The 72,089-nt window shown below is 40.9% G+C and overlaps 1 protein-coding gene and 3 gene segments (V, D, J or C); 2 read left to right on the top strand and 2 right to left on the bottom strand.

Annotated features, from left to right (window-relative positions):
- The window catches only part of slc2a1c (solute carrier family 2 member 1c), a 5,816-nt gene extending 430 nt beyond the window's left edge, over positions 1-5,386 (top strand). Inside the window, exons 2-9 of one of the 2 annotated variants that reach the window (XM_030044571.1) lie at positions 1-60; positions 793-955; positions 1,565-1,749; positions 2,594-2,695; positions 3,176-3,277; positions 3,797-4,000; positions 4,201-4,308; positions 4,986-5,386. The exon at positions 1-60 is cut by the window's left edge and continues 181 nt beyond it. In XM_030044571.1, the coding sequence (XP_029900431.1) occupies positions 1-60; positions 793-955; positions 1,565-1,749; positions 2,594-2,695; positions 3,176-3,277; positions 3,797-4,000; positions 4,201-4,308; positions 4,986-5,165 (1,104 nt within the window). In that variant the 3' untranslated portion in view covers positions 5,166-5,386. The remainder of the gene's footprint in view (positions 61-792; positions 956-1,564; positions 1,750-2,593; positions 2,696-3,175; positions 3,278-3,796; positions 4,001-4,200; positions 4,309-4,985) is intronic. The other variant, XM_030044572.1, reaches the window with a different exon arrangement.
- Positions 5,387-18,358: 12,972 nt separating this feature from the next.
- On the top strand, positions 18,359-19,058 carry LOC115354239 (T cell receptor alpha variable 36/delta variable 7-like). The segment is given in 2 exon segments: positions 18,359-18,407; positions 18,649-19,058. Coding segments are annotated over 2 exon segments (456 nt in total).
- A 20,746-nt stretch (positions 19,059-39,804) lies between these two features.
- LOC115354238 (T-cell receptor beta-2 chain C region-like) lies at positions 39,805-71,671 on the bottom strand. The segment is given in 7 exon segments: positions 39,805-40,095; positions 40,340-40,446; positions 40,654-40,683; positions 40,795-41,121; positions 41,535-41,590; positions 71,037-71,346; positions 71,623-71,671. Coding segments are annotated over 7 exon segments (906 nt in total).
- On the bottom strand, positions 50,509-51,454 carry LOC115354240 (T cell receptor beta variable 13-like). The segment is given in 2 exon segments: positions 50,509-51,155; positions 51,348-51,454. Coding segments are annotated over 2 exon segments (366 nt in total).
- Positions 71,672-72,089: the final 418 nt, after the last annotated feature.

Below are 72,089 nucleotides of genomic sequence, written 5' to 3'. Positions count from 1 at the left end.
AGAGGAGCCTTCGCTACTCTCAACCAGGTGTCCTTCGCCTCGGGCATACTCGTGGGAATGGTGAGGATTTTGACTAACATAATAATGAACACCAGAGAATCTGCACACGACTAGTCTTGAGCCACTGAAGTTTAGCTTTTTTTTCTCTTGGATTTGATTATGACTGCATGGTTTGCTTTTCTGCAAAGTGGATGCTTGGGGTTATTGGGGATTGAATCTGAGAGATGATTTCTCTCACTACCAGGCCATCCAGCAGACCCTAACCGACTATAAGTAGAGAGACTGTTTAGGGTTTAATTGTTTAATATAATTTATTTGGACCAATGGTTCACAAAATGAAAGTCTTTGAAGGGGCTGTAGAGTTTACAGCAAAATGAGAGATAGTTAAAGGAATTTCCCACCCTTTTTCCGACCTACCCAAGATGTGAGATGCCATTTTCACCTCTATGGGTAGCATTTCGTGTTAGCTTAGCATAAAGACTTGAAGTCTATGGGAGTCATTAGCCTGGCTTCATCAAAGTGAAAAAAACAAACAAACCCATCTTATGTCTATCACTGTGATCCGTGCAGCGCTGAAGGTATAGCAAGATCCAGCACAGATTAACGTCTCCTTTTCTTTCAAAGATCCAAGAAGTGTATTTCAAGTTTTAGCAAGAGGCATCTGTCCCTGGGGTTAAATCTTATCAGCTACACGTCCATGGTCTATGGTTTCCTGTTTGGGCCACAGTGACACCAAATCGTTCGACAGCTCCTGTGCTACAAGTGCAACTAAACAGAACTTGTTTACTGCAGGTGGCCGGCCTGGAGACAGCGCTGGGTACGGAGCACTACTGGGCCATGATGCTGTCCCTGTCCCTCATCCCAGCCCTGATACAGTACCTGGTCCTGCCTCTCTGCCCCGAGAGCCCTCGCTACCTGCTCATCAACCGGGGCAAAGAGAAGGAGGCAGAGGCTGGTGGGTCCAACGGAATATAGCATTCATGAAAATATTCCAGTAAAAGTGTCAATCATTTTTATTCTAGTCAACGAGCCGGAGAACACACAGAGCTGAGATGCAAGCGCAACACAAAAGAGGAGTTTTATTTTGTGTATCATCAACCTGCCAGTAATAGACCCTGTTCACAGCAGCGATTTTGACATGAAAAAGCAAGGTGTTCCTAATGACATTCGTTATGTTTCTGTTCCATTAGCAGAGCTTTTCCAATGAACCAGAATGCACAACAGCAGGACCCTGGCTCTGTTAGATGGAACGAAACCTTCATTAATGTCCTCAGTGACACCTGTGTTTACCTGCTATTCATGTTTAAAAGGCTGCTGTGAAAAAATGTCCATAAAGAGAGCATTTGTAAAAATAACAGTGTGAGTCCTAGAATATTGATGCACGGCCATAAATTATAGAAAAGACTTTATGCATAGGTATAGCCAAGATGAAGGTTTTTATGGATTTATGACTAACTTCAAGATTTGAAAACATGGAAAAGCTTTTTTAGTGTTCTCTAGTATTCTGCTTGGTGGATGCACCATATTATGACTCCATATTGAGAGATGCTATTTTAACCCCCAGCCCTGCTGAGACTGAGAGGGAACCCGGACAAAGTGTTCACTGAGCTGGAGGAGATGAAGGAGGAGGCGGCTCACACTCACACCGGTGTCACCATCCACGAGTTCTTCAAGAGACGCAGCTACAGGCAGCCGATTATTCTGGTCCTCATCATCAACCTGGGCAGCCAGCTGTCCGGATTCAATGCGGTCAGTCATACGAGCATAAGCGTGTTTGTCTCTGTGAAACATGATGTGGTGAACCAAAGCACAAGAGCCGGCACAAATCCACTCAGGATGGAAATGTTGCCGCTCTAAACAGTTGCACTATTTGTACTACTACCACAGGAAAGACTGGAGAGAGAATGAGGGACGACATGTTGGAAAGTCCTGGGCCAGGTTGTGGTCAGGTTTTTCATTTATTTATTTTTTTAAGGCAAAAAAGAAAAACACCATAAAACCCAGTCACACAAAAGGAAAACAATTTGGTAGTGGTGGTTCGATTTATTGGGACATATTTATAGCGACGCTCTCGCTCTGATTCCATCATTAGGGAATACTTGGCTTGCCTCAATTATTTCCCTTTCCACTCGTTTCAACACCAGGAAGGCCAGTGGATTTTAGGAAAGAGGACCAGCAAGCCATCAACGGAAGGATTTAGCTGTAATGACTATTATTATTTTGTTCTGTGATCCTGATTTGGATTGCACTGATTTGTACACAAATTCACTTTCTGCTAATAAACTTAAAGCCGTGCAGTTTTGGTTTTCTGTCGCTGAAGCACTGATTTTCTCCAAAGTGTGGCTCGTGAACTCTTGCGCGGTGGTGCTCGCTTTCTGATGAATATTCACTTGCAGAGCTGTGGTATTTATTCGATGAATTATTCAGGCTCTTTATCCTGGAGCTCAGCACTTCTCCTCCCTGCAGGCCAGATTCTGGGGCAGTGTGTCAGGACGGTGTCTCAGATGCTAACAGCACAGTAGGAAAGCCCAGTAACCCAATAAACTAAGAAGAAGAAGAAGAAGAAAAAAAAACGGCTCCTCTTCTCTTCCAGATCATCAATTATTCCACCAGAATGTTCCAGGCCAGGTTTGACGAGGCCAAATACCTGACTCTGGGTGTGGGAGCTGTCAATGTGACCTTCACTCTGGTGGCAGTGAGTAGTGATTTTACTGGCAAAACTTAATATTACAGCTCCCTGTGTAAATGGTGGAAGTATAAAGCAAAAATATACAGTATAAGACACTTAACATGAACTATCATTGCGAATAAAGAAAAAAAACTGCCCTCTGCCAATTTGCAATATATATTTTTCATTATAAGGTATTGCCAAATTCAACAACCTGATCAGTAAATATTCAAACACATATGTGAATTTTGCCAACTGAATCAGCTATGCCATATTTTGCTGGTTTTGATACTGAGCTGTATATATACGGAAATCCATTTATATGGAAATAACCGGTTCGGGGAGCTGTAATCTAAAACGTTTGCACTATTTCCTTATGAATGGTTTAACAGCTTGAACCACAATACAGGATAATGTTCCATTTTTGTTTCAGAAAGAGACCCATTATTCACGTAGGGAAGAAATGTGAGCAGAGTGACTTCTTCTGTGTTGTTTTTTCCTCTGCAGTTTTTCCTGATGGAAAGGGCAGGAAGGAGGAGATTGCTCCTGACTGGGTTCATATCCATCGCCGTGTGCAACTTGCTCATGACCATCGTAGATTCTGTCCTGGTAAGATCATTTCAAGTCAGTGTTATGATCATTTTCGCCAGCATGTGAGGAGATAAGAAATGCAATCACCACCATTCGAAAAACCTGACATATACTCTTAGAAAACTGCTGCCAGAATTAAAACAAATGAAAACATGTCATCATGGTTTTGAAGAATAATATGTATGGTGCCTAACTGACTCATAAAACATGTGCAGATTAGATCCTGTGTTTTAACAATACTGAATGATGACTTTGTGATGATAATTACTTTCCAAGTGTGTAATATTTTTGGATGGCCTGTGACAACTGAATAGGAATAAGTGTGGAAAATGGATGGATGCGCATAAGTACAACAGCTGAGTGATTGATTTTAAAAGAAAAGAATATTGTGTGGGTTACAATTCTCGTCTGATTTTCCTCTGCCAATGTTGTGCTCCGTGATGCATCAGGAAAACCGCCTCGCCCAGCTCACAATCGCTGGCCAGTAAACAGTGTGTGAAGTACAACTGTCTTTTGTGTTGCCTGTCTGTCGTGCAGCACCTGGTCCCAGAGCTGCGGAGCCTCCAGGTCCTCGTGGTTTTCTGCCTGATCTCAGCCTATGAGCTGGGCCCCGGTCCCATCTCCTGGTTCATTGCTGCCGAGCTGTTCGACCAGTCTGGCAGACCCATTGCCATGGCCTTCACCAGCATGCTCAACTGGGGAGGGAAGTTTGTCCTGGCGCTGCTCTTTCCTCCATTACTGGTGGGTTTGTGCTGCTGGCCTGCACGCTAACTGAGGGGAAACTTTTGCTTTTGCCAATTCCTTCGAAACACGATCAAACTTCTGTTAAACTCGGGTTGTAAATCAGTTCAATCTGTTGAATATATATGCATCTACTGTAAAATGGACATAAATGTTAAATGCTGAACATATAAATCGATTCCTAAACCCTTTAAAATTAGGTGGAAACAGTAGAAATTAATTTAACGGCTAACCTGGGAAACATCTGCAGAGACGAAGGCCAACCTAAGGCTGAAGCAAAGGAACCAAATCAGCTTGGTAGATACAAGGTTAGCCCGTCGTTTGGTTTGGTGTGGTTATTTACACATATAAGAAACTTTATTAAAGATACAAAATAAAAGTAACTGATAAATGTGAGAGAGAATTGCCTAAAAACCCTCAAGGGGCTTGAAAAGTGGTAGCATATCACTGGAAGTAAGCATAATATAACATAATATAGCATAGCACTCAACAACAACACGTCCCATAAATACCAGTTGTCATGAATTAAGTGATTGTCATAAGACAGCCACTATCATTAACACCATTCACTTGTGTGATATAGCTTACAGAGCCATGTGACAAGAAAAATAAAAGAAAGTTATCACAAACAATTTGAAAAAAAAAGAAAAAAAAAAAAGAGAAAAATAGGCAGTATTCTTAAAAGACCTTTGGACAAAATATTGATTGGACCCAGCTTAAATAGGCAGTCCATATGGAAAATACTGATTGGTTAGGAGAAGTGATTTCAGACAAATTCAAGAAATGTGAAGGCCGGAAATTTCCATATTCTGGACCATTGGTAAGACATACTAAACTGAGACTGGGAATTTCAAGAATGGGGGCATCAAGAGCTTTGTGTTGAGTTATTATGAAATAGATAATTGTATCCAAATATGTCATGAAAAATCAGGGGAAGCCCATGTTGCTGAGTGCACTCATTGCTCCTCCGTGTCTCCTGATGCAGAAAGCGTGCGGCGCCTTCGTCTACCTCCTCTTCATGACCGTGGCTCTGCTCGCCTTCACCTTCACCTGGATACGCCTTCCCGAGACCAAAGGGCGCACCTTCGACGACATCGCAGAGGAGTTCAGGGGAGCCGAGGGCATTCCCTTGCACAATAAGACTGGATTCAACACTTTCACCTGAGCGCACATGAAGTCAAAGTGCAGGCTGTCTCAGAGAAGCCGTGGTGGCAAGATCGCTTCACTGGATTTAGTGTGCCTGCAAATTTCTGATGATAAGAACTGCTTGATGAATGTTTTGAGGCATTTTGGGACCCTTTTGTTTTTATTTTGTATAGATATTGAACTTTCTGTATTTGACAAACCACTGTGAATGTTAACGTGAATGAATAAGATCAAGTTTTAGCAGATTAAAGTGATAGTTTAACTGAAGTGCACACTTTGTTTGAACTGTGTCTTGACTTGACATCATGAAAACCATGATGAAAATACACATCTTGGGATGTTTTTATAAAAAAAAGGATCGTCATTTCACGAGAAGCTAGATGGTGGAACTGTAACCACTGAAAACTTTTTTTTTTTTTTTTTTATTCCAAGACATGATTTTCAAATTCAAATGATCCACTGTGTAAATAAGACAGCTCCAGAGAAGCTGCAAAAGTTTATTTTTTTTTTTTTGGCAGAGCTAGGCTAACGACTCCCATAGATTTCAACTCTTTATGCTAAGCTAACATGAAATGCTATCCATAGGAACTGAACCAATGGACGTACAGAGGTGAAAATAATATCAAAGATCTTTTCTCAGTCTGGGTAGGTCAGAAAAAGCATTAGAATATTCCTTTAAATGGCGATTACTGACATCTATATCACCTTAATCACTTTTGAAATGCATTACTGGTGTATGAGTGGGTATACCTCTTGAATACCAGGTGAAGTCCAAAGAATTTTTACCACCAGACAATCCTGCTGTAGATTTGGATTTGCAGCCACGTTGACTCCATGCCTCTCCAAATTATTAAGGGCCTGCAAAATCTGACAAATCTCTGAAATGAGTACATTTGTAAGATGTCTGTGAAAACCAACCAACAGCTGTGCGAATAAATATTTCATCCAATCCAGCAGTCGCAGTAGATCATTACTGTGACGGCTGCAGGAGTCAGAGTGGGAGAGGAGCCAACAGAGAGAGAGAGAGAGAGAGAAACACTGACCTATAGGTGAAGTGAGGGTTTTAAAACACCAGGGGGCAGACTGTAATGTAAGTGAACCTCGTATTGCCTCTACGTCGAGCTTAGCAAAGTTTTCTCATGATCTTTGTTCTTGTTTATGGCGTGCATTTTAATATAAATTCCTTCTGTAATTCCCTGTCACTTCAGAAACAACCACATCACACACAAACCCCGTTTACTTTCCTGTTTTAGTTTTTTAATTTGATAACAAGAAGTGAGGAATTCTTATAAAACGGAGCTTCGCATGTGCTGGAGGAACATAATTAACATTTATTGAGGTCAGGACGCTCAACAGTGAGCTCTCAGGAACAAAAGGCATTATGTTTACTGTTTTGTCTATAACAGAGCTGCTAATTACTGAGTTACGAGGAAAAGGGGGAATTTATCTTGCACAGTGGAATCTATTAAAACAAACGAAATAAGCGCAACAAAACGGACAACCAATAGGCTGGCTGGAAAAACACAAACAAAACAAAACGAGACATTTGTGGATTTTTCACTGCTCAAGTTAAACAGACTTGTAAAACTATCCGAATCTCTTCAGTTTGCTTCCCAGACCCCTTAAGTTTGGTGATAAAATCCATTTTAATTGTATCTATCAGCAGTGCTAAGTGAGATTAGACTTTTGTAAAAGATTTATGAGGTTATTTTATTTAGGTTTTGCATATTAAGTCTGCTTAATTCTTTGTTGTGGATGTGGTGTTGGCATATGCCTTGCTAAGAGCGGCTCAGTTGCAAAGGCCTTCATTAGTGGTGATTTTCATAATCCTCTTGTTGATGTTGAGTGAAATATCCAACCCCAAGATGCCTCTGTTTTATGTCTGCACCATCACGTCAAATACAAAATATCTACATGTTTTGTGCATTGTTTTATACACATTTTTTCATGTTTGCTGTCTTCGGAAACACTGGAATCTCCACTAGAATTTACAATTAATGTCTTCGGGTTGGAACAAAGCAGAGCAAGTAATGAGCGAGTGGATTATGTTTCAGCTCTGGTAATAAATATAATATTATCTTAATTGAAATGAGGTGTGAGGTGCTGTTAATCAACACAAGGAATTTGTAAAGTAATAACTCCTCTTCTGAAAATGGATAATACAGAAGCTAATAATGAATTCATTACATTTTGAGCAACACATCCAACATAGCAAGATGCAAAATGATATGATGGCTATTAATTAGGAATAATAAGTCAAGCTTTGTTTTTGGTTAAAAGCACAACACTGATATTAAGTAAAAGAATGACATCACACTTGAAATGAGCAACTTACAACGAGGAGTTTATGAGTTTACTGAGTATGGAGCCTGACATTGGACTGGCTGAAGAGATTCCTCATGACAAACAGCTACACACACACACACACACACACACACACACACACATACACACACACACACACTCTGAGGCATCAAAACAGTGCCATCTACTGTACCAAATTGTATCTGAGATGCAGTGCAGTTATAAAACCTTTTTTTTTTTTTTTTTTTTTGTAGAGAGACAATAGAGACTAAAACTTAATGGAAAAAAAGCTCTGGATTTTGTGATTGTGGCATATTCAAATGCACATTCCATAAAGTTAAAACTGAGGGACACTTTTCTACTCAAATGAGTCACAAATGAGTTTGTCTGGCCACATGTCCTGTATAGCCACACACGCTCAGGCTTTTATTTTGCTGCTGGTGTGTAAAAATCTTCTAGAAACTCCAATGACTTTCACGTTTTCCTTTGAGGGGAAGCATGGTGCACTTTAGGCTGAGGGTATTACACTTAAAACGTTATTCAAAAGTCAGTTGCATAATAATAGAAATGCACTGTCATCAAGCAAATATCAAGGCTGTTCTCCCCTCAACAGCAATAATCATAGTCATACAGATCAAAACAGTTTAGTTTAGTTTAGTTTAGTTTAGTTAGGTTTAGTTTGCTGTACCCCAAACAAGTTTTTACAACACATGGCCATGATTTAATGTAATTTTTGTCTGACACTGGCTGTTGCTTATGATTTAGGTCATTGAAATTCATTCTAAATGTCCATGGAAAAGAAAACTGCAAAACCATTCACATCATAGGCTTTTTAATTCCACACCAGTAGGGGGACCCAAAGCCTGAGAAATGAATTTTAAATCCCATAGCCTGTGACAGACAGTGCTATGCCTGCTGATGAATTCAGAGCTGCAGTTTAAAACCCTCTCACCTCTGCTCTTCATTATTGATGTGTTCTTGTTCACAGGTGCAACAGAGATGCAACTTGAATGGAAATCTGATGATAGAGTCTCGAACCTCAGGTTTAAAATGATCTGCGTGATTTTCATAATATACCTCCTGCATCTGCCTCAAATTAATGGTGAGAAGAAGAAGTTCCTAAAAGATGAGGAAATGTGACAGATATCAATTGATAACATGATAACATTCAACATATTTTTTTTCTTTCCACATCCACAGGTTCTTCTGACAGCACTAAAGTTCTCCAAACGCCCTCTTCTATCATCAAGAGTGTTGGTGAATCTGTGGAGAGTGAGATCCGTTGCTCACACAGCATACCAAATCATGATCGCATTCTCTGGTTCAAACAAGATGGAAGCAGCGCTCCACAGTTCCTGGGATATCTCAATCTCAACGTCCCTTTCCCTGAAAAAGATGTTGCTGGAAAAATCAGCTTTAAAGGAAACGGTGGTGAATTTTCACAGGTCACCATTTCTAATGTTTCGTTAGATGACAGTGCTGTGTATTTCTGTGCCGCCCGTCAGCACAGTGCTGCAGACTCCTGTCTCCTTCCTACAAAAACCCTCCTGTCTGTCTGCCTGTACAGGCTGAACACCTGCAGACAAACTCTGCCAGGGAACAACCGCTAAACCACGGCTCTGGAGATCTGATCGTGTGGTTTGACACAGCTTTGACCTCGTCTGAGGACACGCTGTGAGTTCACGGTGCAACAAGGATGAACTCTCACTCTTAGATGAGCAGTGCACACATTATTTTTGAAATCGTTTACATTGCTGCAAACTGCAGTGTAACAAAAACTGAAATCTCTAATTATACTGACAGTTCCACATGCAACTCAGGTTTTTTTTTTCCTGCAGCACATGAGCAGCAAGCACAGCCTCTTCAGCAAGTCAGTGTTACTGATCTAGATCACGTGTAATGTGCATGGAGGTAATGTGCTGTCCTGCAGGGGGACCTTGAGTACCATGAATACTCCCATCTACAGTTAGACTGACAATGTGGATTTTGATCCAGCAGCGTACAGGATCACAGCTCATCACAAAATGCTGTGACACTCCCACCAGCTGCCACATCACACAGAGCTCCACTGTGACAGCTCTTCATATCTCTGGAACTGTACTGACAGTCATATATGAGACTCTGCTGCTCTCTGACTTCCACAACATGGACAGAATCATCATCATCAAACATGGCCTCCTCAGCTTGTCAGTGTTACAGCTCTGGATTACAGGTAAAACTGCAATAAAATAAAATTCACAGATTCACAAAGAAAGAGGGAGCAAGTGGAATTTGAATCTGGTTATGAAATGAAGACATTCATATACATATTTTTTAAAACCAACACAGCAGAAGCGAATTGACACAGCAGAATGGAATTTTATATGTTCCTGTTGTGCACACAGGTCTGACTGATGGCAGTGATGTCACCCAGACCCCCGAACTGTGGAAAAACAAGGGTGACAATGCAACTATAGACTGCAGTCACACCAAGGGTGACACCTATCGTGAGATGTACTGGTACAGACAGCTGCCAGGAGAAGGAATGAAAGAAATTGTCTACACCACTTCATACAGCGAACCCAAATATCAACCCGACTTCAGTAAGGAGAAATTCCCAGTGACCAAGCCTGATGCTGCCAGTGGGACTTTGACAGTGAAGGATTTGGTAGCAGAAGAGAAAGGCTTGTATTTCTGTGCTGTCAGTGAGCACAGTGATACAGACTCACTCAATCGCTGAACAAAAACCCCAATGCACTGTAGACACAACTGCTGTCAGCTGTATGGATGTTTTATCTCATGTCCTGTAGGGGGAGCTCCAGTACCACCAATAATTCTCTCATCTCCACTCAGAGTACAGGATCACAGCTCATCAGAAAATGCTGTGACACTCCCACCAGCTGCCACATCACACAGAGCTCCACTGTGACAGCTCTTCATATCTCTGGAACTGTACTGACAGTCATATATGAGACTCTGCTGCTCTCTGACTTCCACAACATGGACAGCATCATCATCATCATCAAACATGGCTTCCTCAGCTTGTCAGTGTTACTGCTCTGGATTACAGGTAAAGTACAGAATGATTGTCTTAAGATATTACAATATATCATGGAATAAATGGAAGTTGACACTACTTTTGAAATAAATGCATACACTGATTTTTTTGTGGTTTCATCTCCAAGAACAAAGTAACTGTAGAAACTGATAATGATTGGAAACAAAGATCTGTAAAAGTTGAAAAGTTCACTAGTTGTGTCCTTTGCTGTTCTGCACACAGGTCTGACTTATGGCAGTGATGTCACCCAGACCCCAACACTGTGGAAAAATGTCGGTGACAATGCAACTATAGACTGCAGTCACACCAAGGGCACTGGCTACAGTCAGATGTACTGGTACAGACAGCTCCAAGGAGAAGGAATGAAACAAATAGTTCTCAGCCCTACATACGGCAAACCTGAATATGAACCGAACTCAAAAATAGAGAAATTCCCAGTGACCAAGCCTGATGCTGCCAGTGGGACTTTGACAGTGAAGGATTTGGTAGCTGAAGATAAAGCCTTGTATTTCTGTGCTGTCTCACAGCCCCACAGTGACACAGTGAACTTGTGAAGCTGCACAAAAACCTCTGGACTGGAGACGAGTATGAGCCTCTGACATATCCTGTTAATGCTGACACCTCACTTTTTGTCCTGACCATAAATAAATTATTTTAGTCAAAAGTGTGATTAAACCGGTATTTTTTGATAAGTTAATGATTCATTTTTTTAGGTTGTTCATGTAAGCATCACATCTTTATCCCATACACCCAACTTGTCTTGTATTACTTTCACATTAATGAAGTGATTGTATTAAAATGAGCTTTTTTACAGCATTAAACAGATGAACAATATTTATGAGACCGGAAAAAATTTCAACTTTAATGCAATTTGATGAGTATAAGATATCACTCGATCACTTCAAAAACAGCAGGGCTTTTCTCCGCTCTTTTTTTTTTTTTTTTTTAGTTTTTTTTTAGTTTTTTTTTAGTTTTTTCTCACAAGGTGGTAGTGTATCTTTACTCCTCACTAAACAGAGCCAGTGTTGTCGTGGCAGTTGAGAAAACTATAATGTTGAAGGGCGGAGGATGTGCTGTGACGCCACCCACCTAAACAATGTGAAATATTCTGCGTGGGATGACTCAGAGAAAGAGGAGGGTATAATCAGTACACCTGCATTTACACTGATGAAGACATCGTAACACTGTCATATTTCATTCTGTAATCTAACCAATAGTGAGAAAACACAACATGATCTTCATATTCCTCAGCATAACCTTCAACACTCTTCTGGTTTCAGGTAATGTCAGTAAATGAATTTTAATACTTTTTTTTTTATTCTTCTTGTAATAATTAAACATATACTGTCTACTTATTGTTTAATTTGCACACCATAAGGCTTCTTTGATGCAGCCATTTCATTTGCACACTACAAATTCAGGCTTTCTGAGAAACTGAAAAAAGAAGTAAATTCATTTTATGTCAACTATTGCATGTTGTCAATTTTTGTGTGTTTTCCACAGGTTCCTCTCTCAGTGACCAAGTTGACCAGACTCCAGCTGACATGTACAAGAAACCAGGAGAAACAGCCCAACTCAACTGTTCACACGATATTCAGGGCTATCAGATAATCCTCTGGTATAAACAATTGAAGAATGAGCAAATGCAGCTCCTGGGATACATGTTTGCAGGTATTGCAAATCCTGAGCCTGGAGTGACTGTCCAGATGGGTGGGAGTGCAAATGCAGGCAAGACCAGCACATTAACAACTGAGGAACTCAGCCTGAACAGCAGTGCAGTGTACTTCTGTGCTGCTAGTTACCACAGTGCTGCGTATCGCTGCTCCTCAGTACAAAAACCTCCCATCACACATTTTTCCATCTCTGTATTACAGCTCACAGCCCCTTGCACCTGGATCAACTAATTCTAACCAACACTGGCCTCCCCTCTCACACAGAGAAGAGATTAAAATGGGAGATTTCTTTGGGTGGAGCAACACAATACTAAACCCCACCCCCTATAAACTCAGTCAGACTGACAATGTTGATTTTTGATCCAGCAGCGTACAGGATCACAGCTCATCACAAACTGCTGTGACACTCTGACCAGGTGCCACATCACATAGAGCTCCACTGTGACAGCTCTTCATATCTCTGGAACTGTACTGACAGTCATATATGAGACTCTGCTGCTCTCTGACTTCCACAACATGGACCGCATCATCATCATCAAACATGGCCTCCTCAGCTTGTCAGTGTTACTGGTCTGGATTACAGGTAAAGTATAGAATGATTGTCTCAAGATATTGCAGTTATATAAAATAAGAGGGAATAAATGGAAACTGACTCTACTTTTGAAATTATTTGATTGGAAACAAAGATCAGTGAAAGTTGAAATGATCACAAGTCGTGTCCTTTGCTGTTCTGCACACAGGTCTGACTGATGGCAGTGATGTCACCCAGACCCCCAAACTGTGGAAATACAAGGGTGACAATGCAACTATAGACTGCAGTCACACCAAGGACAGCACCTACAATCAGATGTACTGGTACAGACAGCTCCCAGGAGAAGGAATGAAACAAATAGTATTCACCAGTACATACACCGAACCTGAATATCAGCTTGACTTCAAAAAAGAGAAATTCCCAGTGACCAAGCCTGATGCTGCCAGTGGGACTTTGACAGTGAAGGATTTGGTAGCTGAAGATAAAGGCTTGTATTTCTGTGCTGTCAGTGAGCACAGTGATACAGACTTACTCAATGGCTGAACAAAAACCCCAATGCATTGTAGACACAACTGCTGTCAGCTGTATAGGTGTTTTACCTCATGTCCTGTAGGGGGAGCTCCAGTACCACCAATACTCCCATCTACAGTTCAGTCTCAGCTGCCAGTTCCTCTCCTGGAGTGTGGGTGTACAAGTGGGTGTGTTTATATGGTTTCTCTTTTCCCTTGCTCAGTTTTTCTCTCTTTACTTCACTCTATCTCTTGTTTGTCCTTTCCTCTTGTGCTTTCACTTGGCTCAGGTCTCCATGTGGGAATCACAGCAGCTCTGCACTCACCCATGTCTGCCCTGCCCAGTCAGAACTGCCTCATTCATCTGTCGATCAATGACTCAGCTCTTTTTTTTTTTTTTTTTTTCCTGTATTAGCCGCTCTCCTCCTGCCTACAGTTTGTCATCCCTGTCTGCAAAGCTTCATTCACCTGTTCATCCAGCAGGTGCCAGCCTCACCTGTAACCCAGCATCCACAGTGTGCAGTTTTAATCTCATCTCAACCTTCTCCTCTGCTAGCCTGGGCCAACTCCTCCTGCTTAATCCTTCAAATTATTTCAGTCAAGACTCTTTCACCTAAACCTGTGTCTTTGTGTCTGCTTTTGGACTCTTCTTGGCCCTCTGACAAGATGTAGATTCTGATATAGCAGCAAAAAGAGGAAACTGACTCTGGTGATGAAATACTGAGATACAAAATGCTGTGATTTCACATCACAACAGGCTTTTGACTTCCATATAGACAGTATTATCATCAGTCATATTTACTGTGTGTTATTGTGGCTGATGGAAGTTTAGCTGTTATTGTAATATTCAAAATATTCCATCTATGTTCATATGGGTATTTGTGAGTCAAGAATGATGCATATAAGATGAGATGTTTACAGTGACGTGAGCTTCTACACAGAATATTCGCTCCCATTCATTAACTCAGTACCGATGTGGACTGTTGCACACACAAAATAAGGATTTGGCCAGTGTGTATTTTCAAGGTAGAGCATCATCAGAGCACACTAAAATTAACTGATCTAAAAAAAGACTCAGTCTTTTTTAGGATTTAGGTGGATTCATGGCATTTTGCTCAATTCCACCTGTAGGGGCAGGAAACTTTTCGATGCCAGAATCATATTTCAATGCCAGAATCATATATAAAAATAAAATATTGTTGATCAATTGAATTAATGACATTTCCAAAGAAAAAAAAAACTGTGATACTGACAGCTATCAGTGTGACCATCATGCAACTAAACTGTGTAAAAAAAAAAGAACAAAATTCAATAACATAGTAATTACTGCATGTACAAGGAAGCAGTAATATCAAGGTCAGCATAATTAAAGTATTAACTTAAATAGCATTATTTCTGGAAAAAAAACAACAACTTTACAATTATATGCAATTTTAGAAATAAAGGGTTTGGACCAGATTTTAGAATTTATCTGAAGATTTCCCTTCATAAGGTGGCAGTGTTTTATCACTTACACCCATTTAGAGCTGCTGGTAAAGTGATGGTTGAAAAAAATGATGTTAAAGGAAGGAGGATATGGATGACACCACCCACCAAAATATGTAATGTGTAATATGTTAATAAGTGGTTTTACACCAAAAAAGAGGAGGGTATAAGCATTGCACTTGCCTATATACTGATGGAAGTATTATACTTCACAGCAACAACAAGACAGGGATCTTACATTCTGCAGTTTAATCAACCACTAAAAAAACAAAACATGATCATCATTTTCTTCAGCATAACCTTCAACACTATTCTGGTGTCAGGTAATGACAGTTCAAGTATTTTATGAAATATGAATTTTATTAATTTAAAAATCAAGCATCAGTAGTGCAGTCACTGTAGTTGCATAGTGTAATAAATTCGGATTTTTGGAGAAACGGAAAAAAAAACAGCTTGTCAGTGTTACTGCTCTTGATTACAGGTAAAATGCAGAATGATCACCTTCAGATATTGCTATATATAAAATAAGATGGAATAAATGGAAGCTGACTCTACTTTTGAAATAAAGGCATATACAACTTTTTTCACGGTTTTATCTTTTTGATGGGAGTGATGTCCAAGGATAAAGTAACTGTATAAGTTTGTAATGGTTGGAAACAAAGATCTATGAAAGTTGAAATGTTCACTAGCTATATCCCTTGCTGTTGTGCACACAGGTCTGACTGATGGCAGTGATGTCACCCAGACCCCCAAACTGTGGAACAATGTGGGTGAAAATGCAACGATAGACTGCAGTCACACCAAGGACAGTACCTACAATCAGATGTACTGGTACAGACAGCTTCCAGGAGAAGGAATGAAACAAATAGTGTTCACCAGTACATACGGCAAACCTGACTATCAACCCGACTTCAATAAGGAGAAATTCCCAGTGACCAAGCCTGATGCTGCCAGTGGGACTTTGATAGTGAAGGATTTGGTAGCAGATGATAAAGGCTTGTATTTCTGTGCTGTCAGGGAGCACAGTGATACAGACTCATTCAGTCGCTGAACAAAAACCCCAATGCACTGTAGACACAACTGCTGTCAGCTGTATGGGTGTTTTATCTCATGTCCTGTAGGGGGAGCTCCAGTAGCACCAATAATACTCCCATCTATACTGAGAGTACAGGATCACAGCTCATCACAAAATGCTGTGACACTCCCACCAGCTGCCACATCACACAGAGCTCCACTGTGACAGCTCTTCATATCTCTGGAACTGTACTGACAGTCATATATGAGACTCTGCTGCTCTCTGACTTCCACAACATGGACAGCATCATCATCATCAAACATGGCCTCTTCAGCTTGTCAGTGTTCCTGCTCTGGATTACAGGTAAAGTACAGAATGATTATCAGCTAACTGCAAAATAAGAGAAAAAATGAGAGTTGGCCGTGGTTTTAAAATAAAATTGTACATAGAATGGATTTGTACATCTTCGGAAATATCATCAACATACGTTTAACTGATCAGAGTGATGTCATAGAATAAATACCAGTTTTTAACAAAGATTTTAACAACCTTTTATGTTCTCTGATGTCAGAGGAAAATAGCAAAAGATAATGGTTTGACATAAATGTGTATGTTAAAAAGTCATCACATTTATTCTGTTGTGCACACAGGTCTGACTGATGGCAGTGATGTCACCCAGACCCCCAAACTGTGGAAATACAAGGGTGACAATGCAACTATAGACTGCAGTCACACTAAGGGTGGCACCTACCTTTACATGTACTGGTACAGACAGCTGCCAGGAGAAGGAATGAAACAAATAGTGTTCACCATGTTAAACTCTAACCCTGACTATCAACCGGACTTCAAAGAGGATAAATTCCCAGTGATCAAGCCTGATGCTGCCAGTGGGACTTTGACAGTGAAAGATTTGGTAGCAGAAGATAAAGGCTTGTATTTCTGTGCTGTCAGTGAGCACAGTGATAAAAACTCACTCAATCGCTGAACAAAAACCCCAGTGCACTGTAGACACAACTGCTGTCAGCTGTATGGGTGTTTTATCTCATGTCCTGTAGGGGGAGCTCCAGTACCATACTCCTATCTACACTCAGAGTACAGGATCACAGCTCATCACAAAATGGGAGATTTCTTTGCGTGGAGCAACACAACACTAAACCCCACTCCTTATAAACTCAATTAGACTGACAATGTGGATTTTGACCCAGCAGCGTACAGGATCACAGCTCATCACAAAATGCTGTGACACTCCCACCAGCTGCCACATCACACAGAGCTCCACTGTGACAGCTCTTCATATCTCTGGAAATGTACTGACAGTCATATATGAGACTCTGCTGCTCTCTGACTTCCACAACATGGACAGCATCATCATCATCAAACATGGCCTCCTCAGCTTGTCAGTGTTACTGCTCTGGATTACAGGTAACAGACAACAGGATCCGCCTCACTGAATGAAATTAACAAAAAAAAAAAAAAAAAAGCAAGAAAAAAAGTGGAAATTGATGCAGTTTTTTAAATTAGCGCATAAACCTTTTTTTCCTCCACCTTTGGTGACTTTTTAAGATCTCATCTTATTGATCACGATGACGTCATGGATCAGCAGCAGAAGCTGACAGTGATTATAATTTGAGGTTCATGGAAATTGAAATGTTAGCTTTTTGGTACTTTTTCCCATCCTGCACACAGGTCTGACTGATTGCAGCGATGTCACCCAGACCCCCAAACTGTGGAAAAACAAGGGTGACAATGCAACTATAGACTGCAGTCACATCAAGGGTGCTGGCTATATCCTGATGTAATGGTACAGACAGCTCCCAGGAGAAGGTATGCAAGAAATTGTGTACACTAGAATTGGCTTCCAACCTGACTATCAACCCAACTTCAGAGAGGAGAAATTCCCAGTGACCAAGCCTGATGCTGCCAGTGGGACTTTGACAGTGAAGGATTTGGTAGCAGAAGATAAAGGCTTGTATTTCTGTGCTGTCTCTCAGCCCCACAGTGACACAGTGAACTTGTGAAGCTGCACAAAAACCTCTGGACTGGAGACGAATATGAGCTTCTCACATATCCTATTAAAACTGACACCTCACTGCTGGTCCTGACCACAAATAAATTATTTTAGTCAAAAACATGAGTAACATGGTATGGTTTTCAAATGTTAAAGATTTGTGTAAGTATCACATCTTTTTTCCCATATGCCCAACTCTCCTTGTACTACACCCATTAACAAAGTGATTGTATTAAAATGAGCTTAATTACAGCATTAAACACATCAACAATATTCATGAGATTGCAAAAACTGTCCAATTTACTGCAATTTCATGAGTCTAAAATATCACTTGAGTCTTCAAAAATAGCAGGATTTGTCTCTGCTATTTTTTTTTTTAAATGTATTTGTTTTCCCTCACAAGGCGGTAGTGTATCTTTACTCCTCACTAAACAGAGCCAGTGGTGTCGTGGCAGATGAGAAAACTATAATGTTGAAGGGAGGAGGATGTGCTGTGACACCACCCACCTAAACAATGTGAATTATTCTGCGTGCGATGACTCAGAGAAAGAGGAGGGTATAATCAGTATACCTGCATTTACACTGATGACGACATCGTAACACTGTCACATTACGTTCTGTCATCTAACCAATATTCAGAAAACACAACATGATCCTCATATTCCTCAGCATAACCTTCAACACTCTTCTGGTTTCAGGTAATGTCAGTAAATGAATTTTAATACTTTTTTTCATTCTTCTTGTAATAATTAAACATATACTGTCTACTTATTGTTTTATTTGCACACCTTAATGCTTCTTTGATGCAGCCATTTCATTGCATAATGTATAATATAAATATTAATTCAGGCTTTCTGAGAAACTGAAAAAAGCAGTAAATTCATGTCATGTCACCTATTGTATGATGTCTGTTGTTGTGTGTTGATGTGTTTTCCACAGGTTCCTCTCTCAATGACAAAGTTCACCAGACTCCAGCTGACATGTACAAGAAGCCAGGAGAAAAAGCCCAACTAAACTGTTCACATGATATTCAGAACTACAATACAATCCTCTGGTACAGACAGTCAGAGAACCAACAAATGCAGCTCCTGGGATATGTGTTTGTAGTGAAGGCAAATCTTGAGCCTGGAGTGACTGTCCAGATGGGTGGGGGTGCAAATAAAGGCGATACCAGCACATTAACCATTGAGGAACTCAGCCTGAACAGCAGTGCAGTGTACTTCTGTGCTGCTAGTTACCACAGTGCTGCGTATCGCTGCTCCTCAGTACAAAAACCTCCCATCACACATTTTTCCATCTCTGTATTACAGCTCACAGCCCCTTGCACCTGGATCAACCCATTCTAACCAACACTGGCCTCCTCTCTCACACAGAGAAGAGATTATAATGGGAGATTTCTTTGCGTGGAGCAACACAACACTAAACCCCACCCCCCATAAACTCAGTTTGACTGACAATGTGGATTTTGATACAGCAGCGTACAGGATCACAGCTCATCACAACATGCTGTGACACTCCCACCAGCTGCCACATCACACAGAGCTCCACTGTGACAGCTCTTCATATCTCTGTAACTGTACTGACAGCCATATATGAGACTCTGCTGCTCTCTGACTTCCACAACATGGACAACATCATCATCATCAAACATGGCCTCCTCAGCTTGTCAGCATTACTGCTCTGGAGTACAGGTAAAATACAGAATGATTGTCTTAAGATATTGCAATAAAGAAAATAAGAGGGAATAAATGGAAGCTGACTCTACTTTTGAAATAAATGCATACATTTTTTTCACCGTTAACGACTTTTGAGCCGCATGATATCAAAGAATAAAGTAACTGCAGAAACTGACAGTGGTTGGAAATCAACATCAGTGAAAGTTGAAATGTTCACTAGTTTTGTCCTTTGCTGTTCTGCACACAGGTCTGACTGATGGCAGTGATGTCACCCAGACGCCCAAAGTGTGGAAAAATGTGGGTGAAAATGCAACTATAGACTGCAGTCACACCAAGGGCATTACGTTTGACCGGATGTACTGGTACAGACAGCTCCCAGGAGAAGGAATGAAACAAATAGTGTACAGCCCTACATTCGTCAAACCTGAATATCAGCCCGACTTCAAAACGGAGAAATTCCCAGTGACCAAGCCTGATGTTGCCAGTGGGACTTTGACAGTGAAGGATCTGGTAGCAGAAGATAAAGGCTTGTATTTCTGTGCTGTCAGTGAGCACAGTGATACAGACTCACTCAATCGCTGAACAAAAACCCAAATGCACTGTAGACACAACTGCTGTCAGCTGTATGGGTGTTTTATCTCATGTCCTGTAGGGGGAGCTCCAGTAACACCAATAATGCTTCCATCTATAGTTCAGTCTCAGCTGCCAGTTCCTCTCCTTGTGTGTGGTTGTGCAAGTGGGTGTGTTTGTATGGTTTCTCTTTTCCCTCGCTCAGTTTTTTTTTTCTCTCTCCCTCACTCTACCTTTTGTTTGTCCTTTCCTCTTGTGCTTTCACTTGGCTCAGGTCTCCATGTGGGAATCACCGCAGCTCTGCACCCACCCATGTCTGCCCTGCCCAGTCAGAACTGCCTCATTCATCTGTTGATCAATGACTCAGCTCTTTTTTTTTTTTCCTGTATTAGCCGCTCTCCTCCTGCCTACAGTTTGTCATCCCTGTCTGCAAAGCTCCATTCACCTGTTCATCCAGCAGGTGCCAGCCTTACGTACACTATATTACCAAAAGTATTCGCTCACCTGCCTTTACTCATACTATGAACTGAAGTGCCATCCCATTCCTAACCCATAGAGTTCAATATGATGTCGGTCCACCTTTTGCAGCTATTGCAGCTTCAACTCTTCTGGGAAGACTGTCCACAAGGTTGAGGAGAGTGTTTATAGGAATTTTTCACACACTGATGTTGGTCGAGAAGGCCTGGCTCTCAGTCTCCGCTCTAATTCATCCCAAAGGTGTTCTATCGGGTTCAGGTCAGGACTCTGTGCAGGCCAGTCAAGTTCATCCACACCAGACTCTGTCATCCATGTCTTTATGGACCTTGCTTTGTGCACTGGTGCACAGTCATGTTGGAAGAGGAAGGGGCCCGCTCCAAACTGTTCCCACAAGGTTGGGAGCATGGAATTGTCCAAAATGTTTTGGTATCCTGAAGCATTCAAAGTTCCTTTCACTGGAACTAAGGGGCCAAGCCCAGCTCCTGAAAAACAACCCCACACCATAATTCCTCCTCCACCAAATTTCACAGTCGGCACAATGCAGTCTGAAATGTACCGTTCTCCTGGCAACCTCCAAACCTAGACTCGTCCATCAGATTGCCAGATGGAAAAGCGTGATTCATCACTCCAGAGAACGCGTCTCCACTGCTCTAGAGGCCAGTGGCGGCGTGCTTTACACCATTGCATCCGACGCTTTGCATTGCACTTGGTGATGTGTGGCTTGGCTGCAGCTGCTCGGCCATGGAAACCCATTCCATGAAGCTCTCTGCGTACTGTACTTGGGCTAATCTGAAGGTCACATGAAGTTTGTAGCTCTGTAGCAATTGACTGTGCAGAAAGTCGGCGACCTCTTTGCACTATGCGCTTCAGCATCCGCTGACCCCTCTCCATCACTTTACGTGGCCAACCACTTCGTGGCTGAGTTGCTGTTGTTCCCAAACGCTTCCATTTTGTTATAATAGAGCTGACAGTTGACTGTGGAATATTTAGGAGCGAGGAAATTTCACGACTGGATTTGTTGCACAGGTGGCATCCTATGACAGTTCCACGCTGGAATTCACTGAGCTCCTGAGAGCGGCCCATTCTTTCACAAATGTCTTGTTTCACAGTCTGCATGCCTGAGTGCTTGATTTTATACACCTGTGGCCAGGCCAAGTGATTAGGACACCTGATTCTGATCATTTGAATGGGTGAGCGAATACTTTTGGTAATATAGTGTATAACCCAGCGTCCACAGTGTGCAGTTTTAATCTAATCTCAACCTTCTCCTCTGCCAGCCTGGGCCAACTCCTCCTGCTTAATCCTTCAAATTATTTCAGTCAAGACTCTTTCACCTAAACTTGTGTCTTTGTGTCTGCTTTTGGGCTGTACTTGGCCCTCTGACAAGATGTAGATTCTGATATAGCAGCAAAAAGAGGAAGCTGACTCTGGTGATGAAATACTGAGATACAAAATGCTGTGATTTCACATCACAAAAGGCTTTTGACTTCCACATAGACAGTATTATCATCAGTCATATTTACTGTGTGTTATTGTGGCTGATGGAAGCTTAGCTGTTATTGTAATATTCAAAATATTCCATCTATGTTCATATGGGTATTTGTGAGTCAAGAATGATATATAAAATTAGATGTTTACAGTGATGTGAGCTGCTACACAGAATATTCGCTCCCATTCATTAACTCAGTATTGATGTGGACTGTTGCACACACAAAATAAGGATTTGGCCGGTGTGTATTTTCAAGGTAGAGCATCATCAGAGCACACTAAAATTAAAAAAGACTCATAGTCTTTTTAAAGATTTAGGTGGATTCATGGCATTTTGCTCAATTCCACCTGTTGGGGCAGGGAAATTTCAATTTCAGTGCCAGAATCATATATAAAAATAAAATAGTGTTGATCAATTGAATTAATGACATTTCCAAAGAAAAAAAAACTGTGATACTGACAGCTATCAGTGTGACCATCATGCAACTAAACTGTGTAAAAAAAAAGAACAAAATTCAATAAGTAATTACTGCATGTACAAGGAAGCAGTAATATCAAGGTCAGCATAATTAAAGTATTAACTTAAATAGCATTATTTCTGGAAAAAAAAACAACAACTTTACAATTATATGCAATTTTAGAAATAAAGGGTTTGGACCAGATTTTAGAATTTATCTGAAGATTTCCCTTCATAAGGTGGCAGTGTTTTATCACTTACACCCATTTAGAGCTGCTGGTAAAGCGATAGTTGAAAAAAATGATGTTAAAGGAAGGAGGATATGGATGACACCACCCACCAAAATATGTCATGTGTAATATGTTAATAAGTGGTTTTACACCGAAAAAGAGGAGGGTGTAAGCATTGCACTTGCCTATACACTGATGGAAGTATTATACTTCACAGCAACAACAAGACAGGGATCTTACATTCTGCAGTTTAACCAACCACTAAAAAAAACAACATGATCATCATTTTCTTCAGCATAACCTTCAACACTATTCTGGTGTCAGGTAATGACAGTTCAAGTATTTTATGAAATATGAATTTTATTAATTTAAAAATCAAGCATCAGTAGTGCAGTCACTGTAGTTGCATAGTGTAATAAATTCGGATTTTTGGAGAAACGGAAAAAAAACAGCATAAAAGTATCATAAGTTAACTCCTGAATTTCTGTCATGTTGCCTATTCTATGTTTTCTGTTATTATTATTATTTTTTTAATGTCGTTTCCACAGGTTCCTCTCTCAGTGACAAAGTTTACCAGACTCCAGCTGACATGTACAAGAAGCCAGGAGAAAAAGCCCAAGTCAACTGTTCACACAATATTCAGGACTATTATATAATCCTCTGGTACAGACAGTCAGAGAATCAACAACTGCAGCTCCTGGGATACATATATGGGAAAGCATATCCTGAGCCTGGAGTGACTGTCCAGATGGGTGGGGGTGCAAATAAAGGCGAGATCAGCACATTAACAACTGAGGAACTCAGCCTGAACAGCAGTGCAGTGTACTTCTGTGCTGCTAGTTACCACAGTGCTGCATATCGCTGCTCCTCAGTACAAAAACCTCCCATCACACATTTTTCCATCTCTGTATTACAGCTCACAGCCCCTTGCACCTGGATCAACCCATTCTAACCAACACTGGCCTCCCCTCTCACACAGAGAAGAGATTCTAATGGGAGATTTCTTTGGGTGGAGCAACACAATACTAAACCACACCCCCTATAAACTCAGTTAGACTGACAATGTGGATTTTGATCCAGCAGCGTACAGGATCACAGCTCATCACAAAATGCTGTGACACTCCCACCAGCTGCCACATCACACAGAGCTCCAATGTGACAGCTCTTCATATCTCTGGAACTGTACTGACAGTCATATATGAGACTCTGCTGCTCTCTGACTTCCACAACATGGACAGCATCATCATCATCAAACATGGCTTCCTCAGCTTGTCAGTGTTACTGCTGTGGATTACAGGTAAAATGCAGAATGATCACCTTCAGATATTGCTATATATAAAATAAGATGGAATAAATGGAAGCTGACTCTACGTTTGAAATAAAGGCATATGCAACTTTTTTCATGGTTTCATCTTTTTGATGGGAGTGATGTCCAAGGATAAAGTAACTGTATAAGGTGGTAATGGTTGGAAACAAAGATCTATGAAAGTTGAAATGTTCACTAGCTATATCCCTTGCTGTTGTGCACACAGGTCTGACTGATGGCAGTGATGTCACCCAGACCCCCAAACTGTGGAACAATGTGGGTGAAAATGCAACGATACACTGCAGTCACACCAAGGGCACTAGCTACAATCAGATGTACTGGTACAGACAGCTCCCAGGAGAAGGAATGAAACAAATAGTGTTCACCAGTACATATGGCAAACCTGACTATCAACCTGACTTCAAAGAGGAGAAATTCCCAGTGACCAAGCCTGATGCTACCAGTGGGACGTTGATAGTAAAGGATTTGGTAGCAGAAGATAAAGGCTTGTATTTCTGTGCTGTCAGTGAGCACAGTGATACAGACTCACTCAATTGCTGAACAAAAACCCCAATGCACTGTAGACACAACTGCTGTCAGCTGTATGGATGTTTTATCTCATGTCCTGTAGGGGGAGCTCCAGTAGCACCAATAATTCTCTCATCTGCACTCAGAGTACAGGATCACAGCTCATCACAAAATGCTGTGACACTCCCACCAGCTGCCACATCACACAGAGCTCCACTGTGACAGCTCTTCATATCTCTGGAACTGTACTGACAGTCATATATGAGACTCTGCTGCTCTCTGACTTTCACAACATGGACAGCATCATCATCATCACACATGGCCTCCTCATCTTGTCAACATTACTGCTCTGGATTACAGGTAAAGTACAGAACGATTGTCTTAATATATTGCAATAAAGAAAATAAGAGGGAATAAATGGAAACTGACTCTACTTTTGAAATAAATGCATACATTTTTTTCACAACTTTTAACGACTTTTGAGCCACATGATATCAAAGAATAAAGTAACTGCAGAAACTGACAGTGGTTGGAAGTCAAGATCAGTGAGAGTTGAAATGTTCACTAGTTTTGTCCTTTGCTGTTCTGCACACAGATCTGACTGATGGCAGTGATGTCACCCAGACCCCCAAACTGTGGAAAAATGAGGGTGAAAATGGGACTATAGACTGCAGTCACACGAAGGGTGTTGATTACCCTCAGATGTACTGGTACAGACAGCTCCCAGGAGAAGGATTGAAACAAATAGTGCTCACCACGTCTTACAACAAACCTGACTATCAACCCGACTTCAGTAAGGAGAAATTCCCAGTGACCAAGCCTGATGCTGCCAGTGGGACTTTGACAGTGAAGGATTTGGTAGCAGAAGATAAAGGCTTGTATTTCTGTGCTGTCAGTAAGCACAGTGATACAGACTCACTCAATCGCTGAACAAAAACCCAAATGCACTGCAGACACAACTGCTGTCAGCTGTATGGGTGTTTTATCTCATGTCCTGTAGGGGGAGCTCCAGTAACACCAATATTACTCCCATCTATAGTTCAGTCTCAGCTGCCAGTTCCTCTCCTTGTGTGTGGTTGTGCAAGTGGGTGTGTTTGTATGGTTTCTCTTTTCCCTCACTCAGTTTTTCTCTCTCTCCCTCACTCTACCTCTTGTTTGTCCTTTCCTCTTGTGCTTTCACTTGGCTCAGGTCTCCATGTGGGAATCACAGCAGCTCTGCACCCACCTATGTCTGCCCTGCCCAGTCAGAACTGCCTCATTCATCTGTCGATCAATGACTCAGCTCTTTTTTTTTTTTTTTTTTTCCGTATTAGCCGGTCTCCTCCTGTCTACAGTTCGCCATCCCTGTCTGCAAAGCTTCACTTACCTGTTCATCCAGCAGGTGCCATCCTCACCTGTAACCCAGCTTCCACAGTGTGCAGTTTTAATCTCATCTCAACCTTCTCCTCTGCCAGCCTGAGCCAACTCCTCCTGCTTAATCCTTCAAATTATTTCAGTCTACTTGGCCCTCTGACATGATGTAGATTTTGATATAGAAGCAACAAGAGGAAGTTATCTCTGGTGATGAAATGCTGAGATACAAAATGCTGTGATTTCACATCACAAAAGGCTTCTGACTTCCATATAGACAGTATTATTATCAATCATGTCATATTTACTGTGTTATTGTGGCTGATGGAAACTTAGCTGTTATTGTAATATTCAAAATATTCTATCTATGTTTATATGGATATTTGTGAGTAAAGAATGATGCATATAAAATGAGATGTTTGCAGTGATGTGAGCTGCTACACAGAATATTTGATTCCTTTCATTAACTCAGTATTGATGTGGACTGTAGCACACACAAAATAAGGATTTGGCCAGTGTGTATTTTCAAGGTAGAGCATCATCAGAGCACACTAAAATTAACTGATCTAAAAACAGACTGATAGGCTTTTTTAAGATTTAGTTTGGATTTATGGGATTTTGCTCAATTCCACCTGTTGGGGCAGGAACATTTCAATTTCAATGCCAGAAAAGGAATCATACATAAAAAATATTGTTGATCAATCGAATTAATGACATTTCCAAAGAAAAAAAAACCCCTGTGATACTGACAGCTGTCAGTGTGACCATCATGTAATTAAACTGTGTAAAAAAAGAACAAAACTCAATAACATAGTAATTATTACATGTACAAGGAAACAGTAATATCAAGGTCAGCATAATTAAAGTGTTAAATTACATAGCAATATTTCTGAAAAAAACAACAACAACAACAACTTTACAATTATATGCAAGTTTATGAACAAAGGGTTTGGATCGGAATTTAAAATATTTTCGAATGTATCTGAAGATTTCCCTTCATAAGGTGGCAGTGTTTTATCACTTACACCCATTTAGAGCTGCTGGTAAAGTGATGGTTGAAAAATTATGTTAAAGGAAGGAGGATATGGATGACACCACCCACCAAAATATGTAATATGTAATATGTTAATAAGTGGTTTTACACAGAACAAGAGGACGGTATAAGCATTGCACTTGCCTATACACTGATGAAAGTATTATACTTCACAGCAACAACAAGACTGGGATCTTACATTCTGCAGTTTAATCAACCACTAAAAAAACAAAACATGATCATCATTTTCTTCAGCATAACCTTTAACACTATTCTGGTGTCAGGTAATGACATTTTAAGTATTTTATGATATATGAATTTTATTAATTTACAGTCAAGCTTCAGAAGTGCAGTCACTGTAGTTGCATAGTGTAATAAATTTGGATTTTTGGAGAAACGCAAAAAGCAGCATAAAAGTATCATAAGTTAACTCCTGAATTTCTGTCATGTTGCCTATTCTATGTTTTCTGTTGTTGTTTTTTGATGTCTTTTCCACAGGTTCCTCTCTCAGTGACAAAGTTCACCAGACTCCAGCTGACATGTACAACAAGCCAGGAGAAACAGCCCAAGTCAACTGTTCACACAATGTACAGAGCTATGATCGAATTCTCTGGTACAGACAGTCAGAGAATCAACAAATGCAGCTCTTGGGATACATATATATCAGGATGGTAAATTCTGAGCCTGGAGTGACTGTCCACATAGGTGGGGGTTCAAATCCAGGCGAGACCAGCACATTAACAACTGAGGAACTCAGCCTGAACAGCAGCGCAGTGTACTTCTGTGCTGCTAGTTACCACAGTGCTGTGTATCACTGCTCCTCAGTACAAAAACCTCTCATCACACATTTTTCGATCTCTGTATAACAGCTCACAGACCCTTGCACCTGGATCAACCCATTCTAACCAACACTGGCCTCCCATCTCACACAGAGAAGAGATTAAAATGGGAGATTTCTTTGGGTGGAGCAACACAATACTAAACCCCACCCCCTATAAAGTCAGTCAGACTGACAATGTGGATTTTGATCCAGCAGAGTACAGGATCACAGCTCATCAGAAAATGCTGTGACACTCCCACCAGCTGCCACATCACACAGAGCTCCACTGTGACAACTCTTCATATCTCTGGAACTGTACTGAGAGTCATATATGAGACTCTGCTGGTCTCTGACTTCCACAACATGGACAGCATCATCATCATCAAACATGGCCTCCTCAGCTTGTCAGTGTTACTGCTCTGGATTACAGGTAAAGTATAGAATGATTGTCTCAAGATATTGCAGTTATATAAAATAAGAGGGAATAAATAGAAACAGACTTTTGAAATTGTTTGATTGGAAACAAAGATCTGTGAAAGTTGAAATGATCGTCGTGTCCTTTGCTGTTCTGCACACAGGTCTGACTGATTGCAGTGATGCCACCCAGACCCCCAAACTGTGGAAAAACAAGGGTGACAATACAACTATAGATTGCAATCACACCAAGGGCATAAGCTATGACCAGATGTACTGGTACAGACAGCTCCCAGGAGAAGGATTGAAACAAATAGTATTTACCTTTACATACAAAGAACCTGACTATCAACCCGACTTCAGTGAGGAGAAATTCCCAGTGACCAAGCCTGATGCTGCCAGTGGGACTTTGACAGTGAAGGATTTGGTAGCAGAAGATAAAGGCTTGTATTTCTGTGCTGTCAGTGAGCTGAGAACAGTGATATAGACTCGCTCAATCGCTGAACAAAAACCCCAATGCACTGTAGACACAACTGGTGTCAGCTATATGGATGTTTTATCTCATGTCCTGTAGGGGAAGTTCCAGTACCACCAATATCACTCCCATCTACAGTTCAGTCTCAGCTGCCAGTTCCTGTCCTTGTGTGTTCGTGTGCGTGTGGGTGTGTTCGTATGGTTTCTCTTTTCCCTAGCTCAGTCTTTCTCTCTCTCCCTTGCTCTATCTCTTGTTTGTCCTTTCCTCTTCTGCTTTCCCAAGCATAGCAACAACAAGAGGAAGTTGACTCTCGTGATGAAATACTGACACAAAATGCTTTGATTTCACATCACCAAAGGCTTCTGACCTATGGAGGACTGAAAGGGACAGAATGAAATAAATAAATACATCTTTAAATAAATACTTAAAAGTGTCATTAATTAATTAAAATGGGAATTAAATAAATAAATGTGTCATTAAATAAATAAATATGTCATTAAATAAATAAATGTGTCATTAAATAAATAAATGTGTCATTAAATGTGTCATTAATTCATTAAAATACCAGTTCATTTAATGTAAAAACATATATAGAATTATTTCATTATTTATTTAATTATTTCATGGACCGGTGTTGCAGTGCTTCATGAATTAATTTTATCTGTCAAAGTCACCCATCAAAGTCAGTGGGCGGATCCTAACACCTGATTGGTTACCAGGCACAGCAAGCCAAGACAGATCGACTTCAGATAATCGATTGATGCAGAGCAAGTAAACATATTCTAGAGTGAAAGTTTTTGACTGTTTTGCTTAACCCAGACGCTCAGGTTGCATAACCTACAGCCGAGAGACTTTACTAAACATCAGGTAAAGCATGCTGCAAGAACTGAGGCACTCTGCTTTGATGTGGACCCACTACGCCAGCACGGGATTTTACCTGCGTCTACACCGGCTGTCACCAGGGAGAGGAGGGAGCGCAAGCGGTGCAAACGTAAACAAATGAGGGGGAAGAGAGCCGGGATCCACGCTAGGCTACAGGCTAAAGGCTACAGGCTACAGGCTAAAGGCTACAGGCTTCAGGCTAAAGGCTACAGGCTACAGGCTAAAGGCTAAAGGCTAACCCCTCCAGACCAGCAGGACCGTGGCTCTTGCTCTCTAATGTTCGCTCCCTCGACAACAAGCTGGACGAGCTACGCTTGCTAAGACACCCGCAGGAGAGAGACTGCTGTGGGGTTGCTTTTGCGGAGACATGGCTCCATGGAAACATCCCATCCCTGCAGGAGTAGAGCACTGAACACTGTCAGAGACCCTTCTCACCCGCTCCACAAATACTTTGAACTGCTGCCATCAGGCAAACGGTGAAAAGCAAAACCGCCAGGATGAGCAACAGCTTCCTCCAGAAAGCTGTTAGACTTTTAAACTGCTGACTTTACCATCACTCGGGGATCCCAAGTGAAAAACTCTATCTCATTTTGTGTGCACTACTGCTGTATGTGTAGCTTAATGACAGTAAAGCTTGATTTGATTTGATTTGATATTCTGACACACTTGGTGGCGCAACCTTTACTCGGTTCAAGCAAATGGGGGATTTGCAGGAGCAAATGTTACTGCGGTGCGCGATGTGTGCTAGATAGGTGCAGCCACAAAATGTTGAGAAGTTGCCCAGAACTACTCAGAGAAGCAGCAACTTTAACTGGAGAGGCTCTCAGCAAAACTCCTCCGGCTCCGGCAGACTTCAAGGCTTCAGACCTAAGCAATCGATTAGGCTAGATTCACGTTAGTCCCGCCCACTGACTTTGATGGGTGACTTTGACAGATAAAATTAATTCATGAAGCACTGCAACACCGGTCCATGAAATAATTAAATAAATAATGAAATAATTATATATATGTTTTTACATTAAATGAACTGGTATTTTAATGAATTAATGACACATTTAATGACACATTTATTTATTTAATGACACATTTATTTATTTAATTCCCATTTTAATTAATTAATGACACTTTTAAGTATTTATTTAAAGATGTATTTATTTATTTCATTCTGTCCCTTTTAGTCCTCCATACTGACCTCCATATCAGTACTATTATCGTCAAACATGTTCTATTTACTGTGTTATTGTGGCTGACGGAAGCTTAGCTGTCATTTTAATATTCAAAATATTCTATCCATGCTCATATGGATATTTGTGTGTCAGGAATGATGCATATAAAATGAGATGCTTACACTGATGTGAGCTGCGACACAGAATATTTGCTCCCATGAATTAATTAATAATTGATGTGGACTGTTGCACACACAAAATAAGGGTTTGGCTGGTGTGTATTTTTAAAGCCAGTGCTGATACTAATGTCTCTGAAGGACAGCTGCTGATAGTTGATACTCTGAGCACAATTTATGTGTCTTAAAAACAAAAGTCCTTGCAGACTTTTTTGTATTGTCAGGGTAGAGCATCATGAGAGCTCATTAAAATTCACTTACTGAAAAATAGAATGACCGTCTTTTTTCAGATTTAGTGGCTCTTTATGACATTTTGCTCAATTCCACCTATCAGGACAGCAAATTTTCAATTCTAATGCCAGAAGAAGCATAATAAAAGTATTAAACTAAATAGCAATATTTCTGAAAAAAAAAAACAACAACTTTACAATTATATACAAGTTTAAGAATTTAGGATTTGGTAGTGGCGTCCTGGAGGATGAGAAAACTATAATGTTGAAAGGAGGAGGATGTGTTATGACGCCACCCACCTAAACAATGTGAATTATTCTGCATGGGATGACTCAGAGAAAGAGGAGGGTATAATCAGTACACCTGCATTTACACTGATGAAGACATCGTAACACTGTCACATTACATTCTGTGATCTAACCAATATTCAGAAAACACAACATGATCCTCATATTCCTCAGCATAACCCTCAACACTATTCTGGTTTCAGGTAATGTCAGTAAATGAATTTTAATACTTTTTTATCGTTCTTGTAATAATTAAACATATACTGTCTACTTATTGTTTTATTTTCATACCACCAGACTTCTTTGATGCAGCCATTTTATTTGCTTAATGTATAATATAAATATAAATTCAGGCTTTCTGACAAACTGAAAAAAGCAGTAAATTCTTGTCATGTCACCTATTGTATGATGTCTGTTGTTGTGTGTTGATGCGTTTTCCACAGGTTCCTCTCTCAGTGACCAAGTTCACCAGACTCCAGCTGACATGTACAAGAAGCCAGGAGAAAAAGCCCTAGTCAACTGTTCACACAATATTCAGAGCTACGATCAAATCCTCTGGTACAGACAGTCAGAGAATCAACAAATTCAGCTCCTGGGATACATATATTATGGGAAGGCATTTCTTGAGCCTGGAGTGACTGTCCAGATGGGTGGGGGTGCAAAACAAGGCGAGACCAGCACATTAACAACTGAGGAACTCAGCATGAACAGCAGTGCAGTGTACTTCTGTGCTGCTAGGTACCACAGTGCTGCGTATCACTGCTCCTCAGTACAAAAACCTCCCATCACACATTTTTCCATCTCTGTATTACAGCTCACAGCCCCTTGCACCTGGATCAACCCATTCTAACCAACACTGGCCTCCCCTCTCACACAGAGAAGAGATTATAATGGGAGATTTCTTTGCATGGAGCAACACAACACTAAACCCCACCCCCCATAAACTCAGTTAGACTGACAATGTGGATTTTGATCCAGCAGCGTACAGGATCACAGCTCATCACAAAATGCTGTGACACTCCCACCAGCTGCCACATCACACAGAGCTCCACTGTGACAGCTCTTCATATCTCTGTAACTGTACTGACAGTCATATATGAGACTCTGCTGCTCTCTGACTTCCACAACATGGACAGCATCATCATCATCATCATCATCATCATCATCATCATCATCATCATCATCATCATCATCATCATCATCATCATCATCAAACATGGCTTTCTGAGTGGTGTCTGCAAAGCTCCCCTTACCTGTTCATCCAGCAGGTGCCAGCCTCACCCGTAACCCAGCGTCCACAGTGTGCAGTTTTAATCTCATCTCAACCTTCTCCTCTGCCAGCCTGGGCCAAATCCTCCTGCTTAATCCTTCAAATTATTTCAGTCAAGACTCTTTAACCTAAACTTTTGTCTTTGTGTCTGCTTTTGGGGTCTACTTGGCCCTCTGGCACAATGTAAATTTTCATATAGCAGCAAAAAGTGGAAGTTGATTCTGGTGATGAAATGCTGAGATACAAAATGCTGTGATTTCACATCACAACAGGCTTTTGACTTCCACATAGACAGTATCATCATCAAACATGTCATATTTACTTTGTGTTATAGTGGCTGATGGAAGCTTAGCTGTTACTGTAATATTCAAAATACTATCCATGCTTATACAGGTATTTGTGTGTCAAGAATGATGCATATAAAATGAGATGTTTGCAGTGATGTCAACTGCTACACAGAATATTGGCTCCCATGAATTAATTCAGTATCAATGTGGGCTGTTGCACACACAAAATAAGGATTTGGCCGGTGTGTATTTTTAAAACCAGTACTGATACTAATGTCTCTGATGGACAGCTGCTGATAGCTGACATTCTGATTTTACTTTATGCGTCTTTAAATTTGATTATATTTATGAAAAAAAAAAAGAAAAAAAAATTTGGAAGGAGGAAAAAAAAAACTGTCCTTGCACACTTTTTGTAGTCTTTTTTCAAATTTTGTGTCTCTTTATGGCATTTTGCTCAATTCCACCTATGGGGACTGGAAATTTACAATTCTGATGCCAAAAGAGGAACAATATATAACAAATATTGCTGAGCAATCAAATTAATGAAATTTCCAAAGAAAAAACATGTTGTGATACTGACAGCTGTCAGTGTGAACATCATGTAATTAAACTGTGTAAAAAACAACAAAACTCAATAACATAGTAATTATTACAAGTACAAGGAAGCAGTTATATCAAGGTCAACATACGGTAATTAAAGTATTAAACTAAAAAGCATTATTTCTGAAAAAAACAACAACAAAAAAAAAAAAAAAACAGCATTATAATTATATGCAAGTTCATGAATAAAGGATTTTGATTGGATTTTAAAACATTTTTGAATTTATTTGAAGTTCTTCCCTTCATAAGGTGGCAGTGTTTCATCACTCACACCCATTTAGAGCCACTGGTAAAGTGATGGTTGAAAAAACAATGTTAAAGGGAGGAGGGTGTGGATGACACCACCCACCAAATGCGTAATATGTTAATAAGTGGTTTTACACAGAAAAAGAGGAGGGTATAAGCATTACACTTGTCTATACACTGATGAAGGTATTATAATTCATATCAACAAGACTGGGATCTTACATTCTGCAGTTTATCTGTCCACTGAGAAAACACAACATGATCATCATTTTCTTCAGCATAACCTTTAACACTATTCTGGTGTCAGGTAATGACATTTAAAGTATTTTAAGACATTAATTTGATTTGTTTACAGTCAAGCTTCAGTAGTGCAGTCACTGTAGCTGCATAGTTTAACGGCTGAAAGATAAATTCAAGCCTGACTGGAAAAAAAAAAGCAGCATTTGAGCCGCTGAAGACTCAAAGTGAAGATTAGTATTTCAAGTCTTTACAACATTAAACACACATAAATTCATGACTTGTCAGTAATTGCATGTTGTCTGTTGTTGTGTGTTGATGTGTTTCCCACAGGTTCCTCTCTCAGTGACCAAGTTGACCAGAATCCGGCTGACATGTACAAGAAGCCAGGAGAAAAAGCCCAAGTCAACTGTTCACACAATATTCCAAGCTACAATACAATCCTCTGGTACAGACAGTCAGAGAATCAACAAATGCAGCTCCTGGGATACATATTTTTTGGGAAGGAAAATCTTGAGCCTGGAGTGACTGTCCAGATGAGTGGGGGTGCAAATAAAGGCGAGACCAGCACATTAACAACTGAGGAACTCAGACTGAACAGCAGTGCAGTGTACTTCTGTGCTGCTAGTTACCACAGTGCTGCGTATCGCTGCTCCTCAGTACAAAAACCTCCCATCACACATTTTTCCATCTCTGTATTACAGCTCACAGCCCCTTGCACCTGGATCAACCCATTCTAACCAACACTGGCCTCCCTTCTCACACAGAGAAGAGATTATAATGGGAGATTTCTTTGCGTGGAGCAATACAACACTAAACCCCACCCCCTATAAAGTCAGTTGGACTGACAATGTGGATTTTGATCCAGCAGCGTACAGGATCACAGCTCATCACAAAATGCTGTGACACTCCCACCAGCTGCCACATCACACAGAGCTCCACTGTGACAGCTCTTCATATCTCTGTAACTGTACTGACAGTCATATATGAGACTCTGCTGCTGTCTGACTCCCACAACATGGACAGCATCATCATCATCAAACATGGCCTCCTCAGCTTGTCAGTGTTTCTGCTCTGGATTACAGGTAAAGTACAGAATGATTCTCTCAAGATATTGCAATTATATAAAATAAGAGGGAATAAATGGAAACTAACTCTACTTTTGAAATTGTTTGATAGGAAACAAAGATCAGTGAAAGTTGAAATGATCACAAGTCGTGTCCTTTGCAACTATAGACTGCAGTCACACCAAGGACAGCACCTACAATCAGATGTACTGGTACAGACAGCTCCCAGGAGAAGGAATGAAACAAATAGTGTTCACCATACCTGACTATGAACCTGGCTTTAATGAGGAGAAATTCCCAGTGACCAAGCCTGATGCTGTCAGTGGGACTTTGACAGTGAAGGATTTGGTAGCAGAAGATAAAGCCTTGTATTTCTGTCTCTCAGCCCCACAGTGACACAGTGAATTTGTGAAGCTGCACAAAAAACCTCTGGACTGGAGACGAATATGAGCCTCTGACATATCCTGTTGATACTGACACCTCACTGTTTGTCCTGACCACTAATAAATTATTTTAGTCAAAAACATGAATAAACTGGTATGGTTTGATTTTTTTTTTTTTTTTTTTAGCTTGTTCATGTAAACATCACATCTTTTTCCCATACACCCAACTCTTCTTGTATTACACCTACATTTATGAAGTGATTGTATTAAAATGAACATTATTACAGCATTAAACACATCAAAAATGTTCATGAGCCTGTAACAAGCTTTCAGTTTAATGTAATTTGATGAGCTTAAGATATCACTTGAGTCTTCAAAGACAGCAGGGCTCGTCTCCGTTTTTTTTTTTTTTTTTTTTTTTTTTTTCCTCACAAGGTGGTAGTATATCTGTACTCCCCACTAAACAGAGCCAGTGGTGTCGTGGCAGATGAGAAAACTATAATGTTGAAGGGAGGAGGATGTGCTATGACACCACCCACCTAAACAATGTGAATTATTCTGTGTGGGATGACTCAGAAAAAGAGGAGGGTATCATCAGTACACCTGCATTTACACTGATGAAGACATCGTAACACTGTCACATTACATTCTGTAATCTAACCAATATTCAGAAAACACAACATGATCCTCATATTCCTCAGCATAACCTTCAACACTCTTCTGGTTTCAGGTAATGTCAGTAAATTAATTTTAATAGTTTTGTTAATTTTTCTTGTAATAATTATAAATGTGTGTATAAAGGTGTGTATTTACTGTTTGTTTGCTTACTTTTGCATTTACAAGATTTTAATATTTATTTTAATTTTTCTTGTAATAATGATAAATTTGGTGTCTACTTATTGTTTAATTTGCACACCATCAGGCTTCTTTGTTGCAGCCATTTCATTTGCATACTGTATAATACAAATATAAATTCAGGCTTTCTGAGAAACTGAAAAAAGCAGTAAATTCATGTCATGTCACCTATTGTATGATGCCTGTTGTTGTATGTTGATGTGTTTTCCACAGGTTCCTCTCTCAGCGACAAAGTTCACCAGACTCCAGCTGACATGTACAAGAAGCCAGGAGAAACAGCCCAAGTCAACTGTTCACACAATGTACAGACCTACAATCAAATCCTCTGGTACAGACAGTTAGAGAATCAACAAATGCAGCTCCTGGGATACATATATGGAGGGAAGGCAAATCTTGAGCCTGGGGTGACTGTCCAGATTGGTGGGGGTGCAAGGCAAGGCGAGACAAGCACATTAACAACTGAGGAACTCAGCCTGAACAGCAGTGCAGTGTACTTCTGTGCTGCTAGTTACCACAGTGCTGCGTATCACTGCTCCTCAGTACAAAAACCTCCCATCACACCAGTGTTTATCTTTAAAAATACATAAAATACTCTTGTACAGTTTGTTACAATAGATGGCGCTGTTTTAATGCTTTAGAAACTCTCTCTCTCTCTCTCTCTCTCTCTCTCTCTCTCTCTCTCTCTCTCTCTCTCTCTCTCTCTCTCTCGCTCTCTCTCTCCCTGTGAAATTGTTCCTTATCTGCTGTACTGTTAGAACAACCACTGCTTTTTTAATGGAAATATTGACAATTCATTTGTGTTTTTTTTTGTTTGTTTGTTTGTTTTGTTTTTATATATTCTAATAAATATACATATAAATATTTAATATTCTAATAAAATCATGATATGACTTAAATGATGTGAGCCCAACACACAACATGTCATTCTGCATGGCACCACAAGAGGACGCACAACACTTGGAGGAGAGGGAGATGTTTTAAAGAGGCAAACCATCCTGTTTCAAGCCTGTCTTTCTGCAGCACTGAGAGAATTACTATTTAACATAATATTAAAGACACACTCACAGTGAATGCAGACACATTCTACATTATGAACGAGGAATAAGTCATTTTTTTTTTTTTTATTAAAACTAAACATCCACTTGGACTTGATGACACTTCAACTTCGCCTTGTTCCTCAGTCTCCCTCCTGGTCCCTCCAGTTTTGCTGCAGTACCACTGATGGCCACTAGGAGCCTCCTGCCTGTCATCATGTGGATCTGATATATTCTTATATTCTAAAGTCAACCTTTATAATGGATCCACTATTTCTGTCTTTTGCTTTTGGTAATGAGTGTCTCTATTACTGATACAGCTGTACTTACTGTCGATGTATTTGTTGAAGTTATTATATTTAACCCTCTGCTGTGATACAGACGACCTGTTACAGACCAGGAGATGTCAAAAAGTCCCTGAATGTCTGATCTATAAATAGCCTCCTCCTGTTTATATACTGTATGCAAGTGGTTAGATGGTTTAATGACTGAAACACTTTTTAAAGCATTTTTGATCATCTGAATTAATACTGCCTCTCTGTGCAGTCTTTTATCCTGTCATGATGCTGTGAAGCACCACAGTATAGCAGGTCAGATCCTAAACAAAAACCAGCATAAACATACAAATATATAATTTATGTCGATTGTGTTTGCATTGCACTTACTGTTATTGGGTAAATAAGAGCACCATGCTCAGTCAACCAAAATAAGGACATAAAGTAATGAGTAAAGAAGAATATTCATAACTTTATTTTTGAATTCTGGCCCTTTTCAGTAGAGTTGCTGTGGTTTTTTGTTAGGTGCTAAAAATCTTTATTCTACTGGAGGGAGAGAAGTCATCCAAGAGAATGTCATGGCTCCAACTTCTCCACAAACAAGTCAGCAGGTGACGTGAAGGTCAGGATTAGGATTCATAGATATCCATTGATTCCAGATGTTTTTCAGGGCAACAGCCCAAGAAAATAGAAAATGTTCTTCCTCAGTTTGACTCCCACTGGGGCTGCAGATGGTCAAAATGGGCTTTGATACTTTGAGAAAAGACATTTTGGGCAAACGCATCGACCAACTGCTTTGCTATGTTTCAAAGAGGGACACACACTGCTGCACATGCTTGTCACGGAAATGATTGACAGGACAAACGACAAAACAACAACTCAACAATTTGAAGTGACCGACTTTAATGTAAACACCCTCATAGACTCTTTTATTATCAATAGATTGTGGGTGTCTCTCTCCAGTCTGCCTGACAGTGTGTTTACTTGTGTGACTGCATCAAAACTCAGCTTTTACATCTGCCACATGTTCAACCTTAAAATGTGAAATGCAGATTTGTGCACCAGATTGGCAGCAGACGTGCTCATGCTGGAGCTTCAGTTGACACAGAAATGGAGCGTTCTTCCTGTTCCAGAGGGATCTCAGCTGTTTGTACACATATCTGAAGTGTGTGTGTGTGTGTGTGTGTGTGGAAGGCTGTTGCAGTGACACAGGTGTCCTGTGCGAGCTGTTTGTTGTGGTCATGTGGAAGGTTGCACCTCTGTCGTTTCTCAGCACAGAGAATGATGTGCAGGCTGCTCTGCGACCACATCCTCTTCTCTGCTGTCGCTCTCAGCTCCCCTGCAGGGTTTCAAGCCCCAGTTTCTTCCTCGCCGCCGACACACTCTGCCTCCTTCTGCACACAGATGAAAACACTGATTTCCTGTTGATGCGAGGTGTGGTGTGACTCGAACTTTACTGAACATTTACTTTAACCTCTGAATGTCTTCAAGCAACACAAGCAAAGGGTTCAAGTTGTTTTACTCACTAAAACAAAATAGATTTAATCAGCTTTCACTTGTGCAGATTGGAAAAGCTAGATATGAGCAAATACAGCCCAAATACAGCCACTTCAGTAACTTCAAATGAGTGTAAAAAAGATGTAACTTCTTAACTAAACATCAACAGGGAGTTTAGTCATCTCTCAGTTTGACTTGGTGGAAAATCCAGTCCTGAGCCAAATGAAGCAGCTTGCAGAGCTCTGATGAGCAGAGGCCTGCTGCAGCAAATGGAAACTGTTGATCGTATGTGGGCAACAAAAGGTGGATTTCTCAGAAATCAGAAAGAAAGGCAAACTGCTAAAAATACCTCCCACTGTCTCTGGAACAAGTGATGTTCAGAGCAGGAAGGCAGATGAGAGCGCTGGAGGGGGGAGGCATCCAACTTTCAACTTTCAGAAATGGAATTAGCTTCAAAAAAAAAAAAAAAAAAAAAAGAAAATGTTGTTCAATATCACCAAGTCAATTTCTGTGTGTTAAAGATGAAAAGATCCATTCATGTACGTTTGGTTCATGTACACTATGTAAATATGTTTCCTAATAATATCAATTTGAAGAAAATGATTTTTCATCTACAACTTGAAGCGGAATTATTTCTTTAATCACTGTAGCCTTCAGTTGCCCTAACGTAAAATATATCACACAAACAAACACAAATCAGTAAGTCATTTTGACTTTGCAGACAATATTCTCAACTTTGTCCCATTAGTCAAGATTTAAATGAAACTGGAGTCACAGATAAGCTTTTAAAATCTTTTATTAAGTAGAATATTAAGCAAAAAGAAAGTCACAGTTACACACAAACAGACAGCATGATTAAGTATTCAGAAAATCAGAAAAACAAACTGTTCACATGCTTTACATATACTGTATCTATTTCAGCAGGAATATTATTGAGTATAAATGCACTGGAGCTCTGTGAAAAAGGCAGTTTTTAATTTGATTTACAGAAACAAAGAGACTCAGTTCCTCTGATGCGTCTGTTTAGGCCTCAGCTCAGCTCTCAGTTGTTCTGCTTCCCAGATGAATTCTGTGAAACACACAGAAAAGGATTCAAGTTCACTGATCCAGTTTTTACAAGCAACAACACTAATACCACCTGGATCACTTCACTTTATACTTAATGATGGTCTGTCTTGTCTTCAGCTCTTGTACTGCTTTCCCAATCACGATATTAATATGAGTATAACTACATAAATTACAGCCTGTATAAGTACAGACCAGCATACATGGCACAGGTACATGGTACATGCTGGAGATAATGTGGGACAAACCTTAAGTTTCCACACCAGAGCGGTGATGAAGAGTGCATACAAGCTGCTCTTGGCCAGGAAAACAGCGTAGGAGAGTTTGCCAGCCTGCGAGGTCCTCACATAGTTCTCTGCAGAAAATTGAAACTTTCACATGAGAGAAGAACCAGAACTCTTTGCACAGAAAATCATGTCAAAAACACTCTGTTGATGCTTTTATTCTTATGTGCACAACCATGATTATTTAGTTTGTACCTAGAAAATTAAGGCAGTTTCAATGCCTGGAGATGCAGTATAGTATATTATATAGTATATATCATGCACAATAGTAGATTTACCTTTTGTGAAGCTTTCTCCTTCACCTTCACCTTCAAGAAAAAAAGTGCATTAGACAAGTGAAGGTGTTTTTGGTTGCTGATTGCATTGTTTTCTCGCCGCAAAAAGACAAAGTTTCCTCTCTGAGTTTCAGATGGACTTACCTAAAGCGCCCTTAACAGAGTCTGAGTGGGGTTCGTAACCAGTTCCATTAAAGAAGGTGACCGTGCAGGTGAAAGTCCGGTCAGGCGAGCGCCAGTCTTCGGCCGAGACCCTCAACCTGCTGGTGATGCTGTAGGACTCGTTTTTCCTTACGGCATTGTTGTCAGTCGCCACACCATCCTTGACATTTTCCCCGCTGATCTGCCAGAACACACTCACATGGTCTGGGTAGAAACCAGAGGCCACACACACCAAGGTCTTCTTCTTGTTTTTACACTCCTTTGATGAAGGTGGAAGTATTTTGACAGTTGGTGCAGTGACGTTATACTCTGCATGGTCAAAAGACAAAAAACATTTAATTAAAATTCACGCTCCTGAAGATCCTAAACAGACCGACACAGAATACTTCAAAGCATTTGAACCTTTAAATACAAAAAGCTTCTTTAACAGGGTAGAGAATGACACAGGAGGACCTGCTGATGCTAAACATAAACCTCATGGGCATTACAGGTTACAGCAGTCACATTAAAGCCTTTCCGCAAACATAGCATTTTCACCATAACAAGCTCAACATTTATGCATTTAGATCAGAAAAATGTTTTTTTTTTTTTTTTCTACAAGCCCAAAGTTTTCTTTAAAATAAATCTCAAATGATATTTAGTCTTACATTTTTCTCAACTTCATTTTCAGTTCAGGCAAACTCACAAGGCCAGCGTTTAGGAGTAATATCTTATTTTCTTACCTAACACCGTCAGTTTGGTGCCCTGGCCAAAGTAAGCAGGGTTGTAGTTGTTCACACTGACACACGGCAGCAGAAAAAACTGTGCAGCCTGTGAGCTCTGAAAGCTGTAAACTGGCTGTTGTTTTGCTCGACTTTAGAGAGATACTGACACCCTTTGGTTTTGTACACGTTTTACAGAGGAATAGAGTGTTAAATACTAAAATAAGGCATTTCCTCACAACACTGGACTTTTGAGTTAAGGTCGATTTGAGAGCATGAGGCCATCAAAAACAGCTAAACTCTGACTTTGCACAAGAGCCATCACACCACCTACTTTACCATTACACCCTGTGGAGTATTACATAGCACTGAATGACATCAAGTTGTTTTGACCTTACCTAAAACTGTAAGTTTGGTTCCTTTCCCAAAGTGAGCCTCTGACTGGGAGCTCACAGCCGTTCACAGAGATGATAAGAAGTTTCTATGAGAGCAATAATCTGGGCGCAGAGCCAAATGTCTTATTGCTGCTCAACATCGACAGCGCTTGTTATTCCTCTGGTACTGGAACAAACCAACTTCAGCCAGAACTTCTTTCCCAGTTTAAAAAGAGGTCACCTACCTGCACCACCGTCAAATAAAATATCAAAAACTATTTTCTCAGCATGGCCTGTTCACTTCATACACATGAATAGTCTGTGAAATTCACTCTGTCAGATTTTGTTGAGGATTTTCTTACCTAAAACAGTGAGTTTAGTTCCAGCTCCAAAATGAGCTTCAGTGTAGGAACACAGAGCGTTTGGACTGTGACAAAAACTCTTCCTGCTGCTTCTCTTATTCAGGGCTTCCACTTTGAAAATAATCTGACTTTGTCACACTTTGGCCTGTGAAGACCTCCAATGTCATCTGCTGCAAGCCAACATCCACTGACATGTACCTTCTAATCTCCTGTATTAGTAAATGTGTCTTTTTTATACAAAGCTAATTTAAGTTCTTATTTTTGCTTTTTGTTTCAGTCACTAGGATTCATCAGTGAAGGCAAAGTGTCAGTCGAGCCTCGGAGCGTCTTCACTTTAGTCCACAAGAAGTCAAATCTGTGTTTCAAGATGATTCCTCAACAATATTTTCATATTTTAAACTTTGTGTTTGATTTCTCACCTAAGACAGTTAACCTGGTTCCTCCACCGAAGTGAGCCTCATAACCAGAGGCACAGTGCGCTCCATCAGAGCTCAAATCAGCTCAAAGTGCTCCTTTTACTTTTCCCATTTGTTATCGATGGATTTTCATTTCTGTATTTTTAATTTAATCGCTCTCTTCTAACCAAACCAGCATCTGTGGTGTTACAGCCTGTTTCTAGAGTTTGATGCAAGACAAAACTGTTTGCATTAACATCTGAGCTGTCAGGTTCACATGGATTTTACTTCATTTCTTGGTGGACTGAGAAGAAGAAAATTTGCCGTCTGACTCACCAAGAACAGTCAGTTTTGTCCCTTGGCCGAAGTGTGCTTTGTAATTGGCACAGTGTGCAAGCTTAACATCAAAAAGTGCTGAGCAGAACTACAACTAGAAAGATCCAAACAAGTTTCTCACACTGCTGCTTCAACTCAGAGAAACAGGCCTTTTTATCATTATTCTTTGCTCGTGAGCCTCTTCTTACCCAACACAGTGAGTTTTGTTCCTTTTCCAAAGTAAGCTTTGTTGGCATTGTCACAGTGCATAAATACTGAGCATGAATCTCCTCTGTCATTCTCTACCGCCAGCATCTTTGGACTTTTTACAAATCTTTCTTTTCATACCCAGCTTCTTTGATAATGTGAAACTTGCTAAAAATTCAATATCAAACAGAAATATTTACCTAAAACTGTCAGCTTGGTTCCACTGCCAAAGTAAGCAGGCTGAGTGTTCACAGTGTTCACAGTTCAGCTCAATACTCATGTTTTCCATGTCCACTGATTCTTCTGTCATTGTCAGCCAAACATTTTCACCAGTTCAACTTTGCTGAAACAGTGAAAATGTTTGGCTGAATGTAAGAGCTGGGACTTACCCAAAACAGTGAGTTTTGTTCCACTTCCAAAGTAAGCTTCTGCTTGGTTATCACAGCGTCAAAATACTGAGCACGATTCTCCTCTGTCATTCTCTACCAGAATTATCTTGGGACATTTGGCAAATCTTTCTTTTCACTCTGAGGTTCTGTGACAATATGAAACTTAACAAATTTCATGATCAAACTGCAATATTTACCTAAAACTGTCAGCTTGGTTCCTTTGCCAAAGTAAGCAGGTTCAGTGTTGGTCACAGTGTTCTCAGTTCTGCTAAATACTTCATCTTTTTTGTGGCCACTGATTCTTCTCTCATTGTCAGTCTAATATTTTCACAGTTTCAGGTTTGTGCCACTGAACTGAACCTGGGAGAACTGGGACTTACCTAAAACTGTGAGTTTTGTTCCACTTCCAAAGTAAGCTTCGCTGTTAGTATCACAGTGCTGTAATACTGAGCAAGATTCTCTTTTGCCGTTCTCTACCAGAATTATCTCAGGACATTCATGTTTTTTACAAATTATTTCTTTGATCCTGAGGTTTTAAGGCAATATGAGACAGAAATATTTACCTAAAACTGTCAGCTTGGTTCCTTGGCCAAAGTAAGCAGGGTTGTTGTAGTTCACAGTGCTCTTGGTTAAACTAAATAGTTCATCTTTTTCATCACTTCACATCATTCCCTCCTCATCAGGCAAACATTTTCACAATTTCAATTTTGTCTCAGTGACCTGAACCTGGGAGAGCTGGGACTTACCCAAAACTGTGAGTTTTGTTCCACTTCCAAAGAAGGCCTGAGTTCCAGTGTCACACTGACTGCCTCCTCTGACAAAAAGTCACAAAACTCTCCAGAAACAGCCCTCAATGCCACATTCAGATACTGTTTTATAATCCATTGGTCAAAAATGTTTTCAGCAGAGCTTCATCATGTCCAAGTTGTGCTGTTTTGTCAACATGAATGAATCAAACATCCAAATGAAGCAGATATGACTTTAACATGTTTTGAAAATGTATTCCAGTCAAATGTCCCCATCAAAGTGGACATTACACTCCCCCAGCTGAGTGGCATCCTTTACGCCCTCAGAATATTCATGTTTTCCCCTGTAAAATGCATCCCAAGCTCCATGCAGCGCTCTACACTATGCATGTGAATGGGAGGAGGTTTTTGTACAGCGGCTCTATAGGATTGTATCACCGTGGCCCCCTGTCCCCACGGTGAAAAAGCATCATACAAAAACCTGAAGTCTGTGTGCGTCTGTGGGCTCTCCCACCCCCACCCGGCTCCTCCATATCTCAGCCTCCATCTCTCTGTGTGTCTCTGAGAGCAGCTGTGCAGGCCGGGGTTACTGGCGGCTGAACGGGCTCCAACCTGACTGCTGCTACTTCTGTGAGAGCTAAGAAAAGAAGCAAGAGGGAGGGAAGCAAAGGGAAAGCTTGTGTGTTGGTGTTTTGTTGTAGCAGCACAGAGGAAGTGACAGCTCTGCTGGTCACACCTCTTTATCCCATCCAGTTAGAAGTGAAGTGCAGCTGGGACACGAGGCGCCGAGGACACTGAGAGATGTGACACTGAGTCCAACCCCAAAACTGCCTCTTTACTCATCTGGAGCCGCAACTAATGAGAGAAAACAAACATAAAATAGCTCAGAAATTTCATCCAATCTGTATAACATCAAAGACATCTATTATTACATTAACTATAGAAATTACAACAACCTAATGTTTGAATCATTTTTTTTATATATAAATCACGTAATAACTAACTATGAGGAACTAACTGAACTAACTACTAAAGTGATGCGTCACAAAAGACAATATTACATGAACTAGACATCATGACACCATTATGATTGAAACATTTGTAACTAATCATGTAATAATACAGAGTAATGATCATATACGTCATAAAATAATAAGAGTGATGAGTTGAGTTATTACAATCATCACAGAAGAATGTGACAATTTTGAGTTCATGATTGTTGATTAATATGATACTGTGATATTATTTAATCTTTTAAGGGTTGATCACATTGACAGTTTTTATTATGTTGCAGACCCATCTAGAGCGGCATTTTTATCATGTGTCTTTTGTTATAATGTCATTACTAGAAGTGCGAGACACTAATGTCCTTTTAAAAAAATAATTGACTTGAACTTGACCATGACTTCGTTGCATCAAGCTTTTCAATTTTGAGTTTTGCCACAACAGCCTGTTCATTTTATTCAGGTTTATTCTCTGTAAACTGTTCCAATAAATTGTACCAATGTAACAAAATACTGTATTTCCTTTGAATTGTCATGTTTTAGTTGGATTTATTTGGTTTACTGTTGTGACAATAACTCCAGTGAGTTCATATTTTTTGTCCCATTTATTTCTCCCACTGCATTATGAAGCACCATGACTTTACTGTCTCTCTGTGTGAAGCCTCTGTTTTAAATTCAAATTCTTCTCATTGTGATTAATGAATTGCGATTGATGATTAACTGAAGTGTTTTGTCACAGTTCCCCTGCATCAACTTAGTGACTTATATGTGAATGAAACCAAAATGTGAACACTTCATTTCTGTTCCTATCCACTAAGTGACACTTCACTTTTGTGACAGGCTGAACTTTTGACATTTTACCTTTGAATGCACTCAGATTTTTTTTTTTTTTAACTCATATGTAATGTCACATGCAGCCTGTAGAGGTCAGTGTATGATAACCTCTTCAAGTTGTCCTCTAAATCTCTCTAATTAAACTTTCATGTGTCATCTATCTATCTATCTATCTATCTATCTATCTATCTATCTGTCTGTCTGTCTGTCTGTCTGTCTGTCTGTCTGTCTGTCTGTCTGTGTGTCTCTGTCTATCTGTCTGTCTGTGTCTCTCTTTATGCCTGTCTGTCTGTATAGATAGATAGATAGATAGACAGACAGACAGACATACAGACAGACAGACAGACAGACAGTAACGTGCGGTGGGGTCCTTTGAATGGCCAAGGGTCAATTAATGCAGCAGAACTCAAATTGCATTACATGTAGATCCGACTGAGCAATCTGATTGGTCAATCAGACGTTTAGAATGTGCTCAAATGAGCATGACAGCACGGGTAGCCGTGCTCAAATGAAAAATACCTCATCACTTAAAATATTACTCCGCCTATATCTTATTGCCTGAGTCTGTGTGGTTTCCATGGCAACATGAAACGTTTCACTGAAACCCGCATCAAAAGCCGCTGACTGCTGTCAACTTTGTTAGCCTGCATAATGGACCATTTTGTTGTCAATTTTGATTTATTTGGCGACCTACGTTTGGATGAATGGCTGAACGAGGAAGACAAGACAGAACAGAAAAAAGCCAAGATACGCGAGAGTGACGAGTGAAGAGCTGGATCAGCTGGAGAGGTCAAGAAATTAAGCCAGTACGGCCCGGTCAACGTCTTGGGCCGTCAAATGTCTACAAGACTACCTGAAAACACCTGGCAAACAGCTGATTTCTCAACTGTAAGGAAAGAAGAGCTAAACAAGATCCTCCGTGAATTTTATGGAACTTTAATTTCTATGATAAAGAGAATGAAATGCCTCAGGAGATTCAGCAGCACGGATAGAACCTGCTGAGGCAGAGTCAGCACCACGGACAGAACCTGCTGTGGCCGATTCAGCACCACGGACAGTACCCGCTGAGGCAGATTCAGCACCACGGACAGTACCCGCTGATGCAGATTCAGCACCACGGACAGTACCCGCTGAGGCAGATTCAGCACCACGGACAGAACCTGCTGAGGCAGATTCAGCACCACGGACAGTACCCGCGGAGGCAGATTCAGAACCACGGACAGTAACTGCTGTGGCAGATTCAGCACCACGGACAGTACCTGTAAGATTTTCCACGGAGATGTGCAGGCTATAACTTTGTTCTTGTTATTAATGCCTTAATGTTATCACTTATTAATTAGCCTATTAATCGTTTTTAATTTGTTTAGTCTTTATGAGTGTCCTAGGCCACTGATTTGATTAATTTGTCAATTTGTTGACAAATTAATTAAATCATTTATATTTAATATTTAACAACATTTAATAAATCAACACATTTGTGAAAACTGTTGTCTTTATTTCAGAGGTAAATAGATAATAACCTGAAAAGGTGATTAGCAAAAGCCCCTAAAGGTGGGGTTGAAATTATGTAACTTTTCAGCCTTAATGTTACTGCTTACTGTCTTTACTTTTGCTGCTTAGCCACATTAATCGGAGCAAACGTTAAATTGGAGTGACACACCCCCAGCTGACATAAAACATCTGCCAGTGAGTTTATGAAAAGGTAGATGTTTGTTCTGGCGCTGACACTGGAAAGCAGTAGCCTATATTTAAATATAACTGTTAATATAAGTTGGTTGTAGATAAAGATCAGCTGTGTTGGTGAGTCGTTGTCACGGCATCTGTTGGCTTAAAAATGACTGAGAAGTCGGCAGAAGTATAACTATCAGTCCATGAAAGAAATATTTTTTTCCAGCGGATATTCTAGTTACAACATGATTGATCTAGCTGAGCAGTTTTGCGTTGCTATGTGTGGTATTTATTCAAGTTTGGGGAATCACGATGTCTAGAAAACAACCAGAGAGGGCAGACCAAAACATCTTAGCTAGCCAAGCTCCTAGTCAGTGTAGCAAAGTAGATAAGCCTACCTTCTGCCTGGAAGCTAGCAGGTCAGGTCAGGCTTCATTGTCTTTTCAGCCACACAGTCATTTTAGAGCTAACGTTAGACATAGTGTAGCTTTGTGGTGTCTGTAGCTACTAGCTAGCTAGCTGACAGAAAACTAAATGAAGTCCAGACCGTCACTGTAATCTCGCGTTATAGCCAACCAACTTCAAATGTTTATTCCCTGCCTCTTTAGGGCTCACTCACAGCTAAGCGGCCGGCATTGTTCATGCTAAAATAATTAAAAAAATGTTTGGCATCCATATTTGTAATTAATTCACTCCGATCAAGTTTTTAACAGACTAATGTTAAGTCTCTCCCGAACTCACTCCCCTCCCTTGCGCGGCACGCGAACATGAACGGTGCATTCCTTGGTTGGGATTGGTCAGGTTTTAGGCAAGAGGTGTTCAATTGGTTAAAGTAATATCAGGTAAGCCAATAAGATGCAGAATAGGCTGGGCTTCATCACAGAGATTTAATGTAATGGAGATTTAACTTGAGAGAGAGAGAGAGAGAGAGAGAGAGAGAGAGAGAGAGAGGATTTTACTTATAGGGACATTAGTACAACGTTTCGTGTCGAGAAAAAAAAAGAAAACAAAAAAAAAAAAAGCTTTTTGTCACTTTTCATTCAGGGCGGGCCCAGCTGATGATGAGGGCGGGCACAAACCCCTAAAGCTTGCCCCTGAACAAGGGTCTGTGGGCTGCCCAAATAATCACAGCATGTAAAAGAAAGGAGTGAGAGCAGAGAGAGACAGATGTGGTTACAGGGCAATAAAACTGTGGGACAGACAACTTTGTTTACCATGTTGGCACCTGTGCACTGATCAAAGCTGATCAGCTTTCTGCTACAGGAACAACACTGAACTGAGACGCTGCTGTTTGCATTTTCAGTGGGAGAGAAGTACACCACTATTTCTTTTTTCATTCTTTGGTCTTGTTAATTTTAAAGCAGTCTGCATTTTGACTGTTTGTGCACTACGTTCAGGTTGAAGTCATGAAGGAGTCACTTTTCAGGCCTAAAATTCAACAGGCATGAGGTTGTTGATCAGGTTGTTGATGTTGTGAACCATTTTGTGAGAGAAAGTGAAATTTTTGGTGGATGTCTTACTGTGGGTATCTTGTGTGAGACTTTTTTTCACAGAATACCACTATGTAAGCCTGTACAGTGTGTAATATGTGCATTGTAACATGAATATATTTGAACTTAAGGTTCCCCCAACATTCAGCTCCAGAAAAAGCAGAGAAGAGGTTTATTTGGCTGCTGATATTGAATGGCAGCCCAGTATTGAGCCAAAACATGAATCTAACATGAGACATGAGCTGTGTGGATGTGAACACACCAGGCTGTATCACCACCAGTTTCGTGGTGACATCTGCTCTCTGACAGTTAAATCCAAACAGTTTAGTGTTAAAACCAAGTGAGCCACAGCTCCTTCCTGCCTGTGAGCCATCTGGGATCGACGGGCCTGCAGCCTTGCTATTTGTATGACAGTGTGGCCTGTGTGCAGCACTGTGACTGGCAGCACAGTAGTAGGTGCCGCTGTCATTCAGGAGCAGCTTAGTGATTTCCAGGGAGAAGTTGTTGTTTGGTGCATCCAGAAATGCTTTGAAGCGACCCACAACTTTCTCATACTCATATGTGAGGTACTCTATGGGCGTCCCGTAGAGGGTTTGTCGGTACCAGAGCATGGTGTAGCTGGACATGCTGAACCCTGGAGCCATGCCGCACCCCAAGGTCACTGTGACTCCTGGGTGGGACGTTTGTTCTCCAGATTGAAGAACCACTGGGGCAGCAGCCAGACCTGCAGCACATGGAGGATAAAGTTTCAGGACGTCCCACCTCTGTAAGATCCCACAAATATGTGATGTGAAAATGGGACTGAGTGTACTCGGGTGAACGACACAGCAGTGTGTCTGCTTATGAATGAATGTGCAGAACCCACCTGAGTGTAAAAGACAGGACAGATACAGGACTGTGAGCAGCATGTTATCGATGAGCCTTCCCCCAGCTGAATGACGCCAAGACACACATCACTCACAAATCACTCCTTCAGAGGAGACAAGAGATCACATGACCTCACGTTTCCTCTGAGCTGGCTCACGTGCATTTGGCAGACATGATGTTTTTGTATGACACTTGAAATGAATGGCAGAGAGGGCAGATACCTCTTGTTTTTAGTGGTAAATAAATGGAAAACTTTTCACAGAGATGTTTATTTGTGCTTTTGTCTGGTGGTGACAAATTACAAACACATTCTTTCAGAGTAAAGTCTGATTTTTCTTGTTTTATTGGCTCATTTGTAATGAAGACAGTATTGCAAGCCATTAAATGAATGATTAAAATGTGCAAAAAATAGAATTTCAGGCAAGATTTATGGACTGTTTTCATGCCAGGGAGGAATCTGCAGTTGTTGGTCGTGGGCAACACTAACTAGCCGATATTGGTTATTCAATTATAGTTCAATATCGGCCACATTTAGTTGCAAAAACATAAACTGATCTGCCTTTAAGAAACTGTTTCCATCAACTCTTCAGTTAAACATCTAAAGCCCTAAACCCTGAGCAGCAGCTGTCATTAGTTTGAGTGATATCTGGTTTCTTGTTCAGCACTTCCATTAAACCACATCACTGTGTGCTGGCAGCACAGAAATACACAGCCGAGTCTGACAGGTTCACTTTGTGAATGATCAGAGCTCCTTTCAGTGTGTTTTCTCTCGTCAGCTTGAATCGCTCTTCAAACCGACCCTCGTAGTTGGGGCTGCCGGTGTTGACTCCAAACCCGATGAGGCTCATAGACTGACTGCTCTGCTTGTGTTGGTACCAGAGCATTGTGTAATAGCTGCTGTCATCATGGCTGCAGGTGATGGTGAGCTCCTCCGTCCCTTCCTGGATGAGTTGGGATGAAGACTGCTGGACGGAGATGTTCTCCACGTTCCCTGTGAAGAAAGCAGATTCTGGTTGAGGTTGACACAAAGAGTTTAAATTGAAAACAGAGCAACTTGGATCACTGCAGTGAACCTCAAGTGTTAGTATCAGTGTCTTCAATACACACAGAGGATTTTATGTGCAAATTAGAACAGAGACAACAAGATAAGATAAAAATCAGGCTAAAATCAAGTGAGGCTTACGTGTCAGCAAGAGCAGTAAAACTCCAAGTGTGTGTAAAGCTACCATTGTCACCATATCTTATTGATAATCATAATGTGTAATGAAATCAGAGCCTGTACATTACTCTGGTTGTGACACTTATTACAGGTCAAATGACATATAACTGTGCTCCTTTCCTTCTATTTCAGTCCTCCTTTACTCCACCCACTTGTTCTGCTTGCACCTCCTCTGGCTCCTGTCTTGTTTCACAATAGAGTTTTCAGTGAGGGAGTGTCATTAAACCACATCACTGTGTACTAGCAGCACAGAAATACACAGCCGAGTCTGATGGTTTTGCTGAGCGAACGATCAGAGCTCCTCTCAGTGTGTCTACTCTTGTCAGCTCAAACTGCTTTTCAAACTGACCCTCGTAGTTTTGGGCGCTGTTTGCATATCCATACCCAATGAGCGTCAGTGAGTGATTGTCTTCTTTCTGCTGGTACCAGAGCATCTGTGGATAGCTACTGTCATCATGGCTGCAGCTGATAGTGACCTTAGTGCCCTCCTTCACAATCTGTGGACGAGTTGGCTGAAACGTGACACTCCTCACCTGACCTGTAGAGAAAGCAGATTTTCATTAAAATGTTATTGATGTGGAACAGACAAGGAGATTATATCTTTACAGTCTTCATGTTTAACATACTGAACAAAGGCTTGACATTGATTTCTGAAGTGAATTGTGTTGAAATCTGAGATCTTACATGGAAACCAGATGAAGAGGATCCCAAATGTGTACATGGATGAAGACATTGTTGAGAGCTGCTTTCAGGAAGATACAGAGCTGCTGTGAGAGAAGAAGAGTGGGGAGGCTGGGGTGGGGAGGTGTTAACTCATCACCACACCTCTTGATAAAAGCCTTATAAAATGTACTGTGCCTCCACCTGTTGGATGAATATAATCTTTCACAAACTTTCTGTGTATTTGCATTGGCTGTTTGATATAGCAAAAATCAAATTTCACAAAATCTTAACCTACCTCAATTATGTTTAAATTATTTTTAAAGGAGTTCCTTGACATCATACCCCAATATCAATAATGTGACAATGCAGGAATGACTATTGGTGCTTTCATAACATAATTAAACATAAGAGATTTTTGATCAACAATCATCTGTAATGTGGATATGATGAGTGAGTTCAGAAAACTGCATCCCTTTATTGTAATTCAACCTTTAAAACCAGGAAAATTTAACACTGATGTCATTTAATAATTCGGATTTCTGATGTCGGTGTGTGTGTGTGTGTGTGTAACAGCTTTCGAAGGGTAGATATTAGCTTTACCTGCAGCCCAAATCACAGAGAAGGTCAAGGTGATGAGGGCTGGGATCATTTTGACTTGAGGAAAGAAAACTGAAGTTCAAAATGTGGTGAGCTCTCAGCTGAGACAAGTGGGAGAGGAAATGACGTCAGAATATCTGCAGCAGCAACGACACCAAAGACAGCACCTAAGAGAGAGAGCAGACTGGAGCTCCAAGCTTTGAGAGGGGTTTTTGTAGTTCTGCATGCACTTGTGTTTGATATGTTTCACTCTCACCATGTTCTGCTCTGTTGAACTGGGACTTGCCTGAAGATCTAGTTCTGTCATTAATATTCATGAAAACAGCTCCAACACTCATAATGGAGCTTATTATTATTATTTTTTAACACAGAGCAGAACCAACGACTGCAGTGTTTTGATTTTCAAGTCATGACTCTTCCTCCTCACCGTCTTTGACCCGACTTGTTTTCTGAAAATGAAAAGCACACTGCTGAAATGCTAAAATACAAATTACAATGGGATTAGAGAGCTACAAATGGTAATTCTCATTATTGTGTGAGCTACTGAGTGACAGGGTTCAATTTGTTAGAGAAAAATGTGCAGAGTGTCAGAGTGGGAGGTTTTGTGTCAGCAGACAGGCTGTTTGTGTCATTGTGCTGTCTGATAGCACAGAAATATTCTCCTCTGTCCTCTCTGCTGAGGTCGTGGATCTCTAAGTAACTGTGCTTTGTTGAATCTCCACGCAGTGTGAACCTGTGCTTAAAACCGGACTCGATGTTGATGTTTTTGGAATAGAGGTACCCTATGCAGATGAGTGGTTCACCATGCTGCCGTTGTCGGTACCAGTAAAGGTAGAAGACCTCAGAGACTTTGTGGCTGCAGCTGAAGTTGGCGTTTCCCCCGACAGTCCTCTGCAGCGCTGCCGGGGTCTGGAGGACAGAGCTGCTGCACAAAACTCCTCTGACAGAGACACGAGCTGGGAAGGAGCAGAACAAGGTGAACAAAATGAAGAAAGGAAGACAAATGAAAGAATGAAGAGCACAATCACACAATTATCTAGTCATTTATACAAAACACAACCCAGAGAGCTTTGCATCAAGCAGCAGGGGAAGAAATGTGAACCATGTGATACCATTAGGTTCATACCACATGTGGTGTAAAAATGAAGTCCAAAACAAAATAATAACAGAAGGACAAACAACAGATTGTTTGATAATCCAAATTTGCTGCTGAGTGATCTTGAATCATTCACCTGCCAGGAGGAGCAGCAAAACAGGGAAGGAGAGGCTGTGAATACCTTTCATGGTCGTTGTTGTTTCACACAAATGAGGTGAAGAGCTCCAAACTTTGATTTCCACACAAGCAGAAACATACAAGACACCATCCTGTTGCCCCTAGTGGACATTTCTTCAAGCACACACACTGAACTGTTTGCTTTCAGAGTTTGTGAAGGTCGGATCCTGATCAAATTATTCATTCACTCATTCTCACTGATTTTGTTCATTCTGGTGTTTACAAATCAAAGAAAATGCATTCTTATAAACATTTGATTCAAAATATTTTTACATGTTCCACGAACAAAAAGGAGCAGGAAGCAGAGATCTTTATATCACCTACCCCTCTCTTCAATACAAAACAAACTGGATAAATAAAGTTGTCTCACTTGATTTACAACAGGCAACAAACAGTGCAGCTTTTTTTTTTTCACCAAACGTCAAAAAATGTTTAAAAGAGGCTCAAAAGAAATTTAGATCTAGCTGTAAGTACTTTGTAATTAAAATAAACAAATGTTGACCAGGTGAAGGAAAATGTGTCTGAAATGTTTTAGATGGGCAGGAAACATCCAGCAAAGACTGAATAACAAATGTCACTCAGGGTCTCATCAGGCAGATGTGGGGTTTATTGCAGGTGTGTGTGTGTGTGTGTGTGTGATCCTGTAGCCTCCAGCTTTTCTGCACAGGAGACAGAGAAGTTGAAATACCGTGTGTACTCGCTGCACAGAAGTACTCTGCTCTGTCTGTTGGGATTATTTTGGAGATTACAAGCCAGGCTTTGCCTTTAGCGTGGCCTGTTATGTTGAAATGTGCTTCAAACTCTCTCTCCAGGTCTGCCTTTTCGTAATGAAGAGATCCAATCAGGTCCATGGCCCCTCGGCCTCCTGCCGCTGACTTGTGCCGGTACCACAGCATAGGGATAGTCGCTGTCTCCATGGTAACAGCCGAGATGGGCTTCTTCTCGCTCAGGTGTCGTCAGGAGATTTTCAGGTGACTGTTGGATGAGCAGGGATGAAAACACCAGCTCTACAGGACACACAGAAACACTGATGTTCAACAGCAAGAGCCTGTCAGGGTCATGAGAAATAACAGCAGCAGGTTATTATTCTTACCTGTTAGCGACAGGAGAGGAAAAACAAAAGTGGAACAGATTTTCAACGTCTTTATCATTTTTCATAAAGCAGGCAGACAAGATGTTCCCCCTGCAGCCAATGTTGTGTCTAATGGCTTTAATCTGAACTGGGACTGAAATAGAAATACAGCAACAGCAGTGAGATCATGAAAACTTTTGATCAGTATGGTGAAATAATAACTTGACAAAAAGAACATTGGTATAAAACCAATGTTTTTATGTTTGTAGTGAGGAAGGAGGAGCTTACAGCGCCCCTCATGTCAGTGTGGCATCACTGCTCTCTGCTGTTCAGAGGTTTTTAATACAGTAATAAGCACAATGTAATGTAAATGTAATTTGGCTTCAAACAAATATATAATATAATACAATCAAGGTAGTGCAACAAACAAAAAGTGGAAAATTATTTAAGCATTAACATCAGAACCATCTCTGTAAGTAATAATAATATGCCTTATATTATATTAATTTTATGAATTATGTTCTGTTCTGCCTGATTAGTAAAATGACAGGAGAGAGCTGAGGAAGAGCTGAATAAAGATGATCGGGAGTGATAACATCAATATGAGATATGAAGGGAAGTCAAGTCATTTTTATTTATAGAACAAAATTTTAAAAATGACAGCAGTGAAGCCAAGTGCTGTGCAATTCACAAAAAGAGCAGGTTATAAATAATAAATAATAAAATCAAAATAAATAAAAAAAAATAAAAACAAAACATAGACAAACCTTACACTTCTATATACACCATGTCTGTCAGTAATAATAATATTTCATCATTATAAATATTTGTTATTTATTCATCATTTCCTCAGTCAACACAATGCTGCAAAATAAAAAGATAGATGATAAGTGACAATAAAGCGGCGACAGTTTTTGCTGCAGTGGTTTCAGAGGTTGGATTCTGCATCACGTGGTTTCACTGTTTGATGCTGCTGGGCTGAAATCTGCCAGCTGCTGATGGAGGTTTTTGTCTGACAGAGCCACTGTCTTCATCACTGTGCAAACTCGCTGCACCAAAATACTCTCCACTGTCTTCAGGGCGTCTCTCTGTCAGGATGTGAAGATAGGCCTCTCTCTCTCCATCTCCACTCACGTTGAAGCGACTCTCATACTGGGGCTCCATATTTCTGTTTTTGTAATACATATAGCCGATCAGCTTCAGAGAAGAGTCTCCTGCCGAGCGCTGATACCAGAGAATAGTGTCGTAACTTGAGATTTGATGTGAGAAGGTCAGCTTGACTTCTTGGTTGGGTCGCTGCAGCAGATCAGCTGGAGTCTGAAACACTTGTTTCTCTTGACTGAGTGAAACCCCTGGAGAGAGATGAAGACGAGGGTTGGCCAGCACTTTACAACTAAACATGTTTGTGTGTGTTAGCCTTCATAGAAATCTAAGTGTTACTGAAGAAAGTCACTGGAAATTTTTGCTTGGCATTTTGGTTCCATTAAATAAACTAAGAAAGTCAAATCAATATTACATTACAATCCCTCCAGCTGCATATGAAGAAGTTCTACTTTAAACTAAAGCAATAAGTTTTTCTGTGAGTGTGTGATACCTTTAATCCAGGACAGAGTGACGGTGAAAATGATGAGTGGAGGTGGGATCATGTTGTCTGGCAGCGCTGCCTAATGTCAAAACCAACTGGAGTCTCTGCTGTGTGCTGACTGGAGGTGAAGGAAGGGGGAGGAAGTGAGGTCATTATTTGTACCTGTGAGCGACAGGAGAGGAAAAATAAAAGTGGAAAAGATTTTCAACATCGTTATCATTTTTTATAAAGCAGGCAGACAAAATCTTCCCCCTGTAGCCAATGCCAATGAGATCATGAAAACTTTTGACCTGTGTGGTGAAATAATAACTTGACAAAAAGCATTTAAAAAAAAAAAAAAAAAACACATTGGTATAAAACCAAACTTGTTTTATCGATACACGATAAACCTGCACCTGAATATGTATGTGACATTGTTAAACAATAAAGACAAAATGTTTTTCTAATTTTGAAGCAACTTTTGGGAAAATCAGAGTTCAAGGGATTAATGAGCACAGGGGTCAGTGTACATTTTTTTCTGGCTTCCTGGTTCATATGAGCACAGGAATCTCATTCACAGTGCCCCCTTTTGGTCATTCTTAATAACAGAATCTTTAACTTTTGTGTGTGTGTGTGTGTGTGTGTGTGTGTGTGTGTGTGTGTGTGTGTGTGTTTCAAGGTTGCCTCAGAAACTGCTGCTGAGTAAAGAAGAGCTTCCCCCAGGAGGAGCCAGAGCCCCCACACATTAAAGAGGAACAGGAGGAGCTCTGGACCAGTCAGGAGGCAGAGCAGCTTCAAGATATCTCCAAGTTCCTGTTCACTCCTGTCCCTGTGAAGAGGGAAGATGATGAAGAGGAAGAACTCAGTGAAGATGACAGGAGGAAGAGCAGAGTTGGGTTTAGACTCACTGAATGAACTCCTGAGTGAAAACACATTTGATCCTGCAGAGAAACCCTTCAGCTGCTCAGTGTGTAGCTGAGCCTTTCACAGGAAGGGTAACATGCAGATGCACATGAAACTACATACAGGGAAGAAACAGACTTTCTCACCTTGTGGCAAATGTTTTGGTTTCAAAGCAGACTTGAACGGACACACACAGGGGAGAAACCCTTCAGCTGCTCAGTTTGGAGCAAAGCCTTTCATAAGAAGTGCAGCATGCAGAAGCACATGGGACTGTTTGAAAAGTCATTAGCAGTATCACTTGATGTCATTTTTATTTGTGTTTTTCCATGTGTTTGTATTACTTTAAAGCACTTTGTAACTGTTTTTATGTGCACTATATAAATAAACTATTACCTAATTCCTTACTGTGTCACTTGGTTTCTCTTTCTCTCTCCCTCTCTGAATGGATGCTCTTGTGTTGTCTTAAAATGGGAGGAGACAGGAATTGCAGGAATCTTGAATTTTGAATACACAGAGTACATCATGTTTAGTAGGATTAACTGATGTATGTGATGGGAGTGGGCAAACAAACCTTCATTCATTGTTTTTATTTTTGTGTGTTATTATTATTATTATTTTTTTCCTTTTGATGATCACCAGCTGCAGCTCATAGTTGCAGCACCTCTCCATCGCTGCTGGTTGGCTGCACTCTGTCAGTTGACATTGGAAAACTGCAGGAACAGCAAAGGGAGGATGAATGCCTCAGCACGGTCACTGCATGACCAGAGGACAGCGCTCATAGACCACCAATAGGTAGCCTGACATGCTCCTCCCTCACACTGAGAAAACTCTTGTACGAGTTTCCCAAATTGGTCATCTGTCATGGCATCCTCTGCAGAATTGTCAAAACACACTCATGAACCTACAACCTTTCAAGTTGTTCATTCAGCAGCTCTCATTCACACAGCATTGTCAGGTCTTCATGGAAATCAGTTAAGTGGCCATTTGAGTGCAGAGCACACACTGCAGAGGACTTCAAACCTCTGTTAGCCTATTGGCCATACATGGCTCATGGTATTCATAAGTTAAGGAGATTTGTGCATGGACTTGATTTTCAGTTTAATTTGAGGCAGAATTAACAGGTTCAGTCTTTAAGTTAAGGCCTCATGAAGGAATGTGTTGTGTGTTCAGGGGAAATGTCAGGAAACACTAGATGTATTGAGAGTTTTCTGTTTCACTGGGGTGCGAGCTTTTTAGACCAGTCATCAAGTGAAATGCTTTTATTACTGAAATCTGAACATCTTTCTGCTGCTGATATTGAAACGACAAATTGTTTCAGTGACCAGGAAAACCTTTGAACAGCATTATGTTGACAGTGCTCTGAACACCATCCACCACAAATTATTATTATTACTATCATTTTAGTAATAGTAGTAGTAGTAGCAGTAGTAACAGTAGTAGTACAGTAGTAGCAGTAGTAATACAGTAGTAGTAGTGGTAGTATGGTAGTAGCAGTAGTAGTACAGTAGTAGTAGTGGTAGTACCGTAGTAGCAGTAGTAGTAGAGTATAGCAGTAGTAGTACAGTAGGAGTAGTAGAAGTAGTACCGTAGTAGCAGTCGTAGTACAGTAGTAGTTGTAGTAACAGTAGTAATACAGTAGTTGTAGTTGTACAGTAGTTGTAGTAGTACAGTAGTAGCAGTAGTAGTACAGTAGTAGTAGTGGTAGTACCGTAGTAGCAGTAGTAGTACAGTATAGCAGTAGCAGTACAGTAGTAGTAGTGGTAGTACCGTAGTAGCAGTAGTAGTACAGTAGAAGCAGTCGTAGTACAGTAGTAGTACAGTAGTAGTAGTAGTAGTACAGTAGTAGTAGTAGTAGTAGTACAATAGTAGCATTAGTAGTACAGTAGTAGTCGTAGTGCAGTAGTAGTAGTGGTGGTACCGTAGTAGCAGTAGTAGTACAGTAGTAGCAGTAGTAGTACAGTAGTAGTAGTGGTAGTACAGTAATAGCAGTAGTAGTACAGTAGTAGTAGTAGTAGTACAGTAGTAACAGTAGTATTACTGTAGTAGTAGTGATGGTACAGTGGCTGTTGTTTGGCCTTGTGGCGTCACAGAGCTCCTCTGTTCTAGATTCTAGATTTCAGAGTGGTTGCTAACGGAGATCTGAGGCGCAGGGACACTCGAGGTTTTTAGTCTACACAGATTCTCTGCGTACACACCAGGTCTTCAAGACTGCTCTTGTTGGCTGTTCCTCAACCGAGTTTGTATCCACCAACTTCTCACCTCAAGAACTAACTTCCTTCTCCAAGATCCTGCAAAGGTATGGGTTTTTTTTAGATGAATGATTTTTTTTTTTTAAGTTAAGGTTTAAAACTGTTAGCTTGTAAGATGAGACTTTACCAAGCTCCTGTTGTATTTTTTTGAGGAGTTAAACATTTTATGAAGTACTTTGTGTGTTTTCCTTACAGCTGTGCTTGACTATGAATTAATAAGTTGTATAAATGCTAAATTACAGCCAGTGGTGGACAGTAACAAAGTGCATTTACTGGAGTACTGCACTTAAGTACATTTTTGTTTTTTGAAAGTTGTGACTTTTACTCCACTACATTTCACAAACAAGTGTTTTACTTTTGACTCCACTACATTTCTATGGAAGTTGTTGTTACTTGTGACTTTTAAGCATAGCTTTGAAGTCAGCTGTTGATTTTTTTTTTTTTTTTTTTTAATTTCTAAAATGTGATTGGCCACACACAGGAGAAAAAAACCTGTCTCACCTCATTTGAGATGGACAGTACAGTAGAAGTCATTCCCAATAAATTCTTTACATTGACTGCAGAGGTGAACTTCTTTTCACCTCAAAAAAATGAGTGAATGTTACCTCAAAATAAACAAATGCTGTGAATGAATTCAGTCTTTATTGAGTTTGTGCTGCTGAAAGCAGTGTTGTTGGGCAGTCTGTCTGCTGAATGCCTACATGTACACATATAGCCACACACGCACACACACACACACACACACACACACACACACACACAAACACACACACACAATAAAAAATTGAACTAAAAATGACAATGTCCTTTGTGTAGATTTAATTGTATTTCTATGCTGAAGTTCTGAAAGGCCTTTCTACAGGCTTTGTGTAGCAAAGAGGTTCTACAAGCAAGTCAGTGTGTTCATTTGGTGGTTTCATAGTGAGTTACGAGGTTCTGTAAATTCATTGAGAAAACAATACTGCAATGTTTTGATATCAAAAACAAAATGTACTTTTGAATATTTCAGTATTTTAAAAAGCCAATCCTCCAGTATTTGAAGTCAAGTAAAAAGTTGGACCAAGCAGCTCTCACTTGCAGTGGAGTAATATTTGTCCAGGAGTATCTCTACTTTGACTCAAGTGATGGGGTTGTGTACTTTGTCCAGCGCTGATACCACAGTAAATTTATTTTCCATGGTCTCCAGGTTTCCTTGGAGAGACCATGGACATCATTTGGTCCAAGATACCATGTGAGGGGGAGAGGCCTGAGGCCCAGAGCCACACCAGGACCCAGTCCTGGAAGCTGCTGGTCCACAGCTCCTCCCTCAAGCAAGTCATCCACCAGCTGCTGCTGCAGGTAACATTATTACTGATGTGTGCTCAGACTGACACAGACAATGTGATAGCTTTCTTTCTTTCATACTAACTTACTTGTTGTTGAAATTCCTCATCTCTCTCATGTTGGTCTTTGCTGCTCTCCAGATCCGTCCGTCTGATCTTCAGACTGGCGACTGTCTGACAGCTCAGCCCTTCCTTTTGGACACACACAAGGTAAATACACAAAGAAAGGATTGTCAGAGTGCTGTGCACACCACTGCCCAAGTAAAGTTGCAAAAAAGTTAGCACAGAAATCATTGACTGCAAGCAAAATGTCTGATTGTGAAAATGTGTGTTCCCAGGATGCAGAGCGTCTCCTGTCATCCTCCTTCCCCTGGCTCCAGGTGACAGAGGAGAAGCAGGAGGCCAACTGTCTCCTTCAGCCCGCTGCTCACTACCAGGTGACTCCAGTAAACAAACAACTTGTCTCAGTGCTGACAATTAAATCATATTCCCCTTCAATATGGAGGAAAAATATTAGCATAGATAATGTCCAAACATTCAACCAAGAGCCGAACGTTACCCAAGTACCCAAGTTTCTTTTGCACTTCAACGGGTTTCTAAAACAGTTTTGAAATGAGTTGTAAAGCAGGTTTTGTGCTCAATATGTACATGGATTTATACTGAATTCCACTGTCAGATCAGCATCCATGATGCCAGCTTGTTGTTTGTGTGACTCTGCAGGTGGCCAAGTCTGTCCTGGGCTCACTGGAGCAGGTTCTAGGCCCCAGAGCCGAGCTGGACAGAGCTGTGTGTGCCTCACCACACATCCTCAAGCAGTATGTTGTTCACCTGGTGGCTGTGAACATCGTTCAGCTGCTCACACACCAGCTCTCAGCTCACCAGGAGAACACACTGGTCAGTTAGAGGATTTGATTTAATTTGATTTTAATTTTTCATTTGATTTTATTCATTTTTTTTCGGTTAATTTTATTTTTTTTAATCTTTAATTATTTATATTTATTATAATCTAGTTAACATCTAAATTACAGGTTGAGGAGAGAAACAGGATTTTTGATGAGTTAGTTTGAAAATGAGAGCAGACACTGACCAAGTTGTGTTTTGACAGTGGAAGGTGTGTGCAGCAGAGCGCCCCCCTCTGCCTGCCACAGTGACTGTCAGCAGTGAGCTGGTGGAGGATCTGCTGGTCCAGCTGATGCTGAAGCTCCGCCCACTGGACGCATCTTCCACTCAGCTGGAGCAGCAGCAGCTGCTGACCTTGTGCCTCCATGTGAGTGCTGCTGTCTCTCAAATTATGACCACTACTGCAGTTATTGATGATACTACTACTGATAATACTGCTAAAACTACTAACGCTACTGCTATTAACTCTACTATTACAACTGAGCTTATTAGTGCTATTGTTATTATTTCTACTGCAACTTCATCTCATGTTGGCACCAATAATACAGAATTTTTCAGTCATGAGAATATCAAATCCTTCACAGTCCCTTCTTTTATTTTGTATTAAAAACCACTTGTAATATCACATCTGATTCACTTTGATTCAGCATTATCAGTTAATCATCTTTATCCCTCTCCCTGTCTTTTTTTCTACATATTCTTTCCTCCATTCTTTTATTCAACTCTTTTCTGTTCTTTGTTTCGTCCCCTGCTCTCCTCTGTTCCACTCTCCTCTCCTTCATGTGGCTCCCCTCTCCTCTGTTATCCTCTTCTCCTCCAGATGAGTGCTGTGACTCTGGAGACCCTGAGGAGAGTTCCTGGTGTTGTTGTGGACACCAGCCTCCCTCCTCCTCCACTGAACACCAGGAGAGCCGTTGCGATGCTCCAGACTGGCCTCATGAAAACATTTGGCACAACTATCCAGGTACAACTGCACATCAGAGCCAGTCACATACCAACATGTGGGTGTTGTGGGCTCACGTTACTGTGAGCTGAAACATTTGCTCAGTGGGAGTTGAACCCCTCCAGTTGATCCAGCCGGGCTGCTGACCTCCACTGTGTCTAACACAAATGTCTCATCTGTTGTAGCTGAGGAAGCGTTTCTCCAGGAGAGACCCCGCTCTCCTCTGCTCCATCCCTCGGGACATTATTGAGGCCGTCCTGACCATCAATCAGTCGCTCAGCCAGACTGACCCGGCAGGAGGCCCCGCCCCCAGCCAAGGTGATCAAAAGGAAGAAACTGTGGTCATTTGTTGTTGTGAATCCCACAATTCCATGCATTTAATGCAGGAGACACTCAGAACCAGATTCACTTTTGGATCAATGGAAATTATTGAGCTTGACTGTGAATATGTCATCAAATTGTGCTGCATTCTGTTGCATACTGCTTTTCACCCTGAATGATCAGGCCTCACACAGTTGGCCATTAGTTAATCTAAACCTCGGTTTTACTAACTAAAGTGGCTCAAAAATAGTACAGACACTTTGATGATGATTTTCTTAATCTCTCATAACAAAGGATTTTGCAGGTCCCACGTTTCTTTATGATAACATTGCCCTCCAAAATGATGCTACTTTACTCATCAATAAACTCTTCTTTTGTGGTTTTAGCCCCCAGAGAAGTTGATGAGATGGAGTGCAGACTCTTCTCTCAGCCTCTCCCTGACTCCATCAGGGAAGAAATCTTTGAGGGCTGTGGGACCTGGATCCGGCGGAGCAAGGTGTTTCAGAAGGCCCTGGCCAGGATCACAGACCAGGACATTCTGGAGCACCGCCGCCACGCCACAACGCCCCGTCTCTGCAACAGGGATGTAGTGTGGGTGGAGGGCAGACTCTTTGTGGGTGATGACTATGAGGAGGTGAAGACAGGAGCCAACAACTGCCTGTTGGAAAACCCTCTGGCCATCACCTGCAGCCTGGCTGCCTTCAAGCAGCAGTTTCCCAGCACTACCATCTTTGAGGAGACTGCTGCTGAAGGTCAAGCCATCAGGACCAAGCAGGGAACTGGAGACCAGGCGTTTGTCCTCAGCCCTGAGGGGAGACTCCTCTACTCTGGTCTCCTGTCATCACGTATGTCTCCTGTGCAGCCGCTCACTGGCGACTCTGCAGCCGAGGTGCAGCAGTCGACCATCAGAGCCGTCCTGGTGGAGCTGTTCAAAGGCCGGGATGAGACCCTGAACCGCCAGCAGCACCTCAAAAACACAGCCTTTGAGAGCGAGCTGGTGCTCCACATTCACCACTTGCTGCAGCAGGAGACAAGGAAATATCGGAAAAATAGAGTCTTCATCCAAAGACTTCAGAGTCTCACTGACCTGGAGCAGGAGGTAGGTTCTGCATTTATTTGGCTTTGCATATATCAAATTTACCTGAGAATGTGTATTCAGTCAACACAGGAACAACATAAGAGAATAAAGGGAGAGTTTGTATAATGACTCACAAATGTTGCTTGCAAACAGGTCAAGCTGAGCCAGGAGCTGTGCTGGCCTCTGAAGACCAAACTAAACAAGGCTCTGCCTCACGTCTGGCTGAGCAGAGAGGGGCTGATGGAGGACGCCCAGGTCGCCCTCTTCGCCTGCAGCGTCATCGCCACAGAGGTGATCAACCACCTCAAACCCTCTGTGAGGTTCGCTGCGGGCACGAAGAGTGGCGACGACACTCCATTTAGTGTGAACATCCCCCTCAAAAGGCCAGACAGTGAGGCAGAGCGAGAGCCGACCCTGCTGGAGCTGCGTCTGCTCCGGGAGCGCAGGGAGAGCAGGGAGGAGTTCCTCTACATGAAGGAGGTGAGCTGCCCTTCAAATTAACATTCAAACTGAGAGGATAAAGAGCTGTTCACAGAAATTGTACAGCAACATATTTCAAAGTCTGTGTATGTGTTAATGAACACATAGATGGGCTGAAGCGGCATTTTTCCTCAAGCTTTCCTCAACAGTACATGATGACATGATCAGGGTTAGCTGTAGACTTTACAGTTAAGAGATGGAAGTTTTATCAAGTGCAAATTGTCACTGAAGAGAAGAAGTGCATGAAGAAGTGCAATCAGATCTGACTTCTTTATTTTTTGACAGGAGGCTGGAACAGAGCACAAAGAGAAGACGAGCAAGAAGAAGAAGTTCTTCTCCTGGCTCCGTGGCCTGTTCCGCCACAGGAGAACTTAACTCCGTCCTCTCGGGCCACACCATCGCCCTGTTTATTTATTTCTTTCTTTATTTCTTTATTTATTTCTTGTCACACAGTCTTGCGTCTGGCAGACTGGTTTGAGTAGCCTCTCCATCCCTCCTTTTTGGCCTTGGTTTGCGTCTGGCAACCAGGGCTGGTTGATTTTTTTCTTTCCTCTCAGTCAGTCTCGCGTCTGGCAGACTGATTTGAGAAGCTCTTCCATCCCTCCGTTTAGGCCTTAGCGTCTTGCAAGGTCGGCAAGCCTCGGTAGCGTCTGGCGCCTTGGCTTGAGGGAGCAGTGCTTGGCGTCTGGCAGTACTTGCTCCCTGGGGGTGTGTATATAGTGTACATTTGTGAAAACAGCACAATCACAGGATGTTGATTTAGTGCTTTTGATTTATTTATTTACACCACTTTTGGTGACTCATTCACAAGCCTGTCCTGTATATTTATTGGAGCTGACTCTGCTCTATTTCCTCACTGTGGGTCTCAAAGGGTCCCTGTTACATTGAAAATATGTAACTGGAGGGGGGGACTTGGCGCTGGTCGTCTGAGACAACAGTGGCCATTACAAGAAAATACCTGAGGCTACTGGTAGCTGTGACTTTCCTGTTTCCTGTTTTGATTATTGTTTTGTTTGTTGTTCAATAAAACTGTTTCAAATTCACCATGATGCTCAGCCTTGTTTCCCCAGGCTCTCATTCTATAGCTCATATTCTCCATCTGATAACTTCCTCTGTAGAGTCTATTTTTGTACAGGAGAGAAGCCTAAACCAAGAGAACTCTTCAAGTTGGACACTCAGTCTCTGAGACAGCATATGCACTGCCACTTTCCAGTGAATACAGATTAGAGAACAGGGTGTGAAGTGCAGTTGGTGTGGATTCCAGGACATGTTGGACTGGAATGAAAAAGACAGACAACATTGCAAAATCTGCATGAGAGAAAAAAGAACTGATTTCAAAGTGTTCCTTGGAAGAGATAAATATCAAAGTACAATCAGGTATAGAAGTGTGAAGATAGACTGTACTTTCCTATTCAGAGGTCAGCAGGTTCTGACCAAGTCCAGTAAATGCATCACAACTCAAAATGCATGCTGCCATGTTCAAACCCACACAACTTTATTTTAACTTCTAGTGGTGATCCCAGGGATTCCAAAGATACCAAATATATGCTGTTGAACTGCAGGGAAATGTGCACAAAATAATGCACAAGACATCTCGATATTTTCTATTTGATGTAACGGTGCAGCCATAAAACAGTAACATCTTAGGTTTGAATATTATACTTCTTGGTATAGTATAATATATAATATTCTTTGAATATTTGACTTCTTGGTTGGGTCACTGCAGCAGATCAGCTGGAGTTTGAAGCACTTGTTTCTCTTGACTGAGTGAAACCCCTGGAGAGAGAGGAAGACGAGGGTTGGCCAGCACTTTACAACTTAACATGTATGTGTGTGTTAGCCTTTATAGAAATTTATAGAAATGTTAACATTGTGGACTTGGAATAAATTATTTCACAGGTTATTACACTACAATAAAAAAAAGTCTTTTTATAATAAATGCTCACATAGAAAATATATAGCAAAGCAGAACTGAAACTTTTTAACTTTCCAGCACCTTGGATTTCATATCCTTCACAAATAGTATTGTATTCCATACAGAATTTAACCCTTTATAATAACACTAAACACCATTTTGTTTGCAACATTAAACTGTAGAGATATTGTTTATTATCTAAGAAGTAAACAGAACAAATTATTATTTTTTTATTCACTGTAAAATAATTATAATTATTTATTATGAAGTGTTACTGAAGAAAGTCATTGGAAATTGTTGCTTGGCATTTTGGTTCCATTAAATAAACTAAGAAAGTCAAATCAATATTACATTACAATCCCTCCAGCTGCATATGAAGAAGTTCTACTTTAAACTAAAGCAATAAGAGTCTCTGTGAGTGTGTGATACCTTTAATCCAGGACAGAGTGACGGTGAAAATGATGAGTGGAGGTGGGATCATGTTGTCTGGCAGCGCTGCCAAATGTGAAAAACCAACTGGAGTCTCTGCTGTGTGCTGACTGGAGCTGAAGGAGGGGGGAGGAAGTGATGCAGACAGATCATGGAGAAACCGTCTATCACTCAGATGGTGGTCACCTGTCTGTCTCTCTGCCAGTCTGTCTGTCTTTGACTGTTCATGTGGTTTGATCCAGGTGTGCAGCATCAGATAAAGGTTTTTGTAGAGGAGTTTCAGACTTTTCTGTCACTGTGTATATGATGCTGCACAGAAATACTGCCCGCTGTCTGCAGGGCGCCTCGGTTTGAGGATGTGAAGGAAAGCCTCTTTCCTACCATCTCCACTCACATTGAAGTGACCTTCATATGGTTTTTCAATATTCTGCGTTGTTGTATAACGTGTGTAACCGATCAGATTTAGAGAAGTGTTTCCGTGTGAGCGCTGATACCAGAGAGCAGTCTCATAGTTCGAGATGCTGTGGCGGCAAGTCAGTTTGACTTCATCGTTCAGTTTCCCCACCACATCGGCTGGAGTCTGATGAACCTCTTTATCTTTGTTGAGTGACACTCCTGTAAAGAGGTGAGCAGATATTCAATTCAACTGGACACTAAAATAAAATCCTCATTCTCTAAAATAATTAAGCTTCTATCTGATATTTTCAAATCACAAACAATATTCAGTGGGTGAAGTAGAAATGAATTACTTTAGGTACCTCTGATCCATACATGTTGGATGATAATTATGATGAGAGCTCTGTTCATGTTGAGTATCTCCACTGTTCAGAGAGAAGAATCAATTAGAGACAAAGTGCTGATGAGTCTCAGACAGGAAAGGGAAGTGATGCGGGGAGAACAGCGTCACACGATGAGCAGGGCTGATAAGTTGGCAAGAAATCTGTCGTCTAACCCCCAGATGTCAAGTGCACGGCAGGGAGATAATCTACTGGTACTGATGGGATGTGGCATTAGATCACTGTCACTGATCTTACTGGTGTGTCGGTTCAGCTGCTTTATGTGTCAGGAGGAGGGGGAAGTGATGTCACCCTGTTATGTTTATTTATCATGCTGTTAGAGATATTATTGAGAGGTATTTTGCATCTTGACAGGATGTCATTTTAATTCGAATTTGCATTGACTGACTTGTGTGGTTTATTAAAGGTTAACACAAAGTAAACAAAACTCTGGTGGTGATGATAGAACTGCATCAAACTAAACTCAAACCACAAAAGCAGGTGCTTGGGAGAGGTTTATTCCGTATCTAATTCAAAACCACTGATGATAAAGGTTTGTGTGGAGTTTTTGTAGTGAGCAGAGGGAATTTGCATCAGCGTGCTTTACTCGCTGCACAGTAGTACACTGCACTGTGCTCAGCTCCTGTTAGTTGGATTATAAGAGAGCCATTCTTTGCAGTATCCCCACTCAGATCTCCAGCAAGTTTGAAATTTTTCTTATAATCTTCTTCCATATTGGGATTTTTGTAGTGTAAATATCCAATGAGCTTCATCGCTGTGTCTCCAGGTGACTGCTGGTACCACAGCATCACTCTGTAGTCAGTTTTTCCATGAGTGCAGACAAGCTGCACGTCGTCACCAGGTTTTCTGATGAGTGAAGAAGGAGTCTGATGGACCTCAATCCCCTGACAAACACCTGGGCAGAGACGGACAGAGAGCATTTACTTATAGTCTGTGGATGGATGGATGCATGAAAAGAAATGCTGATGAACATTGTATAGAGCAAACACAATTCCATCACAAACAAGTTATTACCCATCAGACAGCAGAAAATCAGCAATCGGATCATTTGAACTTCTTCTTGCCGATCAACTAAAAAAAATGAACCAGTCAGAAAAATGTGACAGTCTGTTGTGAATGTGTAGTGATGGGATCTGGTATCAGATCACACTGACTGTCACCATTAGAGATGGACAATCAACTGGGAGCTCCACTGAGCTTTCCTGAAGTGTGAGGAGAAAAGGGAGGTGATGAAGAAACATCATTCATGCCTGCACATCTGCAAACTGCGAGCTCAAGTGCAGCTGCCTGGGAGGGGCCTGTTCAAGATCTTATTCAAACCACCGTGTGATGAAGGTTAGTGCAGAGTTTTTGTAAGGAGTGGAGGGGATCTGCAGTCAGTGTGCATATCTCGCTGCACAGTAGTACACTGCACTGTGCTCACGTGCCTTTAGGTTCATTATAAAAAGAGAGCCGTTCTTTGCTGTGTCCCCTCTCAGATCTCCAGTGATATTAAAATGCTCTTCATATGTTTTTTCATACTCTATTGTGGAATAATACACATGTCCGATGAGTTTCAGAGCTCTGTCTCCAGCAGATTTCTGGTACCACAGCATGACTCTGTAGTCTGTTTTCTCATGAGTACAGACCAGCTGGACTTTTTCTCCAGGGTTTCTGATGAGCTCTGATGGACTCTGATGGACCTCCACACCAAGAGAAAAGCCTAGAAAGAGAGAAAATTAATGAGCAGAATAAAGTATAAACATAGCATACTGTATTTTGCGATAGTAAATCAAACAATTACCAATGAGCCAAGACAAAAACAAAACTGTGGACATGTTGCCTCCCTTTCTGAACTCATACAGAACAGTCAGTGGCTCTTAGTCCGTTACTAAAATATCAGAATACTGTCAACACTTTGTCAAAGCCCTCCTCTCAATTCTCTACCAGCTATGTGTCACTGAATGGCGCCTCCTCCACTGAGGTGAGGATTATTTCTTGAGCTGTAACTCCACCTACAGGACAGATATGACAGTAAAGCTGTGATTCCACTTCACTGACACAGTCACCAAATTAATGGCAAGCAGTTTTTGTTCAGCTGCTCATGGCTCTTGCATCACTGTGTTTGCTGACAGCACAAAAATACAAAGCGCTGTCCTCCGGCTGCAAGTCTTTAACAGTGAGAGCCCCGCTCTCTACCACAGTTTTGACAGCTGAGTATTTCTGCTGAGTGTCCCCCACATAGTCTGGCTCCACACCGACAGCCGTGAAGACGATGAGGGTCATGGCCTCGCCTGGACGCTGCCTGTACCAGTACATCTGTGAGTGAGCAGCATCTCTCTTATGGCTGCAGTTCATCTCTGCAGATTTGGATGTGGAGCTCCAGATGATTTCAGGCTGTTGAGTTACATCCTGGCAGCGACCTGCAGGGAGAAAATACAAAACTGAAAACTTTTCATTTCAAAGCAGCTTACATCACGTGAATGTTCAGATTCACAAACATTCAAATTTCCAATCGACAGTTTTCCTCTAAGTGTTAAATTTACAGAAAAAGTGTTGCCAATATACTCAATAATCTATAACCTGCAAAGTCTGTTTTCCATGCCTGAATTGATGTGTCAGGTGTCACATTCAAACATGTCAAATATTTTATGTCTGTTTTTGGAATGAAACCCTTCAAATAAAGAGGTTCTTCAAACTTTTGTATCATTGACATATTGTATGCTGGTGCTCACCTACTTTTTTATGCAAGAGAAAAGCGTGAAAACAGCATACACACTTCTACATGTGAATAAGCTAATGTATTTCTGTTATAAATGATATGAATAAAACCTTCACATCCATGTCTTAAACAGTCAGGAACTTCATGTTAGTCCTTGTACCTTGTAGCCACAGAGATGAGACAATGACTGTGATGACAAGCTGACTAATCATAGTGATCCTATTAAAATGATGAAGAGCCACAACAGACAAACTAAATGTCTGAGGCTGGTGTTTATAATGGAGGGCGGAGGCTGAAAGAACCTCCCACTGTAATCTGTAATCTGAACCAGAGGGGAGGCCAGTGTTGGTTAGAATGGGTTGATCCAGGTGCAAGGGGCTGTGAGCTGTAATACAGACATGGAAACATGTGTGATGGGAGGTTTTTGTACTGAGGAACAGCGATACGCAGCACTGTGGTAACTAGCAGCACAGAAGTACACTGCACTGCTGTTCAGGCTGAGTCCCTCAGTTGTTAATGTGCTGGTCTCGCCTTGATTTGCACCTCCACCCATCTGGACAGTCACTCCAGGCTCAAGATTTTCCTTCCCTCCATATATGTATCCCAGGAGAAGCATTTGTTGATTCTCTGACTGTCTGTACCAGAGGATTATCTCATAGTACTGAATATTGTGTGAACATTTGAGTTGGGCTTTTTCTCCTGGCTTCTTGTACATGTCAGCTGGAGTCTGGTGAACTTTGTCACTGAGAGAGGAACCTGTGGAAAACACAACACGGCAACAACAAACAACATGCAGTTGGTGACTAGACAGCAATTTGAGAGTATAATCTGGTACAGAGTTGAAAATACTCATCCTCACTCATCTTAAGTTGCACATGTGCTGCTTATTCACCTTCTTAGAAAGTCTAAAAGTATAAAAAGCTGCACCATAGAAGCCTGATGACACGCAAATAAAACTGTGCGTAGATTTTTTTTTTTTTTTTTTTTTTTTTTATGAATGATAAAAATCAAAGTCTAAAAATAATGTATTACCTGAAACCAGGATCATATTAAAGGTTATGCTGAGGAATATGATGATCATGTTGTGTCTTCTGAGTGGTTGTTTATATTGCAGAATATAAGATCCCAATCATGTTTTCATCAGTGTATATGGAGGTACACTGATCACACCCTTCTCTTTCTCTGAGTAAACCACCTATCAGCATAATAAACATGAAGAATTTAGGTGGGTGGTGTCAGAGCACTTCCTGCTGCCTTCAACATTTTAGTTTTCTCAGCCACCACTCCACCACTGGCTCTGCAAGGTGTGAGTAAAGATTTACTGCCACCTTGTGAAGGAAAGATAAACCACAAAGACATTATATAGACTATATCACCTTTAAACACACAACCACGGTCCTAAATCCTGTTAATGTAGATATTGTTTTTATGTAAGAAACCATAACCTTTACAGCTAATATGTTTTATAATGTTGAATTGTGTTATATGTTTTATAATGT

The sequence above is a fragment of the Myripristis murdjan genome, chromosome 22, assembly GCF_902150065.1.
Source record: "Myripristis murdjan chromosome 22, fMyrMur1.1, whole genome shotgun sequence".
In the NCBI taxonomy this organism is placed as follows: Eukaryota; Metazoa; Chordata; class Actinopteri; order Holocentriformes; family Holocentridae; genus Myripristis; species Myripristis murdjan.
This window is presented reverse-complemented; position numbering and strand designations above follow the sequence as displayed.